Source organism: Macaca mulatta, chromosome 1 (assembly GCF_049350105.2).
Source record: "Macaca mulatta isolate MMU2019108-1 chromosome 1, T2T-MMU8v2.0, whole genome shotgun sequence".
NCBI lineage: Eukaryota > Metazoa > Chordata > Mammalia > Primates > Cercopithecidae > Macaca > Macaca mulatta.
In genome coordinates, this window is record NC_133406.1 from 54,542,280 (window position 1) to 54,614,368 (window position 72,089).

Below are 72,089 nucleotides of genomic sequence, written 5' to 3' on the forward strand. Positions count from 1 at the left end.
TTTGGGAACCTCTGCTTAGATTTCAGAGGATGTATGGAAATACCTGGATGTCCAGCAAATGTTTGCTGAAAGGGTGGGGACCTCATCGAGAACCTCTGCTATGGCAGTGCAGGAGGAAAATGTGGGGTGGGAACCCCCACACAGAGTCCCCACTGGGGCACTGCTTAGTGGAGCTGTGAGAAGAGACCCACTGTACTCCAGACCCCAGAATGGTAGATCCTCCAACAGTTAGCATTGTGCACCTGGAAAAGATGCAGACGCTCAATGCCAGCCCATGGAAGCAGCCAGGAGGGAAGCTGTACCCTGCAAAGCCACAGGGGTGGAGTTGCCTAAGACCATGGGAACCCACCTCTTGCATCAGTGTGACCTGGATGTGAGACATGGAGTCAAATGAGGTCATTTTTGAGCTTTAAGATTTGACTGCCCTGCTGGATTTTGTACTTGCGTGGAACGTGTAGCCCCTTTGTTTTGGCCAATTTCTCCCATTTGAATAGGTTTACTTACCCACTGCCTGTACCCCCATTGTATCTAGGAAATAACAAATTTGCTTTTGATTTTACAAAGGGACTTGCCTTGTCTCAGATGAGACTTGGGACTGTGGACTTTTGAGTTAATGCTGAAATGAGTTAATACTTTGAGTATTGTGAGTCAATTAAACCTCTTGTTTTAATAAATTATCCAGTCTTGGTTATGTCTTTATTAGCAGCATGAGAACAGACTAATACGATTGCATCAGTTTCCTAAAATGTTACAAAAATAAATGGCAGGAAACCACAAGGAAATATGTTGAAATACAGGTTATTGTAGGATCAACAAGCAATATCATCAGGAAGATGAAAATAAAATGTGATATAAAAGCATCAGTGGGGTTATCAAATAGTAGAGTATGCACCTAGCAAAGTGAATTGGTGTGATAGATAAGAAATTTGGTGTGATGGGTTTTCAAAGGGAAAACATAGAGAAATGAATGATTACAGAGATTATCAATCTGGAGAATAAATCATAAAAATCTAAGTCTAGGGAAGAAACCAGAACAATTATAGTAAGTACAATCATCAAAGTGTTCTCACATTTCTTTCTAAACACTTATTCCTAGTGTACAGCTTAATGTGGCTCTAGGCAAAGTGAGAGAGAAAATCTCATAGAAACATAATCTAGCCAATTGTTTTTTAATTATAAGACTAATAAACAAATCTTACAAATCTTTAGGCAGGAAAATAAAAATGACAGAAAAGGAAATCTTAGGGAAATAGAATGGTTGTTATATTAAAATGTAAACATAATATACTTGGCATGATATTTATCAGGCAAAATAACTATTTATGGGCCAGACATAGTGGCTCATCCTGTAATTCCAACACCTTGGGAGGCTGAGGTGAAAGGGTTTCTTAAGGTCAGGAGTTTGTGATCAGCCTGGGAATCATAGCAAGATCCTGTCTATAAAAACAAAGAAAACTAATTAACTGGGCGTGGTGGTGCATGCCTGTAGTCCCAGCTACAGGAGGAGGCTGAGGTGGAAGAATTGTGCCACTGCACTCCAACCCAACGACAGAGCCAGTCCCTGTCTCAAAAAGAAAATTTAAAAAAAGCTCCCCCGCCCCACCATTTATTAGTTCATTGATTTGTGCCTAGAAATCAATTGTTTTAACACATCCATTAAGAATCATTATGTGCCAAGTCTTTTATCTAGATAAGAAGCACAATTTGAATTTGAAAATACTATTGCTCAATATCAAGTTAATTATAACTTTTTTGAAGATATAATGCAAACACAAAATTCAGAATATAAAAATATGTAGAGAGTATGTTGTTAACAATAAGGGAAGAAAATAGAGGGGGAAGATTGGCAGGAAAAACAAGACATTTTGACTTTATCACTTTGAGGTTTCTTCTATTTTTACAGTTATTTTATTTATTTATTTATTTTTAATTTTGTGGGTACACAGTAGGTTTATATATTTATGGGATATATGAGATATTTTGATACAGGCATGCAAAGTGAAATAAGCACGTCATGGAAAATAGGGTATCCATCTCCTCAAGCATTTATCCTTTGAGTTACAAACAACCCAATTATACTTTTTAAGGTATATTTAAAGTATGCTATTAAATTATTGTTGACTATAGTCACCTTATTGTGCTATCAATTAGTAGGTCTCATTCATTCTTCTAATTATTTATTTATACCTATTGAAAATCCCCACCTCCTCCCTGACACCCCCAACCACCACCTCCCACCACTAGCCCCCTGCCTCTGGTAACCGTTCATCTACTGTCTATGTCCATGAGTTCAAATGTTCTGATTTTTAGGTCCCACAAATAAGTGAGAATATGTGATGTCTGTCTCTCTGTGCCTTTCTGTCACTTAACATAATGATCTCCAGTTCCATCCGTGTTGTTATAAATAACTGGATCGCATTCTTTTTTCTGGTGGAATACTACTCCATTGTACACATGCACCACATTTTCTTGATCCATTCATCTGTTGATGGACACTTAGGTTGCTTACAGGTGTTAGCTACTGTAAACAGTGCAGCAACAAACATAGGGGTGCAGATGTGTCTTCCATATACTGATTTCCTTTCTTTGGGATGTATGACCTGCAGTAGGATTGCTGGATCATATGGTAGCTCATGTTTAGTTTTCTGAGGAACCTCCAAACTGTTCTCCATAGTGGTTACACTAACTTACATTCCCACCAACAGTGTACAAGTGATCCCTTTTCGCCACATCCTCGCAAGCATTTATTACCAGCTTTTAGATATAAACCTGGTTTTCAGATATAAGCCATTTTAACTGGAGTTAGATGATATCACATTGCAGTTTTGATTTGCATTTTTCTGATAATCAATGATGTTGAGCACCTTTTCATACGCTTGTTTGCTATTCATATGTCTTCCTTTGAGAAATGTCTATTCAAATCTTTTGCACATTTTTAATTGGATTATTTTATTTGATCCCCTTACATATTGCGGTTATTAATCCCCTGCCAGATGAGTCCTTCACAAATATTTTCTCCCATTCTGTGAGTTGTCGCTTCTCTTCATTGATTGTTTCTTTTACTGTGCAGAAAAAGATTTTCAACTTTATGTAATCCCATTTGTTCACCTTTGTTTAGGTTTCCTGTGCTTATGGGATATTGCCCTCAAAATTTTTTGAACAAACCTCTGTCCTGGAGATTCTCTGCAATGTTTTCGTGTAGTAGTTTCATAGTTTGAGGTCTTAGATTTAAGTCTGTAATCCATTTTGATTTTTTTTTATATGGTGAGACATAGGGGTCTAGTTACATTCTTCTGCATATGTTCATCTGGTTTTCCCAGCACCATTTATGGAAAGACTGTCTTTTCCCCAGTGTATGTTCTTGGCACTTTTGTCAGAAATGAGTTCACTGTAGGTGTGTGGATTTATTTCTGTGTTCTCTATTCTGTTCCATTGGTCTATGTGTCTGTTTTTATGCCACTACTATGCTGTTTTGATTACTATAGTTGTGTAGTATAATTTGAAGTCAGGTAATAATATTCCTCCAGTTTTGTTCTGATTGCTTAGGACGGCTTTGGCTATTCTGGGTCTTTTGTGATTCCACATAAATTTTAGAATTGTTTTTTCCTATGTCTGTGAAGAATGTTGTTGGTATTTTGACAGTGATTGCATTGAATCTGTAGATTGCTTTAGGTAGTATGGAGATTTTAACAATGTTGACCCTTCCAATCCATAAACATAAAATATCTTTCCATTTTTTTGTATCCTTTTGAATTTCTTTCATCAGTGTTTTATAGTTTTCATTATAGAGCTCTTTAACTTCTTTAGTTAATTCCTAGGTATTTAACTTTATGTGTGGCTACTGTAAATGGAACTACTTTCTTGATTTCTTTTTCACATTGTTCACTGTTGACATATAGAAATGCTATTGATTTTTGTATGTTGGTTTCATATCCAGCAAATGTACCAAATTTATCAGTCGTAATAGTTTTCTGGTTGAGTCTTTAGGTTTTTCCAAATATAAGATCATATCATCTGCAAACAAAGATAACTTGGTTTCTTCCTTCCCATTGTGAATGCCCTTTGTATCCTTCTCTTGTCTGATTGCTGTAGCTAGGACTTCCTCTATTATATTGAATGACTATGGTAACAGTGGGCATCCTTGTTGTGCTCCAGTCCTTTGAGGAAAAGATTTCAGTTTGTCTCCATTCAGTGTGATACTAACTGTGTATCTGTTGAATACACCTTTTGTTACTTTGAGGTGTGTTCCTTCTATCCCCAGTATTTGAAGGTTTTCAGCATGAAAGATATTGAATGTTATCAAATGCTTTTTCAGCATCAGTTGAAATGATTGTATGATTTTTATCCTTCATTCTGTTAACATGATGTATCACATTGATTGACTTATGTATATTACACCATCCTTGCATCCCAGGGATAAAGTCCACTTGGTCATGATGAATGATCTTTCTAATGTATCGCTGAATTCAGTTTGCTAGTATTTTGTTGAGGATTTTTGCATCTTTATTTATTAGAGATTTTAACCTGTAATTTTCTTTCTCTTTTTTTTTTTGGATGTGTCTTTGTCTGATTTTGGCATCAGGGTAATACTGGCCCCCTATATTCCCCCAGCATCTGACATACCTCAGTACCATATCAGAAAGAAGGAGCCTAGAGTATTGTTCTGTTTCTCTGGGATGTTCTCTCACATACATGCATTCCCTCATCATTGGTCACACTTTTGCCATTTTTCTGTTTACTATCTATCTTCACCAAGCTTAGTATCTCTGGATGGAAGTCCATAGGTGAGCTCTAGTACCCACCCATAGAGTGCAGCAATAGCCCCTTGCATCAATAGTCATTCCAGAACTTCCCTCTCTGAACATTCCCAATAAGAAAAAGTACAGTTACAAATATAAATATGGCAGGAGTATCTCTACCACTAGTCAGGGGGCAGCATCTAGGCAGTCTTAGTTTAGTGAGAGAAATAATCATTCCTCAGCCCATTGTCCCTTTAGTAATGTACACTTAAATTCAGAGGACTTGAAGTAATGTTTTCAGCTGCAATGACTTCTTGTGGTAAAATTTACAGCTGTAATTCTAAATTGGTAAAAATGGATCTGGCAAAACAGAAACAGTTACTAGGTTGGAAAGATGTATGATCTGACATTGCCATAATCCATGAGTCTGTACTAAGCATTGCCTTTGGGATAACCACTCAATTCTTTCAGAACTTCCAGACATATTGCCTTCAATGTTATTTACCACGAATCTTGCTTTGTAATCTAGATTTTATTATCTACAAGGTGAGTGTGTGACTCAAGTTAGGACGTGTTGTCAGAAAAATGGGCAGATTGCTTTGCACAAGGAGAAAAAGAATCACAGAGTTTGGACCATTTCAAAAAAGGAGCTAGAAGTTCTTTTGTAGATTATATCATTGGTCAAAAATGCTGGCTGCAAACAGCTTATGAATGTAATGTACACCAAGAGCAACCACCAGTGGAGGGCTGCTGCATGTGTCATTTCCATATTATTAGTTTTTCTAAACTGTTCCATGCTAATTGGAAGTTTGTCTGATATTACCTATGAAATAATAGGCATTTTGAGTTTTAAATTATTTAACCACAATGATAAGGGCTATCTTCATCAAAGCACAGTAACAAACAAGGAATTGTCTTTTAATCCCCCTTTAAAAAATTCACAAACAATAACCATATATATTTATTGGGTGCATAGTAATGTGTGTGTGTGTATATATATAATGTATAGTAGTCAGTTAGGGTGATTAGCATCTCCATTATCTCAAACATTGATCATTTCTTTCTGTTGGGAACATTGAATATTCTTCTTCCAGCTATTTGGTAGTATATAGTATATTCTTGGCAAGTGAAAAAAAAATTACATCTAAGTGTTAACTCCAGGTATCTTGAAATGCCAACTCCTAACAGTCATAGCCTAGGAGTTCATGTTAGCCTTCTTGCAACTATGTATATCTACATAATTAATCAAAATCATTTGTGTTTTGGTGAGAATTAGCATCTGCAATGGTGAGTTTTATGTGTCAGCTTAGCTAGGCTATCAATCCAAATTATTTAATCAAATATTAATCTAAGTGTTGCTGTGAAGAAGGTATTTTATAGATGGAGTTAGTAACATCTACAATAAGTTGCCTTTAAGTAAAGATTACCCTTGATAATGTGGGTGGGTCACATTCAATCAATTGAAGCAGTAAGAGTCAAAGCTTAGGCTTCCCAAAGAAGAAAGTCTACTGCCAGACTATAACATCAACCCTTGTCTGAGTTTCTACTCTATTAGCCTGCTCCATGAATTTTGGACTTGCTTATACCCACAAATCAAGTAAACCAGTTGCATAAAACAAATCTCTCTCTATCTAATCTACCTATATACACCTCACACTATACATTCTGTTTCTCTGAAAAACACTAATACATCATCTTACCACTTAATATTTTTAAGCAATTAAAATCTCTCACTATCTTCCCAAGATTTGGTATTATTTAATATTCACTAGAGAGGCTAGTTTGACCAATTATAAAATTCCCATTTAACAAGAACAACTAAGACCAGGTGAAGAGAGTCCTTTTCCAAAGTCTGACTATAAGCCGGTAATTGAATTCACTACCAAATTACAAACCATTTATTTCAAGGAATCTGTGGAAAGATTAACCTGGCAGGTACCAATACTTTTCTGTTTTGCAAAGCAGACCACACATTTAATGTTATTTCTCTACTATTCATGGTCATCTGGTCTTTAAAACCTGGTGCTTGGAAGGCGGGATCTGTTGATGAAGGGTCAGAGCGAAGGAGTGCCATGACTTAACTGTATCTTCCTAAGTCTCCATCAGAACCTTTGTCGCACATGAAGTCAATTATGTTTGGTTCAGATATTTATCTCAATATTGCTGGGTTTGATTGTTCTTTTGCTTTACTTTCCACCATGAGATGTTTTAATACCACCAAACTTGTTAGCAGCAACCAAGAAGATGTATTTCTACTAATTTCTCCATTATTTTGTATCTTATTCTAAATATATATATATATATATATATATATATATATATGTATTTTACAAATTCTAGAGTCAAAGTCATATAATCCAAACTACACTCCTATGATTCATTCCAGATAATCTTCCTCTGAGGATTTTCCCTTCAGACAAAGAGTGCATCAGTAACACCCTGGCAATAAAAGTTTGTCAGACCCTTCATCCTATCCTTAAATTTCATGGTGCCTTTACCATATCATGAAGAAGGAGAGAAGCTCAGCATCCATTTCTGATACTACTCTGCCACTCCTACACTGCTAACAGCAGTGATCTTGCTTTCAGAACTAACAATTCACATTTTTACCTATCATTATGTTAACTGTTGAAAATTATTTAACACGGCAATAATGTCAATAGCACAGTGAGAATTGTGACTCTTATGTGTAGTATCTGATTATCCTAATCGTCACCTTAAATTCGTGTGTTTAAGGAAGATGACTCAATGTAGTGTCTGTGATTTCTGAAGTTCTTCCATCTCCTTTATTAGTTGATGAGCTTCCTCAGCTGCATCTTATGAAATCCAGTTATTTATTATACTTATTTTATATGAACAACCTAAAAAATGTGGTTTGAGCACCTTAACTCAGATTCTTATTTACCTTCAGTCTGGTGTACACCTAAAGATTCTCTTGCAAGAATTTTAACAATGGTCAAATCATCAGTCTTCTGTGAAATTAGAGAAAACATCACAGACTTATTTTTAAAACTTTTCTTATAGAAACACGCAGAAAACTGTCAAAAACATGGATGACAGCTACCTATGTAGAGAAATAAAACATTACTATTTCATTAGAAATACAATTTAACTTTGAAAACTTAAATTTAAATATGATTTCTAAAATAGTTAAGACTTGGTTACATTTGATGCCATCAACAAAGATGAACTAGGTAGTAATCATAATGAAGTACATTCTTAAATACAATCATTTTTATGATATATACATACCTCAGAGTGGAGATAAATTAAAATATTAGTATGTAATATATCGTAGTAACTATGTTTTGTAGATTAAAGATATCCACAAATAAATAATTTGAAAATCCTCTGATTAAGTGACCTATTTCCCCATCATCTTGAACTTGTGCTAGCCCATGACTCTTTTGACCAATAGGATATGGTATAAGTATCTCTATGCCAGATATGGAAATAAGCTTTAAAACAATAGCAGCTTCTACCTTGGTCTCTTGTAGCTTCTAACCAGCATGAGAGAATTCTGGCTACTCTGTAGAGAGGCCCTGAGAGTGACAGGAGTCACCTGAACCCCAAATTTCACTTGTTGCTGGCAAAGCACCAAACATGTGACTGAGGACATATTGAACCCTCCACCTCAGAATATTAACCAGATTAATAACAATGGATGTCTCCATTAATAAACAGAAAACAAAAGAATTATCCATCTGAACCCCACTAAAATTCTATGCCCCATGGAATTGTGTCATGTCATTAAATGGCATATTAGAAAAGAAGAAACACCTCAAAACACTAACCTAAGTTGCAACTTAAGAAGGTGGGAAATCATGAATATTAATGCAGAAATCAATGAAGCAAGTACAATATAGAAAAAAACTGCTTCCTTAATCTTCTCAAAGAATTAATAAAACAAACCAATGTTAGTTCTTTGAGAAGAATAAATGATACATTTCTAGCAAGAACAATGAAGGAAAAAAGAGAAAAGAAACAAATTACCTGTCATTTGGCATGGTATATGGCATTGATTGAAATGGTTCCAATAACTAAAGAGTATACAATTATTTTAATTTTTGAAATGTCCAAAGTGTCAGGGTTTTGTCTGAAAAACACACCAAAAAAAAGAGAATACCCAAAAGAGTTCCATTATTTAATGGAAATTTTATATGAAGGAAAATTCTACAAGAAGGTACAGCAATGGCCTTGGTCATATTCATGAGTAAATACCTCCTCTTCCTCTGTTACACTCTAGAGACTGCTGAGGCTCTGTCTTAGACTATTGAAGGAAGAGTTTAAAGAGATTCTCCATTAGAACACCTGCTGCCAGAGGCTAGATGGTCATCTTGTCTTTCTGATGGCAGTTCATAAATGAGTGGTTACTACGCTACCTGGAAAGTTGTGGCAGATCCTCATGGGAAAATATAAGATTAAAGGAGTTCAATGGCTAAACTTTAATGTGTTTTCTCAGCTATTATGGAAGACACTGAGGACATTAAAATGCCAGATCACAAGGGTTGATACCAATTCATGGTCAGTGATTAATTAATGGGAAAATAGTTGATTCGAGTACTTCTTGCCTGAGATACTACCTTTATGGGAATTAAAAGGACTGATCAAACTGGGACAAGTTGATGCCCACCAAAATAAAAACTCTACCAGGATTGGAAAGTGACTGGAGTCAACAAATAGGTATTTTGGTTCATTACCTAGAAGTAACTACTTATATACATGAAAGGAATGGTCACAGAAGGACCCAAACCAACAGAAGCACCAGAAAAGGTAAAAATTGTTTACCATAAAGGTCCAGTTTCTTAGCAAGATAGGTAAGATTTAAAAATTCATTAGGACATATCCACTGGGGTGATGGCCCAGCATATAGCTAGTAAATAGATCATATTTGATGTTTGTTCTTAACACCAGGAAGATTTAAGCAAGCTTTGAAGGCCACTAAAACGTATTTGAGACTTGATTTTTCTCATGGAAGTTAAATCTAACGTATGAAAATTAAATAATCTGAATTGTTTTTGCCCACCAAGTTACATTCTTCTGATCAAGGAAACTATTTTGCAGTAATGTTATACAACAATGGGCAAATATACACCACATCAAATATACATATCATACCCTTTATCTTCTGCAGAGTAGTGGAAATATTTGAAATCATTAATTGAAATACCTGCTAAAAAAAACTGGGGCAGGTAGGTCAGTAATAAAGGCTGGTTTACTTGTTTTCAAGTTGTACATTAAAATTAAACATGAGATAATCGTGGTTTTTGCTTTTAGTTCTGTTTATGTGATGAATAACATTATTGATTCATGTTTGTTGCGCCAACCTTGCACCACAGGAATAAAGCCTACTTGATTGTGGTGCATTAGCATTTTGATATGCTGCTGGATTCTGTTTGATAGTATTTTGTTGACTATTTTTGCATCTATGTTCATCAAGGGTATTGACCAGAAATTTTCTTTTTCAGCTGTGTCTCTGCCAGGTTTTGGCATTTGGATGATGCTGGCCTCATAGAATGATTTGGGAAGGTGTCCCTCCTCCTCAATTTTTTGGAATAGTTTCAGTAAGAATGATACCAGCTCTTCCTTTCATATCTGGTATAATTTGGCTGTGAATCTGTCTGGTCCTGGGCTTTTGTTGGTTGGTAGGCTTTTAATTACTGATTCAATTTTGGAACTCACTTTTGCTTGGCTTGGAGATTGAATCTAAATGTCCATCAATGGTAGATTGGATTTTTAAAATGTGGTACACATTTACCATGGAATACTGTGCAGCCATAAAATGTAGTGAGATAATGTCCTTTGCAGGAACATAGATGAAGCTGGAGGCCATTATCTAAGCAAACTAACACAGGAACAGAAAACCAAATATCATACGTTCTCACTTATAAGTGAAAGCTAAACATTGAGTACATATAGATACAAAGAAGAGAACAACAGATACTTGAGGGTGGAGGATGGTAGTTTCTTCCACTTGATTGCATCAGCTATTGAAGCTTGTGCATGCATCATGAATTTCTCATGCCATGGTTTTTATCTCCATCAAGTCATTTAAGGTCTTCTCTACACTGTTTATTCTAGTTAGCCATTCATATAATCTTTTTTCAAGGTTTTTAGCTTTCTTGCGATGGGTTTGAACATCCTCCTTTAGCTTGGAGAAGTTTGTTATTATTGACCTTCTGAAGCCGACTTCTGTCAATTGGTCAAAGTCGTTTTCTGTCCAGCTTTGACCCACTGCTGGTGAGGAGCTGCGATCCTTTGGAGGAGAAGAGTTGCTCTGATTTTTCAAATTTCCAACTTTTCTGCTCTGGTTTCTCTCCATCTCTGTGGTTTTATCTACCTTTGGTCTTTGATGATGGTAACCTACAGATGGGGTTCCGGTATAGATGTCCTTTTTGTTGATGTTGGTGCTATTTATTTCTGTTTGTTAGTTTTCCTTCTAACAGTCAGGTCCCTCAGCTGCAGGTCTGTTGGAGTTTGCTGGAGATCTACTCCAGACCCTGTTTGCCTCGGTGTCACCAGCAGAGGCTGCAGAACAGCAAATATTGCTGCCTGATCCTTCCTCTGGAAGCTTCGTCCCAGAGGGACACTCGCCTGTATGAGGTGTAAGTCATCCCGTACTGGGAGGGTGTCTCCCAGTTAGGTTACATAGGGGTCAGGAACCCACTTGAGGAGACAGTCTGTCTGCTCTCAGACCTCAAGCACCATGCTGGAGAACCACTGCTCTCTTCAGAGCTATCAGACAGGGACATTAAAGTCTGCAGAAGTTTCTTCTGCATTTTGTTCAGCTATGCTCTGCTCCCAGAGGTGGAGTCTACAGAGGCAGCAGGCCTAGATGTGCTGCAGTGGGCTCCACCCAGTTCAAGCTTCCAGGCCACTTTGTTTACCTACTCAAGCCTCAGTAATAGTGGATGCCCCTCCCCGCACCAGGCTGTTGCCTCGCAGGTCAATCTCAGACTGCTGCACTAGCAGTGAGCAAGGCTCCCTTGGTGTGGGACCTGCCCAGCCAGGTGCAGGAGAGTATCTCCTGGTCTGCCATTTGCTAAGACCATTGGAAAAGCACAGTATTTGGGCAGGAGCATCCCGTTTTTCCCAGGTCCAGTCTTCCATGGCTTCCCTTCACTAGGAAAGGGAAGTCCCCTGACCCCGGTGCTTCTGGGGTAAGGCAATGCTCTGCCCTGCTTCAGTTCCCCCTCCCACTGTCCAACCAGTCCCAATGAGATGAACCAGGTACCTCAGTTGAAAATGCAGAAATCACCCATCTTCTGCACTGATCATGCTGGGAGCTGCAGACCAGAGCTGTTCCTATTCAGCCATCTTGGAGCAGTGACCACATTTGTTTTTCTTGTAGAAACACTCTGCTGCTCCAATTCAGGGATGGTGATGGCAGATAATTTATTTGCAAATGATTGAGGTTTTCTAACACTTAGATTACTGATAGAAAGAAAGGAATGGGCAGGAGAATGTGTGCAAGGGATTGACTTACATTGATGAACCATTGAATCTAATTTGGGTATGGTGGGAAGAGAGAAAGTGAAGGGAAAAGAATAGTGAAAAAGTGTCAGGGTCATTGAATGGTTGGAACGAATTTAGTACAGTAAGTGAGCTAAAAAGATTGTTGAAATGATCTAGAGTGTGACACTTAATATTTAAATAATTTAGGTAGTTTAATTGGAAACGACAAAGTTTAGATAGACTAGAATCAATAGTGGAGACCACTAGTAGCTCACAGGGACTTCTCTGGTTTCTTGATTGAACGTAGCTATGTGCATTCCCATTGACTTCTGAACCACCGTCAGTAAGTTTCATCTTAGTGGGAGTCCTTAGGCTGTCCCTTTCTCCAAATTATGCCATTAAATTTCTGGCTGACTGGCCACTTTGTTGCTTGCCCCAGCTAATATCCTCTACACATACTAGTCTTCTCTACTTGCTTCCCACTGTAACCTCTTTGTATTCAATAGGATCCTTGGGCAGGGATTTTTCCATGCTGTAAAGTAACTCCCCTTCAGTGGGGCAGCAGAGCTTCCAGTCCACATAGACTGCTTGCCTATCCAAGGTTCAACTTCTGAGCCACAGAACTGGACTGCTAGACAAAGGTGGATAAAAGCAGCCACTCTTCTTACTGAGATTTATATAGACTTTCTAGAATAAATATTTCCCAACAGTATGCTCTTTGGCCAATTTCTAGAGATTATTTTTATAATTTTATCCAGTTTTATTGCTGCCTTTTGGTGGTGAGTGAATATACCAAGACCCACAAATACCCATTCTCACAGTACCATCTGAACAAAATGATTTTGAAGTAAAATTTGTTTGTTCAAAAATTTCAGGAACATTTACATACCAAAAATTATTCTTGATTTGACCTTTTATAGTCTACAAAATATGAAAACTATTAAGAAGTTATCTTTTTTTTTTTTTGACAGTCTCACTGTGTCGCCCAGGCTGGAGAGCAGTGGTGTGATCTCGGTTCATTGCAAACTCCACCTCCCAGGTTCATGCCATTCTCCTGCCTCAGCCTCCCGAGTAGCTGGGGCTACAGGTACCCGCCACCATGCCTGGCTCATTTTTTTTTTATTTTTAGTACAGACAGGGTTTTACTATGTTAGCCAGGATGGTCTGAAGTTACCTCATTCTTAATACCAGTTTTAAGTGGAATTTACAACTAGAACAGTGATGCTGGCCTGATCACCTGCACTTGCTTGACTATTGATGTAGCTGAAATCTTGGCTAGAAAAAAGAAGGGGCATCCTCTTTCCTCTTCAATGGCCCATTCTGAATATTCCAAACTCAGAGACTCAGGGACCACAGCAAGGATATTGAACAGCTTTTATTTTACTCAAGTAAATATTACATGATAAATTCAGAGTATTATTATGAAAACACTGATTAGACACTATTTGCTTATTTTGCACAACCCTCCATGAACTTTGATGTTTACCACAAAGGACATTACTAAACTAGCTTCCAGTTAGTACGCTGAAATTCAAAGTCATGCTCATAACTGTTAGTGAAAGAGGATTCAAAGCAACACCACCACCACTGAAGTATTTTTAGTGATATAAGTTTGGAACTACCAGGCATGTGGCTCATGATCAGTGTAATTCTAATCTCACAGATATCCTCTGTTGGGGGAGAAGGTAAGTTGAAAGCAGACCTGAATGTTTAGTTCCTTTTTCAGATACATTTATCCGTTTTGGTATGTAAGCTTACATATTTTTTAATGAATAAATAGCTGAAAATATTTTAAATGATTTATAATGTTAATCTATTTTATGGAAATACTTTCTAACATGCAATTAGCAGGAAAATAGAATAAAATTAGTTCTCTCCATCCTCTAAGTTGCAAAGGTAAATGGCCGCCAAACAGAGAATGTAAAGAGGAATTAAATGAGGGAAAATCTGCTATAATCACAGTGGCAAGGTGAAGTATTAGTGTAATTCTGCATAAACTCTGCAATGCCACTAACTAGAAAAATCAATCTCAAAAAGATTTGGCCACCTTCAAAATGCTTTTAGGATTTTATTTTCCTGGATTTGATCATTTAAATTTTATAGGTCTTTAAATTTTAAATGGAATTCCCATTCAATCTAATTATCATTCAACAGAGGGAAATATATTTTACTGAAACAATAGAAAATATCACTTATATATAAACCAGTGAACTGTCAAGAAATTGCTCCTTCTGAGCTCTTAAATATCAAGAATGAAGTAATGTATCACCTCTTTAATAATATTACAAACTGCTTCTTACGATATTTTATAAATGGTCCTATTTTATTTCATGTTGAAATTAAGGCCACCATACCACACGAATTGCAAATAAAATCTCTACCAAGGTCTAGGATACTAATTAAACTATGTGTGTACATGGAGTTTCGATCATTATGCTTTACTCTTTGATTTCCAGAAAGTTTTTACTTTACTGTTTTGCTGTTTCCTAATGTTTACAGACCTTTGAAGTTTTATTTGAACAGTTTCTCGTCTGTCCTGACATAAGAGAATGATATGAACAATAAGATTCTTTCCTTTAAATATTTGCCCTTAGAAGTGTTGCAAAGCATTATTTCTATTGGTTTGAAATTCATTTTATTTTGTTTTCACTTTTAGTGCTGAGTTGTAATCACAGGAGTAAGACTGTATGAGTGTATTTGATTTTTCTTAAATCTATGTTTATGGTATTCATTAAGTGGCTTATACACCTATTACAAATGGCATTACAAGAGGATTTCTAAATAGGGGGGAAACAGAGGAAGATAAGTGAAAAATATGAGAGAAATATACAGAATTTTGACAATTCCTAACCCTCCCCCCACCAAAAAAAAGTTCAAGCTTCAATCCAGTCTCTGGGAGAAACTTCAGTGACATTCTATCTAAAGGTTGCCTAGATGTTAAATGATCTGTAAATGTGTGTTACACCGTCCTTTAGGTGTCTATTGAGAGCCCTGCCAAACAGCAAAAACAACACACTGAAGCAACACATTTGTATACATAGAAAACTGCATGCTTCCACTAGCAAAATATTTATCAAGCAATATGTTGTGCTTCATGTAGCAAAGAAGCTGGAAGAAAATGACAAGCCTAACCACACCTCACTGCAACTTACCATAGTGTCCCAAAGAAAAGCAAAATGTAAATAGGCAAATAAATTGCAAGACTATATGTGACTGTGAGTGTGTGTGTGCGCGCGTGTGTGTGTGTGTATAAACAGTCATACATAATGAGAGGGGCACGTTCTGAGAAGTTCATCCTTAGGCGATTTCTTTCTTATTCAAACATTGTAGGGTGTACTTACACAAACCTAGGTTGTATAGCCTACTACCTAACTAGGTCATATGGTATAGCCTGTCGCTCCTAGGCTGCAAATCTGTACAGTACGTTACGGTACTGAATACTGTGGGCAACTGTAGCACCATTGTAAGTATATGTTTATCTAAATATAGAAAAAATACAATAAAAATACAGTGTAAAACATTAGAAATGGCACACTTGTATGCGGCTCTTACCATGAATAGGGTGTGCAGGACTGAAAGTTGCTCTCAGTAAGTCATTACATGAGTGGTGAGTGAATATGACAGCTTAGAACATTACCATACACTAGTGGAGGTAGAATAAACACTGTATACTTAGGCTAGACTAATTTATTTTATTAATTAATTTATTTATTTAAATAGTTTTGGCGGGAGCAGGTGGTTTTTGGTTACATAGATAAGTTCTTTAGTGCTAATTACTGAGTTTTTGATACACCCAGGATAGACTAAATTTATTTTAAAACTTTTCTTCGATAATAAATTAACCTTAGTTTATATTAACCGTTTTACTTCATCAACTTTAATTTTTTTTGTCTTTTGAGATAATATTTAGCTTAAAAACATTGTAGAGATGTACAAAAGCTTTTTTATTTCTATTCTTGTTCTATAAGCTTTTCTCTTTCAAATATTTTACTTATTTATTTACTTTTTAAACCTTTTGTTAAAAACAGACACAAACACACACATTAACCTTGGCCTACAAAGGATCAGGATCATCACTATCACTATCTTCTTCCTCCACTCTTGTCCCACTAGAAGGTCTTCAGGGTAGTAACACACATGGAGCTGTCCTCTCCTGTGATAACAAAGGTTTCTTCTCAAATAGTTACTGAAGGACCTGAGGAAAAATTAACTGTAAAACAGTGAATAGAAGAAGTGAACCATAAAATACTGATAACAATTATAGTATATGAAATACATTAACCAGTAACACTTCTATATTATCATCATCAAGTATTACGTACTGTACAAAATTGTGTGTGGTGTATTTTTATGTGACTGACAATGCTGTAGGTTTGTTTACACCGGAAGTGCCACAAACATGTGAGTAATATATTGCACTGCAATGCTATGATGGCTATTAGGTGATAGGAATTTTTCAGCTACACTCTAATCTTATGGGTCCCCTGTCATATAAGCAATCAGTCATCGACCAAAATGTCATTATGTGTTGAATAACTGTATGACTGTGTGTGTGTGTGCATATATATATATATATATATAAAATGTGTGTGTGTGTGTGTATATATCCCAGAAGAAATATATTCATAGTATTCTATCAGAATGTTGAGACAAGAAAAATTATTTTCTACTTTTGAAGTGGGTGGTTGTGTAAAGGAGGTTTGCAAAAAGACATTAACACTCCTAGCTAGCACCACTGCAGATATGCACAATGAATATTTGATGAATGTCATAGAGTTAGTTCTGGAAAACCAAGTTATTTGGATAGCAAAGAATATGTAGGTGCAAATGTATGAAAATAAACTACTATAATTTTGGAGGAGTGAAGGATAATCGAAAGAGTTATGATAGGTTAATACTATCAAGACGGGAGTCTTTCCTTCAATACCTTTACCAAAACTATCTAATGTCAAATTTTAAACAGACAATCAATTTCAGGTTTCACAAGGTGAAACCATTTCAAATATTGTGTAACATTAAACATTACTTGTAGATAGATGAAAAAGGGAAATTTCTCTGATTTGTCAGCTTAATTTCTGCACACATCTTCCAAATAAGGTGAAAAATAAAATTATTCCTTATGCAGCAGTACTATATTGCAAAAATATCTTGAGATAAAAACAAAGAGCAGTATTATATTGAGGAAATATATTGAGCTAAATACTTACTCAAAGATAAAGTATATCAAACCCATAGAATGTACAATATCAAGAGTGAACCCTAACATAAACTATGGACTTTGGGTGATAATTATATTGATGGTGTGGGAGGTTATCCGTGTGGTAGGGAAGAGGAAGTGGTATGTAGGAAATCTCTGTACCTTCCACTCAATTTTGCTGTGAAAAACCTGTAAATAAAAAATAAAGTCTACTAAAAAATATGTGTGTGTATATATGTATGTGTACACAAAAAAGAGTCAAAAAGTATGAAGATTTCACTCACTTTCTACATTGCTTTAATGTAGTGCGTATGGATGCATATGTACATATATACAGTAGTCCTTTAGTATCCTCAAGGAATTGGTTCCAGGACTCTACCCACACCCAGTAGATACCAAAATCCAAGGATACTCAAGTCTCTCAGAGAGAATGGTGTAGTATTTTTATATAACCTGTGCATATCCTCCCATACAGTTTATTTTATTTTATTTTATTTTATTTTGTTTATTTATTTATTTACTTATTTATTTATTTTTTTTGAGGTGCAGTCTTGCTCTGTCGCCTCCAGGCTGGAGTTTAGTGGCATGATCTCGGCTCACTGCAACCTCCCCCTCCCAGGTTCAAGTGATTCTTCTGCCTCAGCCTCCCGAGTAGCTGGGATTACAGGAGCACACCACCACACCAGGCTAATTTTTGTGTTTTTAGTAGAGATGGGGTTTCGCCATGTTGGTCAGGCTGGTCTCAAACTCCTGACCTCAAGTGATCCACCTGCCTCAACCTCCCAAAGTGCTGGGATTACAGGCATGAGCTACCACATCCAGCCCTCTCATACAATTTAAGTAATTTAAGTAATTTCTAGATTATTTATAATACCTAATACAATGTAAATGCTATACAACAAAGGAAATAGCAATGATCTTTCTCCTGAGAAACATTTATGAGAGTTAAGAGAGAAATAGATATATGAAGATGTTCTTTGTCCCTAAAATAGTGTATAAACATAAAATATTTTATTATAAAAACCAAAATACAAGTATACACATATAAATACAAATATACAAATACATATTTGTATATACAACATTTAGCAGAGTTTAGCTCTAAATTTATCTTGATTGAGTTGTTCTTAGTGATTTTCTTATATTCTCTAAATTATTTCCACTGAAACTATATTAACTTTGTAACCAGAAAATATTCAAAATGATATTAGTAAACAAAAAACAAAACTACCTACCCAACATCTTTACTGCACCAGAAAATAAATAGGGCAGAGTTTCTGGTGGAGATACCTATGACGGTCAACGAGAATAGAGAAAAGAAGTAAGTTGAGAGCTAAGAGCAACCTTATCACTCCTCCACTGTATACTATGCAGATAAGGAAGATTTGCTACTCTTATACTCTGCTTCATTCTTAAATTGTGGTGTGAGGGTTTTCTTCTTGAAGAAATTGCAGGAGAGTTCATACTTCATATCACTCCAAAATATAAATTTTATATGCATTAACAATGACCTGACCTCCTCAAATACTTTTGTACCCTTAATTAGTGATGGTTTTTCATTCCTAATTTGTACACTGGAAAGCATTTAAGCTAAAGGCATTTAAGCTAAATGAAAGAAAAAAACTGTAAATGAGATGATTAAAATATAATCTACTGATTTATTTAAGTAGCTTATTATGTAATTCTACAGTTTTGTGTTATTTTCCCAGCAACATTTTGTGATTTTCCAAAAATAAAACATGGAATTCTATATGATGAAGAAAAACATAAGCCATTCTCCCAAGTTCCTACAGGGGAAGTTTTCTATTACTCCTGTGAATATAATTTTGTGTCTCCGTCAAAATCCTTTTGGACTCGCATAACATGCACGGAAGAAGGATGGTCACCAATACCAAAGTGTCTCAGTGAGTAAATGCCCTCTTCATTAAATGGATGTCATTCAGTGAATAAAGAAGGATGTGCCAGACAAGACCATAAGGTCTTGATAATCACAGGGGCAGTGACCAGAGGAGCTGCAAAGATGGGAGATATAGTCCTCCAAGTTTGAGATGCCTCCTATGAGAATCAATGAAGAATAAATATGTCAACTGTCTTGCATTACATGGAAATGCTCTACGTGTTGAAATATATTAATGTTTTAGACTGATGATTAATATATTTGACTGCTAATATTTCTTTACTAATATTCATTTGGCAGCAGCCTGATCATAGTTTTCCTTTAAAATGCCATTTTTATACATATTCTGTTTTGAATTTACCATTCTTCTGCACATTGCAAGGAGGTTTAGCATTTTCACTTTTATATTTCAATAAATCATTTATTTGGTCCTTCAAAGTGCAGCTATTAATACTCCAATAAATGTAGAGAGCAGACTCCAATGATAACAGGTGTATTAAAAGAGAAAACAATTGGGAGACAGATAGATGAGGCAACAAAGGAAGTAGCAATGATCTTTCTCCTAAGAAACATTTATGAGAGTTAAGAGAGAAATAGATATATGAAGATGTTCTTTGTCCCTAAAATAGTTTATAAACATAAAATATTTTATTATAAAAACCATAGAGCAACAACATGAAATATTTTCTTCTATATGTACATATAAAAGAAACAAAAATATATTTCAGCATATATATATAGTAGCATGACTTAAAGCCTTTTGAAAATGTTTATATTTGATTTCAGCTTTGAAAGTTTTCCTTTTTTTTTTTTTTTGAGACAGAGTAAGACTCTGTCACCCAGGCTGTAGTACAGTGGTGCCTTCTCAACTCACTGCTACCTCTGCTTTCTGGGTTCAAGTGATTCTCCTGTCTCAGCCTCCAGACTAGCTGGAATTACAAGTGCGCACCACTATGCCCTCTAATTTTTGTATTTGTAGTAGAAACAGGGTTTCACCATGTTGGCCAGGCTAGTCTCAAACTCCTGGCCTCAAGTGATCCACTCGCCTCAGCCTCTCAAAGTGCAGGGATTGCCAGCATGAGCCACTTCACCCGATTTATTAAAATATTTTAAAATGCAGTTGTACTTTTTCTTTGCTACTTCCATCTTGTATATTAATCTGTTTTGGGGTCCTTAGGACTGTGTTTCTTTCCTTTTGTGGAAAATGGTCATTCTGAATCTTCAGGACAAACACATCTAGAAGGAGATACTGTACAAATTATTTGCAACACAGGATACAGCCTTCAAAACAAGGAGAACAATATTTCATGTGTGGAACGGGGCTGGTCTGCTCCTCCCAAATGCAGGTCCACTAGTAAGTACAACGCTGTTCTCTCAGATGCTGTTATATATTATAAAGTTTAAAAGAAATAAATCTTTTTTTTTTACAAATTAAATATAGGTTAAATATAGGTTTTACCACATACTTCTATCATTATTCATTTGATTTTCAGTTCCAATTGTGTCTAAATGGATGTGCAATAACATAGTTTGCCTAACTATATAAATCAAATGTATGTGGTAAGTAAAAACATTAAACAAGAATACACCTTGAATATAATCCCTTGAAGTTTAAGTAATGCCTGTGTGTGGTTTCTAGTGTCAGGTTAGAAAGAAATGGTTACAAAACTGAAGTATTAAAGTGAAAATAAATCAAATTCTAATGAAAATGTCTTGTAAGTAAGACAGCATTTAATATGTATCTTTATTTAAATTCTTATGCTTTATTGAATAAATCATCAATTCCTACGTTTTAGAAAGTCCATACTTCTGAGAGGTATGTTTATTTGTGAGCGGCTTAGCATTTGGAAAACGATTCTTTTGGAAACCTATGGCATAAATGATGGCGCCTCCCAGTCCTGTGTGAACTCTTGTAATTCTTCGTCTTTATAGTGCCTCAGTAATTGTTCTTCGCCCAGCCCAATACGATTCCGTCCTATGCTTGCACAGCTCAGTATTCAACTAAAAACACAGGAGCCCCGTGGAAACTTCTACAGCACTTTCTCTTCATACCACTTTCTCTCTACTACTATGCCCAGTAACTTCTGGCCACCGTAGTCTCCAAGACTGACCTCATTAGTCTCAACTCAAGAAGACCACTGAGTTCTTCCTGGGTTCTCCCTCACAGCACAGAGTCTGAGAAAGGCCTCCCAGCAAACAGATGGGGCTGTGTGCTATGGTAGTTTGGGGTTTTGAGGTTTTTTCATTTTCTTAGTCATCACGGTTGTGTGCTGGGAGATTTCCAGTGTTCTTGATATATATTTTGTACAGTTTTCTAATTTTTTTCCAGTGGGATGCTATGTTGATACCAGCTATTCCATCCAATCAGGAAATAGAATCCGTGGTATGCTTTTCAAAAGATGTTATGTTATCAAATATTATTCCACATCTTCAATATTTAATTTAAAACCTCTAGAGCAGGGCACAGTGGTGTGTGCCTGTAGTCCCAGCCACTGGGAAGGCTGAAGCAGGAGGATCACTTGAGCCCAGGTGTTCAAGACTGCAGTGAGCTATGACTGCACCAGTGCACTCCAACCTGGGCAACAGAGTGAGACCCTGTCTTCACTAAATTTAAACTTCTAGAAAACTGAGTCTTCTTAAAACAACTGAAACTGTGATAGTTTTTCGGTAAATAGTTAAATCATAGTATCTTTCTATTACTACAGGATTAAACATGATTAACATTTGCAAAAAAAAAAAAAAGAACAAATGTTATGAATACCAGAAAATTCCAGTGATTGAATAGGTTTCAGGATTTATAGGCTTCAATGATGGCATAAATATTTCCATGCTCTCTCTATGTCATGAACAAGCTCTCTTCAATTTGTGGGATGATGGCTATTGTCAGCCCAACGATTATATTTTAGAAGCCTGACAAATTAAGTTTGACCAGCTGTATCCCATACAAGCTGGCTCTCTCTTGTGTACAGTCTGTAAGACTTTGTTAGCCTTTGATTAAGTCTGTTGCTTTGTGACACAAAAAATATCCCAGGTTTAATTCATGTTTTCCCTGTCCAAGAACTAGAATCAGCCATACCTTCAATAAGTTCTGGTTCCATTCAGTGAGTAATGACATTTAGAAACTAAGTTGCCAAGATAAAGTTGCTTCAAAACTTAGCCCACTTTATTTAGTCTGACAAAGAACACATCTTTTTGTTCAAGTTCTCAGAATATTGCTACCTTTCCCTCTCTGCCTGTTGCTTATTCCAAAAGCATAAGGCAACATATTGAGGTTATAAGAGTGATGGAGGAAGTCAGAATCTCCAAAGTGGAAGAATTCAGCAGAACAGTCTATGTCCAAGGTTGAATGGTAGCTCAAGAACATCATGGAGAGTTAATAAAGTTTCAGGGCAACTAGACTCATAATGATAGGTGCATAGTCTGTGTTTTCATCTAAGGTAACATTTTGCAAGTTATGGTAATCTATGTTCCAGGGATTAGTACAGAGCCATCTTTGGGAGCCATTATTCCTTCTACAACACCATGCAATAACCACATATGAATGAAGCAGCTGGGAAACCCTACATCAGCCAAGATCAATTATATTTATTTATTTATTTACTTAATTACTTACTTATTTCCTTATTATTATTATTATTATTATTATTTGAGACAGAGTCTCACTATGTTGCCCAGGTTGGAGTGCAATGGTGTGATCTTGGCTCCCTGCAAATTCTGCCTCCAAAGTTCAAGCGATTCTTGTGCCTCAGCCTCCTGAGTAGTTGGGATTACAGGCATGTGTCACCACACCCAGCTAATTTCTGTATTCTTAGTAGAGACAGGGTTTCACCAAGTTGGCCAGGTTGGTCTTGAACTCCCAACCTCAGGTGATCTGCCAACCTTGGCCTCCCAAGTGCTGATATTACAGACATGAGCCACTGCACCCAGCCAGATCAATTATTTTCAATGGCATTTTGTTTTTACAATTAGATTTTTTAAAAGATGACAATCAATAAAGAATTGCCATCCAAAATCTTGGAATAAAATACAGAGATTTAGGGATACAAGTTTTATGTAAGTGAAATGAGTCACATTCTAGTGGGATTTGCTCGAGTAAACTGCAATCAAACCATTAAAGTGCCAATGACAGTACATAAAACTAGTCACTTTAAATAATATTTATGAGATTATTAATTAGAAAATATTTCAATTCCTTTTTTGTGTGTATACTTGATTTATTCAGATTATTTACTCTGTCTTGAATGTCAATTATGTATTTTATGTAAGAATTAATATATACTTTTATAAACTAACCATTAATGAGAGATGATTAAATAGGAAAAATAAACACATATTCATATACATAATTATTTCTAATTGAATCAGAAGATATTCATAATGAGTTTTTATAAACATACTAGTGATAGAGATGAGAATAATGGAAAGGTTCAAAAAACTTAGAAGATGGGTTTTCTAAAAAGTCTTTGATATTTAGTTACCCATTTATAAAATTGGGAATAATTTGATTTATAATTTCCCTCCAACTTTCTCCCCATATGGGTGAAATTGGCCAAAAGAAAGGGGCTACAGACCCCATGCAAGTTCAAAACCCAGCAGGGCGCTCATTAAATCTTCAGTCTCCAAAAATGGTCTCCTTTGACTCCCTGTCTCACATCCAGGACACACTGATGCAAGGGGTAGACTACCAAGGCCTTGGGTAGCTCCACTTCTGTGGCTTTGCAGCGTTCAGCCACCAGGGCTGCTCTCATGGGCTGGCATTGAGTGCCTGTGGCCTTTCCAGGTGCATAGTACAAGCTGTTGGCTTATCTACCATTCTGTGGTCTGGAGGAGAGTACCCCCCTGTGCAAAGCTCCACTCGGCAGTGCCTCAGTGGTGACTCTGTGGGGGGGTTCCAACCCTACATTTCCCTTCCACACTGCCCTAGCAGAGTTTCTCCATGAGGACTCCGCCCCTGCAGACTTTTGCCTGGACATGCAGGAATTTCCATACAACCTCAGAAATCCAGGCAGAGGTTCCCACTTGGAACCAAAAAAAAGCTGAAAATCTTAATCTTCTGTGCCTTATGCACAGGCACAAAACCACGTGGAAGCTGCCGAGGTTCGAGGTTTGCACCTTCTGAAAAAATGACGTGAGCTATATCTTGGCCCCATTTAGCCACAGCTGGAGCTGGAGCAGCTAGGACTCAGCAGGGCACCAGGTCCTGAGGCTGCACACAGCAGCAGGGCCCAGGCCCATGAAACTATTTTTCCTCCTAGGCCTGTGATGGGAAAGCCTCAAAGATCTCTGACATGCCCTAGAGTCATTTTCGCCATTGTCTTAGGCTATTAACATTTGGCTCCTTGTTACTTATGCAAATTTCTGCAGCAGGCTTGAATTATTCCCCAGAATATTCGTTTTTCTCTTCTACTACATGGTCAGGCTGCAAATTTTGCAAACTTTTATAGTCTGTCACTCTTGAATATTTTGCTGCTTAGAAATTTCCTACTCTAGTTACCCTAAATCATCTCTCTCAACTTCAAAGTTCCACAGATCTCTAAGGAAGGGGCAAATTGCCACTAATCTCTTTGCTACAGCATAGCAAGAGTGACCTTTGCTCCAGTTCCCAATGAGTTTCTCATTTCCATCTAAGACTACCTCGGCCTGGACTTCATTGTCCATATCACTATAAGCATTTTGGTCAAAACCGCTGAACAAGTCTCAAGGGGGTTCCAAACTGTCCCTCATCTTCCTGTCTTCTTCTGAGCCCCCTAAGCTGTTCCAACCTCTGCCTATTACCCAGTTCCAAAGTCACTTACACATTTTCAGGTACCTTATAGCAGTGCCCACTGTACCAATTGACTGTATTAGTCCATTCTCACACTGCCTAAAGAACTTCTCCAACCTGGCTAATGTATCAATAAAGTAGGTTTGGCCAGACATGGTGGCTCACACCTGTAATCCTAGCACTTTGGGAGACTGGGGCAGGCGAATCACTTGAGTTCAGGAGTTTGAGACTAGCCTGGCCCACATGGTGAAACTCTGTCTTTACTAAAATATAAAAATCAGCTGGGCATGGTGGTGCACACCTGTAATCCCAGCTATTCAGGAGGATGAGGGAGGAGAATCGCTTGAGCTGGGGAGGCGGAGGCTGTAGTGAGCCGAGATAGTGCCACTGCACTGCAGTCTGGGCAACAAAGTGAGACTCCGTCTCAAAATAATAATAATAAATAAATAAAATAGGTTTAATTGACTCACAGTTCCACATGGCTGTGGCTTCAGAAAACTTACAATCATGGCAGAAGGGGAGGCAGGCACTTCTTCACAAGGCAGCAGGAGAGAGACAAGTGGGTGAAGGAGGAACTTCCAAACACTTATAAAACCATCAGATCTTTTGAGAACTCACTCACTATCATGAGAACAGCATGGGGGAAGCCATCCCCATGATCCAACCACCCCCCACTGTGTCTCTGCCTCAGTACCTGGGGATTACAATTCAAGATAAGATGTGAGTGGGGACACAAAGCCTAACTATATCAGGTGGCAAGTATGTGTGATAAATGATGTGAATGCAAAAAAGAGTAATTTCAAGTGCTCCAGCTACCAGTATCTCCTCAGGCTTCTCATATCATTCCCTTCTTATATTTTTGATAGATTTGGAACAATTTAATGTAATTAAGTCAAAATAGCTGATATAATTTTTCAAGTTATGAGAAAAATATTGTACAGTATTAGTTGGTTCTACATGTCACTATTAGTTTCTGCCTTATGGTCAATCTTGAAAGTGTTCAGTCATTTTTTTTTATTGTTTTCAGTCCGGTACTTTTTCTTTTCTCTTTCTGGATCGCCTCTCCTTATTTGTTATTGTTTGTTGTATCCTAAAGGTCTCTGAAGCTCAGTTCAGCTTTCTATTTTCAGTCTATTTTCAGACTGAGTAATTAATATTGCTCTGTATTGAAGTTCATGACTTTATTCATCTGTCAACTCCCAATGTATTATTAAGCCTATCCAGTGGTTTTTTTTTTTTTAATTCTTGTTTTACTATTTGGGTTTATAATTCCTACCGGACTTTTCAAAGCACCATCAGTTTCAACATCTGTGTCTTCTTAGTGTTGTCTTCTGTTATTAATAATTGTCTTTTCTCTATTGAGAGTTTCCTGGTCCTTAATATGATGAGTAATTTTTAAATTTATTCTAGATATTTTAGGTGTTATATATTGAGTATTGGATTGCAAAAAGTCTTATTTGGCAGCTTCCATTGCTGCCATGCTGGGTATAAGCCCAGGTTTCCCACTTAGCTTCTGCTGACATCATGGGGAAAGGGAGAGGTGTCTTGTTACTTGACCATGTGGGTGAAAGTTTAAGTTCCACAGTTGACCTCTGTTTATCTGGGAGTGTGGAGGGTGGTCATTGGCTTCTTAGGATCTTTCCTACAGTATGTAAGTTATTGGTAAACATGATTCTGGTCTTGTAAGGCTGCTCTTTTCCTGGGCTTTTGGGTACAGAAAGTAGGCGCTTCTGGGGATTTTCTTTTTTTGTCTGAACCTCATATTAATACTGGGTTGCAGTCTCCTCCAGTGTCCTAACCAGGATATACAGGAGTCCAAAAGAAAACCCACACGACCCTGCTGTGTCATTCCTGAGTCCTGAAGTCTCTAGCTAGATCAAAGTCTCTGCCTCTTTTCTGAAAGATGTTCTGAAAGTCTTCTTATGTTCTTTTCTTTTCTTTTTTTTTTTACATTGTGTCCAAAATTCGAGTTGTCCTTAGCATAAGGAAAAGGTAGAAAAGTTCGTTCCTCATTTTGCCGATACCAAGAATCCAGCAATTTCCTTTTACTTTCTATTAATTTGTATTGTTTAAATTTTTCAAGGAATTAATGTTTCTTTTGTAAGGCAAATGAAAATAAAGAATGAAATGACTATGGACCCAATAAACTCCAAAGAATGTTGAATTTAAAATAAGAAACTTTCTGTGTTTGTCATAGCTTTCTATCTGTTTAGCACATACTCATTTAGAAAAACATTTCTTAATCCTGGAATACTACGAGGTGTCATCTTTGTTAATGCTGTATGTGTTCATTCAGTCAGGAGAAAATAACTTAAAATATAACTTTCAGTTTGTAGGATAAATTTTACTCCAGGAATCATTTCATTCAGCACAAATCACAAAAGCCCTGATAGAATATAAAGTGCCTAGTTTGTATTTGCCTTATTTGAACTTGCAGTTTTATTTGCTCTCCCAGTAAATCAAATGATGTTTTTTTAGTTTTTGCAGAAAAATGTGGGCCCCCTCCACCTATTGACAATGGAGACATTACTTCATTCCCGTTGTCAGTATATGCTCCAGGTTCGTCAGTTGAGTATCAATGCCAGAGCTTGTATAAACTTGAGGGTGATAATCAAATAACATGTAGAAATGGACAATGGTCAGAACGACCAAAATGCTTAGGTAAGTACTTTAGTATTCTCATGGGTCTGGAAAAATCAGTGTGATGAGTCTGATATTTCACTGTTTGTAATAGAATTTTCACAGATTAACAAACAAGCATTCTGCTGAATGCTTGCCTACCAAACGTTTATATAATGGAATGTAAAGTTTAGAAATTTTTCTCTTTATATTTATGTTTTATTTTAAAACATTTAGTTGATAAATAAAAAAATCTATTCTTGTTCTATAACATGTTGTTTGATATATTTATAAAGCAATGATTACTACAAATTAATTAACACATTCATCACCACCTATGGTTACCATTGTGTGTAAATATGTGTGTGTGTGTGTGAGAGAGAGAGAGAGAGATAAGGACTCTTAAAATCTGCTTTCTCTTCAAATTTCAAGTGAATAATACCATATTATTAGCTATTAATGTCATTAAATTTCTCTATTTGATTCCCAGTTCTTGTTCATCTTATTACTGAAAGTTTGGATTCTTTCACCAAAATCATAATCAAACAGAAACAGCAATGACAGGTTCTAAAATACAACTATCTTAATATAACAATTGATGTTATGAATCTGGTAATAACTTTAAATTATCATCCATTAAACATAGTACCTCATTTTTACATCATTTACCATTTTAACTTTACTTAAATCTATATTATGTTTTTACAGCATTGGTTTGGAAAGGATTTAGAGAAATAATTCCTCAACCATCATATAACATTCTACTTGAAAACCTGTCTATGAGTCTATAAAGATTTGCATACTACTTAATGTTTCATGTTCATTTTTTTCTACTTTCAGATCCATGTGTAATATCACAAGAAATGATGGAAAAATATAATATAAAATTAAAGTGGACAAACCAACGAAAGCTTTATTCAAGAACAGGTGACATAGTTGAATTTGATTGTAAATATGGATATCGTCCAACAAAATCTCATTCATTTCGAGCAGTGTGTCAGGATGGAAAACTGATATATCCCAGTTGTGAAGAAAAATAGAATAAATGGCATTACTATTAGTAAAATGCACTTATTTTTCTGAATTTACTATTAAATCTGTTTTCAATTTCATTTTTCAAGTACTATTTTACTCATTTTTATTCATAAATAAAATTTTGTGTTGATGTGTGAAAATACAATTATAATCTGAGACATGTCACAGTAGTGAATACTATCTTCACCAAATCTAAGTAACAACCTAGGAATTGTCTTTTTTTTTTTCCTTTTTAAAAAAAAATTGACAATAACTGTATATATTCGTGAGGTACATAGTAATGTTTCCATATATATAATGTATAATGGTCAGTTAGGGTAATTAGTATATCCATTATCTCAAACACTTATCATTTCTTTGGGTTGGGAGCATTAAATATTCTCCTTCCAGCTATTTGGTACTCCATAGTATATTATTGGTAACTGAAGGAATTATATCTAAATGTTACCCCCACATATCTTGAAAGTCAGTTCCTAACAGTCACAGCCTGGGAGTTCATGTTAGCCTTCTTTCAGAGCTTGCAACTATGTATATCCACATAACTAATCAAAATAATACGTGTTTTGGTGAGAATTAGCATCTGCAATGGTTAGTTTTATGTGTCAACTTGGCTAGGCTATCAAGCCCAATTAAATAATCAAATGTTAATCTAAGTGTTGCTGTGAAGAAAGTATTTTATAGATGGAGTTAATAACATCTACAATAAGTTGCCTTTAAGTAAAGATTATCCTTGATAATGTGGGTGGGTCACATTCAATCAATCGAAGCAGTAAGAGTCAAAACTTAGGCTTCCAAAGAAGAAGAAATTCTACCTCAAGACTGTAACATTGACCCTTGTCTGAGTTTCTACTCTAATTTTGGACTTACTTATGCCCACAAGTCAAGTAACCCAATTGCATAAAAAAAACTCTCTCTATGTCATCTACCTACATACATCTCACACTATACATTCTGTTTCTCTGGGAAATACTAATACATTATCTTACCACTTAATTTTTTTTAACCAATTAAAATCTCTCACTATCTTCCTAGGATTCGTATCACTTAATATTCACTAGAGAGGCTAGTTTGACCAATTATAAAATTCTCATTTAACAAGAACAACTAAGACCAGGTGAAGAAAGAACTTTTCCAAAGTCTGACTATAAGCTGGTAATTGAATTTACCACTAAATTACAAACCATTTATTTTAAAGAACCTGTGGTTAAAATTAACCTGGCAGGCACCAATATTTTTCTGTTTTGCAAAATGGACCACATATTTAATGTTCTTTCTCTAGTATTCATGGTCATCTGATCTCTCAAACCTGGCGCTTGGAAGGTAGTATCTGTTAATGAAGGGTCAGAGCGAAGGAGCACCATAACTTAACCTGTATCTTAACAAGTCTCCATCAGAACCTTTGTTACACATGAAGCCAAATATTTTGGTTCAAAGATTTCTCTCAGTATTGCTGGGTTAAATTGTTCATTTTCTTTACTTTCCAACATGAGATGTTTTAATTTCACCAAACTTGTTAGCAGCAACCAAGAAATTATATTTCTACTAACTTCTCCATCATATTGTATCATATTCTAAATATACTTTTTTCACAAATTCTGGAGTCAAAGTCATATAATCCAAACTCCACTCTTACGATTCATCCCAGATAATCTTCCTCAGAGGATTTTCCCTTCAAAGAAAAAGTGGATTGGTAACACCCTGGCAATAGAAGTTTGTCAGACCCTCCATCCTACCCTTTTTTTAATTTCATGGTGCCTTTACCATATCATGAAGAGAATGAGAAGCTGAGTGTCCATTTCTGATACCACTCTGCAACTCCTATACTGCTCAGTTAACAGCAGTGATCTTGCTTTCAGAATTAACAATTCACACTTTTATCTATCATTACGTTAACTTTTAAAAATGATTTTAGGCTGGGCACGGTAGCTCATGCCTGTAATCCCAGCACTTTGGGAGGCCAAGGCGGGCGGATTACGAGGTCAGGAGATCAAGACCATCCTGGCTAACATGGTGAGACCCCGACTCTACTAAAAATACAAAAAATTAACCGGGCCTGTTGGCGGGCGCCTGTAGTCCCAGCTACTGGGGAGGCTGAGGCAGGAGAATGGTGTGAACCCGAGAGGCGGAGCTTGCAGAGAGCCGAGATCGCGCCACTGCACTCCAGCCTGGGCAACAGAACGAGACTCGTTTCAAAATAAATAAATAAATAAATAAATAATAAAAATAAAAATGAAAAATTATGTTAAACAGCAATAATGTCAAGAGCATAGTGAGAATTGTAACTCCCATGTGTGGCTTCTGACTGTCCAAATCTGTCTTCAGAATGCATGTGGCTAAGAGAGACAGTCTTGATGAGTGTCTGTCATCTCTTAAGTTCCTCCATCTCTTGTACTTTATGAGTTGATGAACTCCCTCAACTGCAACTTATGAAATCCAGTTATTTGTTACACTTATTTTAGATGAACAACCTAAAAAGCGTGATTTGGGCACCTTAACCCAGATTCTTATTTCTCTTGGATCTGATGTACAAGTTTCTCTTGCAAGAATTTTAACGAGGGTCACATTATCAGTCTTCTATGAAATTAGAGAAAACATCACAGACTTGTTTTTAAACCTTTTCTTAAAAAGAAACATGCAGAAAATTGTCAAAAACATGGGTGAGCACTACCTAGGTAAAGAAATAAAACATTACTATTTCATCAGAAATACAATCTAACTTTGAAAACTTAAATATGATTTCTAAAATAGTTAAGACTTCGTTATATTTAATGTCATCAACAAAGATGAACTAGGTAAGTAATCATAATGGAGTACATTCTTAATTACAATCATTTTTATGACACATATATACCTCAGAGTGGAGATAATTAAAATATTAGCATGTAATGCAGCAAAGTTACTACATTATGCAGATTAAAGATGTCCACAAATAATTTGAAAATCCTCTGATTAAGTGACCTGTTTCCCTTCACCTTGAACTTGTGGTAACCCATGACTGCTTTGACCAATAGGATATAGTGTAAGTACCTCTATGCCAATTAAGGATAAAAGCTTCAAAAAAAATAGCAGCTTGGTCTCTAGTAGCTTCTAACCAGCATGCGAGAATTCTGACTACCCTGTAAAGAGGCCCTGAGAATGACAGGAGTCACCTTAACCCCAAATTTCACCCATCACTGGCAAAGCGATGTGACTGAAGACATATTCAACCCTCAACCCCAGAATATGTACCAGATAAATAACATTGAATGTCTTTATTAATGCCCCCAAAAAAACAAAAGAATTATCCATCTGAATCCCATCAAAATTACTGCTCCATAGAACTGTAAGATGTAATTAAATGGTGTATTAGAAGAAAGAACCATCTCAAAACACTAAACTAAGCTTAAAATATAAGAAAGTAGGAAATAATGAATATTAGTGCAGAAATCAATGAAGCAAATTCAACTTAGAAAAATGTATTTTATTAATCTTCTCAAAGAACAAATGAAACGAACCAATGCTAGTTCTTTGAGAAGAATAATAAATTTATTTCTAGCAAGAAAAACGAAGGAAAAAAACACACAAATTACCTGCCATTTGAGATGGTATAGGGCATTAATTAAAATTCCTCTAACAACTGAAGGGTATAAAATTATTTTAATTTTTAAAATGTCCTAATGGTTTTATCTGAAAAACATACCAAAAGAGAAGAGAATACACAAAGTAGTTCCATCATTACATGGGCATTGTATATGAAAGAAAATTCTACAAGAGGGTACAACAGTAACCCTGGTCACATTTGTAAGTAAATAGCTTGTCTTCTTCTGGGACTCACTGCAGAGACTATTGAGGCTCTGTCTTAGGCTATAGAAGGAAGAATTTAAACCAGGGATCTTTCACTAGACCATCTGCTGCAGGAGCCTAGATGATCAGCCTATCTCTCTGATGGCCATTTATAAAAGAATGGCCATTTCTCTACCCAGAAAGTTGTGACAGATTCTCATGGGAAAACATAATTTTTTTTTTTTTTTTTTTTTAGGATTTTTGTGTCTATATTCATCAGGATACTGGCCTGCAGTTTTCTTTTTTGTTGTATCTCTGCTAGGTTTTGGTATCAGGATGATGCTGGCCTCATAAAATGAATTAGCAAGGAATCCCTCCTCCTCAATTTTTTGAATAGTTTCAGTAGAAATGGTAACAGCTCTTCCTTACATATATAGTAGAATTCAGCTGTGAACCTATCTTGTGCTGGGATTTTTCTGGTTGGTAGGTTTTTATGACTGACTCATTTTTGGGATTCACCATTGGTCTGTACAGAGATTCAATCTAAATGCCCATCAATGGTAGATTGCATTTCTAAAATGTGGTACACATACTCCATGGAATACTATGTAGCCACAAAAAAGAGTGAGATTTTGTCCTTTGAAGGAACGTAGATGGAGCTGGAGGCAAACTAACACAGAAATAGAAAACCAAAAACCCCATGTTCTCACTTATAAGTGGAAGCTAAACATCGAATACATATGGACACAAAGAAGCAAACAACAAATACTGGGACCTTCTTGATGGTGGATGATGGGAGGCTGAAGACAGAAAAACCACCTTTCAGGTACTATGCTTATTACCTGGGTGACAAAATAATTTGTACATCAAAGTCCCCCATGACACACAATTTACCTATGTAGCAAACCTGCACATATACTCCTGAATCTAAAACAAAAGTAAAATATACAAATAAAATTAAAAAGCTAAACAAGAGACAAACCAAATATGGTTTACTATTAGATAAATTTCCTAGATACAGTGGTAGAAGAAACGACGATTTGGGGATGATACTAGCGCTTATCTACAAGTCTTTCCAAACACATCACAATTTCCTTCTCTGCCTTACACTATAATTTCTGAGTCTAGTTTAAAATGAACAGCTCTTGAAGTATCACTCATATTTAAACAGAATTTACTGATTATAATTTTTAATTTAACAGAATTCCGAAGGGATTGGTGGGCCAGATGAAGGACTGACAAATCACAGTCATGGGGAACTGTGGCCTGCTGCTTATTTTTGTAGGGCTCTGACTACAATGGTTTTTACATTTTGACATCTTTTTAAATTTAAAATAAGAATAATATTTTTATAATTAAAATTATATTCATAAAATGTATATGAAATTCACGTATTTGTGTCCATAAAGTGTTATTGGAACACAACTATGTTCGCTAGTTTACATATTCCCCATGGCTGTTCTCACACTATCAGGGTACAACAGAGTAGTTGCAACAGAGACCACAGAAGCTAGAATGTCCCGTCCTCTCACCTGGCCTATCTGGGCCGTCAGCAACAAACGCTTTGTTAGCAATTAGAAGTAATAGGCCTGTAAGTGTGTACATTTCTAATCCTATCCCATATGAATGAAAATAAATCATGAGAGAGGCACTGGCAAGATTCTTATTTCCAGTGAATGGGTTAGCTCGATGGCCAAGCCTGATGTTTTTTTTTGAAGAGGAAAGTGTGGGTTAAAATAAATGATAGAAAAAAGAAAGTGGCACAATTACCTAAATAACATATCTAACAAATATACCATTAAAAGGGAATATACTGTTAAAAGGGAATAGTTATGTAACTATTAAAAGGGAAACTCAAACATAGTTTTGTTTACCTCTAGACAACCTTAGAGCAGGAAAATAATTTTCTCTCTTACCTTTTATTCAGACACCTATAAGAGGGAAATACTTGGTCTCTTTAAGACCCTACCACTACTAGAACAAAATGCCATGGATCTGGGAGGCAGCAGGCTTGAGCAACAACATTACTGGAGTGATATACAGCATATGCTACAGCGAAACAAAGGAAATTCAGGTCACACACACATATGCTGATGTGGTTTGTATCTTGAGATAAAATACATCCTGTGTGACCCAGTGGTGGTAGGACAAAGAAGTCTGTGCATGAGTTCTACCGATGGATCTCTCAATGAATAACCCTCCCCTACTGTTGCTGCGCCCTTTGCCTGTGATACAGCCCTTTTGTGAGTATATGCTGTTTGAGTCCTGTGAATTCCTTCAGCAATCCAACGCCAACATTCTTACCACCTGGTAAGACTAAACAACTTAATATATATAAAAGCAAATAAAACACTTCTACCTGAAAACTATCTCAATAAATGTCTGTGTCTTTCATTAAATACTACTTCACTGATTAAATAATGTATAGGTGTAGGAAGCATGTCCCTGTCTCTGAGTTTCATCTACAAAATGGAGATAACATTTTTGAAATCAGATTTTAATTCATAAATGTATGTAAATAGTTTTCAGTGTAATGGATATTCAACCATATCTATAATCACATAGTAAGTATGCAATAAATCATTGAAGCTATTATTATCATTAATATTACTCAAAGGAAAACTAAAACGTGATCAGTAGAAACCTGGCTCTTTGTTTTGTATCAATCTGTGTAACAAAAATCTTTTCTCCAGCACATTGATCACACAGGTAAGCAGCAGCAAGATGAAGGAGCTTATAGATATAGCAGATACAAAACATGTCCACAGGATAGACATGTAAAAACTTATAGCAATATAATAAGCACATTAATAGTAAAAGATGGAAGACATGATAAGAATGTAGAGAAGAAATAAACACTTTCTTGGAGGCCAGGAAATAGATCTGAAAGGAAATGACATTTGATGTGAGATTCAAACTTGAATATAATTTTGGCAGATGGATACAGAGAAAATCAACACTTAGGAGAAACAGAATGTGAAAGACCAACAGCAAGAAAAAGAAAAAGCATAACTGCGAAGCTTCAACAAATTAGCATGACTACAGCTCAGAAAATTCATTGTGATGGGTGATGTGAGGTAGGGAGGAATCAGAAAAGATTTTATAGGCCTGACAAGGAGACTGAACTTTACTCAGAGAGTGATCAGGGAGCCATTGATGGATTTTAAGCAAGGGAGGTGCATAGACAGATGGACCACGGTTTCATGAGCGTGGAGCCTGGATTACAGTCGGGCGTTAACAATATATAATGTTCAGGTAGAAGAGCTATTTCAGACATCATTTCTACTGTGTTTAATTTGTAATATCTAGTACAATATCCATACAAAATGAATTTCACATTTATCAATACATAAGAAATACTTAAAGTATCAGGTTTGTTACCTCACAAAAGTGAAATACTAAAATATTTGAGAATACAAAAATGGACATTTGTAGCCCAAATCAAATTCAAGAAAAAAAGTTATCTGAAAATTTCATACAAATTATGTGCAATGGAAAAATTACAATGTTAAAAACTGATTAAATTTACTGAGAAAATCAATGATGTTCCAGTAGAAAAGTAGAGGCATAAATAATTCAGTTAAAGCAAAATAGTCAACAAGCAAATGGAAAGTGTTCAAATTAAATAATTTTGAAAAGAACAGTAGAGTTTTTAATTATAAAATTAGTAAGATTGAATATTTAAGCCTATACAGTTATGGTAAAATCAGTTTACATATGCATAGTTTGAGTCAGCATAAACAGATATGTATAGATTTATAAACAAAATGCTAGGGTTTAGCCAGAACCCTAAACATGCATTAATATTTTGTCATTTCCTTTTTACTACTTAAAATTTATGTAATAAGTTTTTAAAATATCATGTACAAATAATTTTCCTGCAACTTCATTGCAACAAGAAAAACTGAGAGAAGTTTTACTATCCAAAAAGATAATAAATTATATTATAACAGTTATAAGTAAGCATACATTAAAATAATCAAAATAATATTAATGATTTCAAATATAATATGAAAAGTAAAATCTTCTATATAGTTCTTAAATGATTTTTAAAACTATCCACAAATATTCAAGAAAATAGAAAATTCTTGAAAGTGATTGTGAGACAGATAAGGAGATACTCAAGTGTAAAGCCTGACTGTCTTGGGAACAAAAAATTATCCTAATTGAGTTGAAAAAAGGCTGAAGAAGGAAATGAAGACTTTTTCCATTATTCATTATTAATGAATAGCAACCATTCATAAGTTAGTTTCAGGACACAAAATATGATTTAAAAAATCTGAGAGTATCTTTAGTAAACTTGCATAATTCTGCTATGAGACATATATTTCTAAAATAGGTTGATCCTGAGCATCAGTAGGAAGAATATGTTCTGTAAGTAAGGGATGGGGTGCATAGCAAGGACTTAATAGAGTACAGCTGGAGAATGCTGGAGGTATCAGCAAGGCAGGAGGCTATGGATTAGGTAAACTCTTGCAAGATCATCTTACATGATCCCTGGAGGAAAATAGCGTGAGTAGGACATCATAACCTGTTCTCATTTCTTTGCTCAGTTAGGAGGTAAAAGTCGAGTGATTATCCATTAAAACTTATCAGCTGTGGTGGCTCACATCTGTAATCCCAGTACTTTAGGAGGCTGAGGTGGGCAGATCACGAGGTCAGGAGATCAAGACCATCCTGGCCAACATGGTGAAGCCATGTCTCTACTAAAAATACAAAAATTAGCTGGGTGTGGTGGTGCGTGCCTGTAGTCCCAGTTACTCAGGAGGCTGAGGCAGGAGAATCACTTGAACCCAGGAGACAGAGGCTGTAGTGAGCCAAAATCGTGCCACTACTGCACTCTAGCTTAGGCAGCAGAGCGAGACTCTGCCTCAAAAAAAAAAATAAATAAATAAATAACCTATTAATTGATGAAACACAATGGGCACCAGAAACAACACAAAACAAACAAAAAAGATGAAAATAAAATGTGTTGAAGTTAGTAACACTAAAGAATTTTAGAAATAATTTAATGTTTGTACTTTATATGTGCATAAATAAATTAAAAGATTCTGAAGGTTTCTTTTTAGACAGGGCCTCGTTCCGTTGCCCAGGCTGGAGTGCAGTGGCATGATCTTGGTTCACTGCAGCCTGCACCTCCTGGGTCCAAGAGATTCTCTTGCCTCAACCTCCTAAGTAGATGGGATTACAGGAGTGTGCTACCACTCCTGGCTAACATTTTTATATTTTTAGTAGAGACAGGGACTCACCATGTTGGCCAAGCTGGTCTCAAACTCCTGACCTCAAGTATTCCACCCACCTCAGCCTCCCAAAGTATTGAGATTACAGGTGTGAGCCACTGCACCCAGCCTAATTAGAAGTTTAATAGGATTTAGCTTCAGGTCTTTGAAGATTGGTTTTTGTCTTTACCTAAGTAAATATTTCAGATTTGGTCTCTTTATTAGAAAACTTGTTGAAAACAATTTTCATGCTATCAAAAGGTATCTTAAAACTGTGATAAACATTAATCGCGGAGTAGTGTACATAAACTTTGTGTTTACATACAAATTATTTATATTTCTTTACCACATATTACATTTTTATTTCTATATTAATATTTATTTATATGTTGTTTATATGATGTGTTATGTCCACAAAGTTGATTCTATTTCTCTAGAGACAATGCCAATTCTAAATTATTTTCATATTTTGCCACCACAATTTTTACAAATGTATACGTATGTACACACCTATTTTCTATTCATCATAATACGATTGTAATTACATCTCGGATTTTTTTGGGGGGGTAAATTTTTGTTTCTTTGTGATTCTTTATTCATTCTAAACTTTCTTCACTGAAAATATATTACGTTTGCAGTCAGAAAAATAAATAATAGTATAAAAAACTTACCCAGGTAGTATGCTGGCTGAACTATCAGGGGACAGACGTGGCTCAGCTTTCTGCTAAAAGATTTCATGATAGGCAAAGAAAAGAAAGGAGAATGGAATTGAATAGAGATTTAAAATCTGTACTGTTATGCTGACCAACATAAATCTTAGACATGGGATGTCGACAGTGTAAAGCTACTCATATCCTCTACCTTGATTTTTGTTTTGTTCTGTATTGTTATCTTCTTGGAGATACTTCAAAACAGTTTACACTTGATTTGACTCCAAAAATATTAGAGTGTCTTCTTTAACGATGATGTTATTAAGTCATCATGGGTTACATATAGTTCTCTGTTTCTTTTTTTGTTGTTGTTGCTGTTGTTGTTGTTGTTGTTGAGATGGAGTCTCACTCTGTGGCCCAGGCTGGAGTGCTGTGGCTGGATCTCAGAGTTCTCTGTTTCTTAATCACTAATGACAAGTGGTAATGAGTTAAATGAATAAAATGCATCAATGATATAATTGATATATAAGTTGTGTATTTTCAAATGCAGGATATTTATTTGTTTTTTCTCCCCAGAGAAATTTGTGGATATGCAGAAATAAAATAAGGACAGTTATATGACCAAGATAAATATAAACCAATTTTACCAGTTCACAAGAAAAAAAAAATTGTTCTACTACTCCTGTGAATATAGCTTCATGTCTCCTTCAAATCCCCTATGGACTCACGTAACATGCACAGAGAAAGAATGGGTATCAACAGTGAAGTGTCTTAGTAAGTAAATGTCCTGATCATCATCTGCATAAATCATTCAGCAAATAGAGAGGGACACCTCAAAAGGGATCAGGGTCTTGACATCTCAGCAGAGATGAGAGATGTAACCCTTATATTATTTGGAAGCATTTTATGAAAATCAAGTGACAAGATAAGATATAAAGCTTTGGGGACTATCTATTCCCCAAATACAGTATTTCTATTCATAGAAATATTTGAATTATTTCTGAAATGGACAAAAGCCTTGGTAGTTGATACCTATTTTTTAATATGTATTTGTGTCAATATGAAAAGAAGTATTCCCTAGGAAAATCAAGGAAGAATTAAATAGAGTGCAATACCATGTTCTTGGAATAGAATACTCAACAGAGTAAATAAATAAATTTTTCTCAAATTGTACTATAGGCTTAACATAATTCCTTATTAAAATTTCAACAGAATTCTTTGTAAATATAGATCTTTTCATACTAAATTTATATTGAAATGCACAGGAGTTAGAATGGCTGAAACATTTTTCTTTAATAATAAAGTTGAAAGGATCACACAAATCAAATTTGAGGCCTTGAAATATAGTTACCATATTCAAAACAGTATAGTATTGATGGAGGGATAGACGTAAATCAATAGAACAGATAGAGAATTCAGAAATAAACCCACACAAATATGCTCAACTAACTTTTGACAAAGATGCACAAATAATTCAACAAAGATCCTTTTTTTTTTTTTTTAGTTCAGGGCTACACGTGCAGGTTTGTTACATAGGTAAACTTGTTTCATGGGAGTTAGTTATACAGAGTATTCTGTCATCCAGGTATTCAGCCTAGTACCCATTTGTTATTTTTCCTGATCCTCTCCCTCCTCCCACCCTTCACCCTCCAGTAGTCCCCAGTGTGTGTTGTTCCCTTCTATGTGTTCATGTGTTCTCATGATTGAGCTCACACTTAGAAGTGAGAAAACATGTGGTATGTTGTTGAGAAAAGTTTCTTTTCAACAAATTGTGTTGGGCATTAGCACTTTCTTAGCCAAAAAATTAATTTTGATTTAATCTCACATATTTTACAAAACATAACTCCAAATGGCTTCTATATCTAAATGTATAATGTAAAACAATCAAACTTGTAGAGGAAAAGAAGAGAAAATCTTTGTGACCTGGAGTTTGATGGAATTGTTCTTAAACAGGACACCTAAAGGATGACCCACAAAAGAATGAAATAATAATAATACTTTATCAACATTAAACACTTTTTCTCCGTGAAAGACATTCTATGAGAGTGAAAAGATAAGCTACGTATTAGGAAAATATAGTTGCAAATAACATATCTGACAGAGGAGTTATACATCGAATACATAAAGAATGCTCTAAACACAGATAAAACAATCCAATTAATAAAGGTGCCAAAACCTTGAACAGATCTAACAAAAAAGATATTCAGATGGAAAACAAACATGGGAAAAGTTATTCAATGTCATTAACCAATATGGAAATACAAATTAAAACCACAATGAGATTTACTATGTATCTAATAAAATGCTTTTAAAAGAATTAAATGAAACACACTGGTAATAGCAAGTGCAGGTGAAAATGCAATACAATGGATCTCTCATGCATTGCTTGTGGAGATGTAAAATGGCATAGCCACTATGGAAAACAGACAATTTCTTATAGAGCTCAACAGTGCTTTTCATAAAACCCAGTAATCTCATCCCTGACTGTTTATCATAGGGCAGGAGATGGCAAACTGTATCCTAGGAACTAGCGCTCTATTTTCTTAATAATGTTTTATTGGATGTGAGTCACACCTTTTTATTTATGTATTGTCTATCATTATTTTGGCTCTATAACTGCAAAGTTAGGTAGTTCTGGCAGAGGCCATATGGTTCACAACCCTAAAATACTAAACATATGACCCTTTAAGAACAAGTTTGCCGTTCAAGTAAAACATTGCACAAAATTGTCCATCATAGCTTTATGTGTAATAGCCAAAAAAGTAGAAGCAACTCAAATGTCCTCAGATGAGTGAAAGAATAAAAAACATGTTACATCCATACAATGGAGTGCTTCACAGCAGTTAAAGGAAATTATTTATAATGCAACAGCTTGGCTACATGTCAAGGACATTATCCTGTGTGAAAAATATCCAAATCAAAAAGTTGACTTACTGTATAATCCAATTTATACAATACTCAAAAAGACTAAATTACAGCTATGCAGAACATACTAGTGATGGCTAGCAATGAGGGGTAGGGGAATGTGGGGACCATAAAAGGACAGCATACGGGAGTTTTCTGGAGGTGATAGAATAGTTCTGTGTATGATTGAGTAGTTCGGCATATGACTGATTGTGGTGATGGTTACATGAGTGCATACATGTTGTAAAATTAATATACCATACACACACATACACAAACACAAAGGCAAGCTCATGGGAAAAACCATGAAATTCAGTAAGGTTCATAGTTGAGTTAGTAGTAGAGTACTAATGTCAATTTCCTAGTCTCAATTATTGTACTATAGATATAAGAGATGGAGGAAGTTATAGTTATTGGAGGAAGCTGGGTAAAGGGTACATGGGCATTCTCTGTACTATTTTTGTGACTTATTATATAAATCTAAGATTATTTCAAAACAAAAATTGTTTGGATTATATAGACTGGGATGTTTATTTTATAGCACTTTTGAGGATGAGAATTTTGAATATTCAAGAGTTATAACCAATTTCAGTAATTTTTCTTTGAGATACTTAAACGTATCTCAAATTTTATCAGTAATAACTTCTACAAGCCAGTTTCATATGTATTTGAATGCTATAATTTGCCTTTTAACCCTTTCATATTTTTTGTAACAACAAATAGTTTGAGACTTAATTTACTTTCCATGCACTAAACCTGGAATCCACAAAAAAAAAAAAAAAAAAAAAAAAAAGAGGTCCCAGGTTTCTAGATTTAAAATGCTGTGTAAGAAACTTATTGGCATAAAACAGCAATCATTTTATTATACTTAAGGATACTGTTAGGAATTGACACAGGGCCCTTAGGTGATGACTTATAACTGTTCCACAATATTTGAGCCTCACGTGAAAAGAGTTAAATGGGTTAGGACTCAAATAACTTAGATTTGGAATCTGAAAATTTCACTCACATGTATGACACCTGGGCTGATTGCCTGGACCTACTGGGACTGTCAACCAGAAGACCTATATATGGCTTCTGCTTACAGATTGAACTTCTCGCCAAAGAGCAAAAGGCTTCCAAGGTAGTGTCAGAGAGATAGTCTTCCAAAATATAAACCCATAACTCTCTAATATCTAGCAGAGTCATTACGCCTATATTGTATTGACAAAAGCATGCCACTAAAAAGTACAGATTTTCAAAATGAGGGAAATTTGATTCTAAATCTTGATAGGATCGTGGCAAAATCACATGGCAGAAGAACAAGTAAGATGAGACACAGTGGAGTGAGCATCTTTCAAAATAAAATTGGCCACAAAATTTAAGACAAAGTTATTTTCTAACCTGCCCTTCTATCTCTTATCAAGTATAGTTTCCTTCTTTTATTTATTGTCAATGTTTCTGTGGGGGGAGGCATAATCTCCTGAAATTACTCGAAATAGGAAACAAACAAAAAAGGGCAATCTAGGTTTCTAAATTAGAAGAAATATTCAGCAAATAAAAAGAGAATAATTGTTGAGTACTGGGCTTCAAAAAAAAAAATAGACAAGAGAAGATAGTGTTAATTCAACTAAAAATCAGCACTAGCTCTGTGAAAATTAACTCTGTGCTTACAAATAAATGATAACATCCCCTAGATTCAGACAAACCAATTATTTAAAGGTCAGAGAGATTAGAAGAAGCCAGCAAAAGACTGAGATGGTGAAGCCTTTGAGACAGAAGAGAAACCAGGAGAATGTGGTGTTCCATAAACCCTGTGAAACAGGGATTTCCAAATGGAAGGGGAAAGTCATGAAATTGTTCTGAGTATTCAGTTTTGACCAATGGATTTGATTAGATTGAAGAAGACATTGGTGACTGTTACAAGAGGGGTTTAAGTGCGGTGGTGGGAATGAAAAAATGAATTAAAGTAGAGATTGTAGATAACATATTAGAGTCATTGTATTATAAAATGAGAAGTGAATTAGATTACTAGAGAGAGATTTGGATTCTACAAACAATTTTTTGAGCTTTTGTTTTTGCTCTTTACAATGAAAGATGTTTGGTATGTTTGCATATTGGTGGAAATAATTTGGAAAATGGAGAAATTAATGATACAGGTGAGAAGGAATAATTGAAAGAGCAAAATCCTTTCATAGAAAAGATGGGATCAAATCTGGTAGAGACCATAACAAGATAGGAGTAAAGATCAACATCCAGTGAAACAGGAGACAATGCAGAAAAAGATGCATATGAATAGCAGGTAGTTTTCTTCTGATTGCTTCTATATCTAGATGAAAAAATAAATGAAGTCATTAGCAAAGTGCAAGGTGAGGACTGGTGGTTAAGGAGGGAGATAATGAAAATAGGGGAGGGGAAAAGCAGTGTCAAAATTATTTAGGACCATGATCATTAATTTAAGCAAGGCAAGTCAACACAGTTGCCTTTGTTTTTCTTGTAGACACACTCTGGTGCTTCAATTCAGGGACGGGGCAAGCAGAGAATTTATTTGCAAAGGACTGAGGTTTTCTAAGACTTGGATTACAGATAGAAAGGAAGGAATGGGCAGGAGAGTGTGTGCAAGGGATTGACTTACAGTGATGAGCCATGGAATCTAATTTAGATGTGGTGGGAAGAGAGAAAGTGAAGGGAAAAGAATAGTGAAAAAGTGTCAAGGTCATTGAATGTTTGGAACAAATTTAGTAAAGTGAGCTAAAAAGATTGTTGAAATGGTCTAGAGTGTGATGCTTAATATTTAGATATTTTAAGTAGTGTAGTAATTGGAAACGACAAGGTTTAGATAGACTAGAATCAATAGTGGAGACTACTAATATCTCACAGGGACTTCTCTAGTTTCTTGATTGGACATAGCTATGTGCATTCCCATTGACTTCTGAACCACTGTCAGTAAGTTTCGTCTTAGTGAGATCATTAGGCTGTCTATTTCTCGAAATTTCCCCATTAAATGTTAAATTTCTAACAGGCTGGGCACTTTTTGCTTGCTTCAGCTACTATCCTCTAGACATACTCGTCTTCTCTGATTGTTTCCCACTGTAATCTCTTTGTATTCAATAGGATCCTCAGGTGTGGACCTTTCCAAGCTATAAAGTCACTCTTCTCCAGCAAGGGAGCAGAGCTTCCAGTCCACATGGACTGCCTGCCCATCCAGGGTCCAACTTCTGAGCCACAGAATTGGGCTGCGAGACAGAGGTGGATGAAATGATCGCTCTCTTTTACTGAATTTTATGGAGACTTTCTGGAATAAATATGTCCTAACATTATACTGTTTGGCCAGTTTCCAGAGACAACCAATGGTTACTTTTAAAATTGTAAAAGTAGTTTTATTCCAGTTTTATTGCTGCCTTTTGGTGGGGAGTGAATATACCAAGACCCTCACAAAGCCATTCTCAAAGTCCCACCTGAACAAAATGATTTTGAATTATAATTTTGTTCCTTCAAACATTTCAGGAAACATTACTTGGCAAAAAGTATTCTTGATTAGACCTTTTATAGTTTATGAAATATTAAAACTGTTAAGAAGGTACCTAATTATTAGTGCCAGTTTTAAAAGAAATTTACGACTACAAAAGTGATGTTGTATTAAGATGAGGAGTGATGACTTGCACTTGCTTGCCTTTTGAAACAGCTGAACCCTTGGCTAGAAAAAAAGAAAAAAAAAAAAAAAGGCAGGGGGGAGCTTCCTGTCTCCTCTAAACAGTTATTTCTGATTATTCCAAACTCAGAGACTCGGTGACTACAACAAGGAAATTGAACAGCAGTTATTTTGCTCAAATAAACATTACATAATGAGTTGAGAACATTTTTGTGAAAACACTGATTAGACACTATTTGCTTATTTCACACAACCCTCCATGAACTTTGATATTTTCCACAAAGGGATTTACTAAAGTAGCTTCCCGTTAGTATACTGAAATACAAAGTGATGTTCATAACTGTTAATTTAAAGTAACACCACCATCACTGGAGTACTTTTAGTTATATGTGATTGGGACTATCAAGCATGTTGCTCTTATTCAGTGTAATCCTAATCTCATGGGTATCCACTGTTGGGGGAGAAGGTAAGTTGAAAACAGATCCGAATATTTTAGTTCCTTTTCAAATGTATTTATTGATTGTGTGTGTATATGCATAAGATTATTTTTAAATGAATAAATAGCTGAGGATAATTTGAAAGGGTATCATAATATTCATCTATTTTCTGGAAATATTTTCCAACATGCAATTAGTAGGAAAATAAAATGAAGTTAATTCTCTCCATTCTCTAGTTTGCAAAGGGTAAATGGTCACCAAATAGATAATGTAAAGAGAAATCAAATGAGAGAAAATCTGCTATAATAAAGGTGACAAGGTGAAATATTAATGTAATTCTGCATAAACTCCGCAATGCCACTGACTGGAAAAATCAACCCCAAAAAGATTTGGCCACCTTCAATATGTTTTTAGAATTTTATTTTCATAGATTTGATAGTTTAAATTTTAAATGTTATTAAAATGAAGGAATTATCATTTCAGTCTAATTACAATTCAACAGGGAAATATATTTTAATGAAACAATAGAAAATATTATTTTATATGTAAACCAGTGAACTGCCAAAAAACTGTTCCTTCTGAGCTCTTCCACAAATTTCAAAAGTGAAATAATATATCACCTCTTTATTAATACTATATACTGGTTCTTATAACATTATAAACTATCCTATTTTATTTCATGTGAAAATTAAAGCCACCATATCAAAAGAATTGCAAACAAAATCTCTAACAGGATCTAGGATACTGATTAAACTATGTGTGTACATGGAGTTTCAGTCATTGTGCTATACTCTTTGATTTCCAGAAAGTTTTTCTTTTACTGCTTTACTGCTTTCTAATGTTTACAGATCTTTAAATTTTTTTGAACACTTTCTTCTCAGTCCTGACATAAGAGAAAAATATGAACAATAAAATACTTTCTTTTTAAGATACGCCCTTACAAATGTGGCAAAACATTATTTCTATGGGCCTGAAATTCATTTAATTTTGTTTTCACTTTTAGTACTGAGTTGTAATCACAGGAGTGCGATTGTATGAGTGTATTTGATTTTTCTTAAGTCTGTGTTTATGATATTTATTAAGTGGCTTAAACATCTGTTACAAATGGCATTACACAAGGATTTCTAAATGGGGGTGGAAGCAGAGGAAGGTAAGTGAAAATTATGAGGATAATATGTAGAATTTTGACAATTCCTAATCCAACAAAAAAATTTCAAACTTTAGTCCAGTCCCAGGATAAACTTTAGTGAAATTCTGTCTAAAAATTGTCTAGGTGTTAAATGACCTGTAAGTGTGCGTTACACTTTTATTTTGGTGTCTATTTAGAAACTGGCCAAACAGCAGAAATAACACACGAAAGCAACACTTTTGTACAAACAGAAAACTGCATGCTTCCAGCAGGAAAACATTAATCAAGCAATATATTGTACTTCATGCTGTAGCAAAGAGGCTAGAAAGAATATGACAACCCCACCCATGCCTCCCTACTACTTAGAAGGTCCTAAAAGAAAAGCAAAATGTAAATAGGCAAATAAATTGCAAGGTTTTATATACAGGTGATTGTGTGTGTGTGTGTGTGTGTGTGTGTGTGTGTGTACACTCATGCATCACTTAATGATAGGAAAACGTTCTGAGAAGTGTGTCTTTAGGCAATTTTGTCCTCCTGCAGACATAAACAGAGTGTACTTATACAAACCTAGATTGTATAGCCTACTACCTAACTAGGCTATATGGCCTGTCACTCCTAGACTGCAAACCTGTACACCATGTTACTGTACTGAATACTGTGGGCAATTGTAGCACAAATGTAAGAACGTGTTTATCTAAACATAGAAAATGTACAATAAAAGTACAATAGAAAATATTAAGAATGGCAGGCTTGTATAGGGCTCTTACCATCAGCAGGGTTTGCAAGACTGAAAGTTGTTCTGGGTAAGTCACTGAGTGAGTGGTGTGTGAATATGAAGGCTTAGCACATTACCATACACTACTGTAAACTTCATAAACACTGAATACTTGAGCTAGAGTAAATTTATTTCATTTATATATTTATTCAATATTTTGGGGGGGAGCAGGTGGTTCTTGGTTACATGGATAAGTTCTTTAGTACTAATTACTGAGCTTTTGGTGCACCCAGGATAGACTAAATTTATTTTAAAAACTTTTCTTCAATAATACATTAATTTATGGTAAGCTTTTTACTTTATCAACTGAAAATTTTTAAACTTGTAACTCTTTTGTGATACATTTAGCTTAAAACACATCTTGTATAGATGTACAAAATATTTTTTTCTTTCTATTCTTATTCTGTAAGATTTTATCTTTTATATTTTATTTATTTATTTACCTTCTACACCTTTTTGTTATAAACAGACACAAACACACACATTAACCTCGGCCTACAAAGGGTCAGGATCATCAGTACCACAGTCTTCCTCCTCCACTCTTGTTCCACTAGAAGGTCTTCAGGGCAGTAACACACATGGAGCTGTCCTCTCCTGTGATAACAAAGGTTTCTTCTGGAATAGTTCCTGAAGGACCTGCCTGAGGATGTTTTACAGTTATTTTTTTTTAAATGAGTAGAAGAAGTAAACTATAAAATAATGATAACAACTATAGTACATTAAATACATTAGTACCATGGTCATTTATTATCTTTATCAAGTATTATGCACCATACATAATTGTGTGTGCTATTGTTTATATGACTGGCAATGCAGTAGGTTTGTTTATACCAGCATCACTACAAACATGTGAGTAATACATTGGACTGTGATGTTGTGGTGGTCATCAGTTGATAGGAATTTTTCAGCTACATTATAATCTTATGGGACCACTGTGATATAAGTGATCCGTCACTGACCAAAACGTCATTATGTGATAAATGACTGTACGTCTGTATATATGTGTGTGTGTGTATACATGTATACGTGTGTGTGTGTGTGTATATATATATATATCTCAGAAGAAATGTATTCATAGTATTCTATCAGAATGTTGAGACAAAGAAAATTATTTTCTGCTTTTGAAGTGGGTGATTGTGTAATGGTAAGCTTGCAAAAGGACAATAACACTCTTAGCTAGCACCATTGCGGATGTGCACAATGGTTATACGATGCGTGTTGTAGAGCAAGTTCTGAAGGATAGGTAGAATACAACTGGATGATGAGAACAAAGTTATTCTGGATAGTGAAGAATATGTAAGTACAAATGTATGAAAATCAAGTACTATAACTGCAATTTTCGAGGAGCAAAGGATATTTAAAAGGAGTTATGATAGGTTAATACTATGAAGACACGAGGGAGTCTTTCCCTCAATATCTTCTCCAAAACTATCTAATGTCGATTTTTAAACAGTTAGGTAATAAATTTAAGGTTTCACAAGGTTAAATACCACAAGAAGTATTTCAAATATTGTGCAACATTAAACATTACTTCTAGGTAGATTAAAAAGAGAAATTTCCCTCGATTTTCAGCTGAATTTCTGAATGCTTTTTCTAAATAAGGTGAGAAACAAAACAATTTCTTACGCAGCAATGCTATATTGAGAAAATATCTTGAGCTAAAAAATGAGCACACTATATTGAGGAAATATCTTGAGCTAAAAAAGCATTGAAAGATAAAGTACATCAAATCCATGGAATGTACTATATCAAGAGTAAACCCCAATGTAAACTATGGACTTTGAATGACAATAATGTTGATGGGGAAGGGGGCTATTCATGTGGCAGGGAAGAGGAAGTGTTATATAGGAAATCTCTGTAACTTCCACTCAATTTTACTGTGAAAAAACTGTAAATAAAAATTAAGTCTAATAAAAATTATGTGTATACATATAAAATATATATACACAAAAAAATAGAGTCAAAACATGAAGATTTCACCCATTTTCTACATTGTTTTAATATATCTTGCACCACAGTGGGTATGGATGTATGTGTAAGTGTCTGTATACATATATCCAGTAGTATCCTCAGTATCCTTAGTATCCTCAAGGAATTGTTCCAGGACTCTTTTCACCCCCAGCAGATAACCAAATCCACAGATGCTCAAGTCTCTAAGAGAGAATGGTGTAGTATTTGCATATAACATATGCACATCCTCCCATATAATTTAAATAATCTCTAGATTATTTATAATATCTAATATAATGTAAATACCATATAAATTATTGTTATATTGTATTTTTAATTGCATTATTTTATCATTTTATTATCTTTTTATTGTTTTTTCTTTTTCAGATGTTTTGGACCTGCAGTATAACAAACATTTATATATACAGCAATTACCAGAATTTAGCTTTAATTTTATCTTAGTTGAGTTGTTCTTAGTGATTTTCTTATACTCTCTAAATTATTTCCACAAAAACTATATAAACTTTGTAACCAGAAAGTAATCAGAATATTAATAAGCAAAAAATCAAATTACCTACCCAACATTTTTACTGCACCAGAAAAAAAAAATAGGACAGATTTTTCTGGTGGAGATACCTATGACAGTCGATGAGTATAGAAAAAGAAAGAAATTTGAGAGCTGAGAGTAATCCTATCACTCCTCTACTGTACACTACACTGATCAGGGAGATTTGCCACTCTTACAGTCTACTTTCATTCTTAAATTGTTGTGTGAGGATATTGTTCTTGAAGACATTGCAGAAGAGTTCAGATTTCATAACACCCCAAAATATAAATTTTATATTCATTAACAATGACTTCCTCGGTCCGGCATGGTGGCTCACGCCTGTAATCCCGGCACTTTGGAAGGCCAAGGCGCATGGATCACCTGAGGTCAGGAGTTCAAGACCAGCCTGGCCAATATGGTGAAACCTTGTCTCTACTAAAAATACAAAAAAATTAGTCGGGTGTAGTGGCAGGCACCTGTAATCTCAGGTACTCAGGAGGCTGAGGCAGGAGAATCGCTTGAACCTGGGAAGTGGAGGCTGCAGTGAGCCAAGATTTGCACAATTGCACTTCAGCCTGGGCAGCAAGAGTGAAACCTGAAACTCCCCCTCAAAAAAAAATAAAAATAAAATGACTTCCTTAAATACTCTTGTATTCTTATTTAGTGATCTTTCTTCATTCCAAATTAGTACACTGGAAAGCATTTAAGCTAAAGGCATTTAAGTTGAATGAAAAACAAAACTATAAATGAGATGATTAAAATATAATCTAGTGATTCATTAATGTAGCTTTTTATTTAATTCTTCAGTTTTGTGTTATTTTTCCCAGCAACACTTTGTGATTTTCCAAAAATACGCCATGGATTTCTGTATGATGAAGAAAATTATAAGCCATTTTCCCAAGTTCCTATAGGGGAAGTTTTCTATTACTCCTGTGAATATAATTTTGTGTCTCCGTCAAAATCCTTTTGGACTCGCATAACATGCACGGAAGAAGGATGGTCACCAACACCAAAGTGTCTCAGTGAGTAAATGCCCTGTTCATTAAATGGATGTCATTCAGTGAATAAAGAAGGATGTGCCAGACAAGATCATAAGGTCTTGATAATCACAGGGGCAGTGACCAGAGGAGCTGGAAAGATGGGAGATGTAGTCCTCCTAGTTTGAGATGCCTCCTATGAGAATCAATGAAGAATAAACATATCAACTGTCTTGCATTACCTGGAAATGCTCTACATGTTGAAATATATTAATTGTTTTAGACTGATGATTAATATATTTGACTGCTAATATTTCTTTACTAATATTCATTTGGCAGCAGCCTGATCATAGTTTTCCTTTAAAATAAGTCATTTTGTATAGATATTCTGTTTTGAATTTACCATTCTCTTGCATATTGCAAGGTAAGGTTTGGTATTTTAACTTTTATATTTTCAATAAATCATTTATTTGGTCCTTCCAAGTGTAGCTATATTAATACTCCAATAAATATAGAGACCAGACTCCAATGACAACAGGTGTATTAAAGAAGAAAAACAATGGGAGAGAGATTAGATGAGGCAACAAAGGACATAGTAATGATCTTTCTCCTTTTGTAAGAAACGTTTATGGGAATTGTGAGAAATATTTATATGAAGATATGGTTTTATCCCTAGAAGAGTTTATAAACACAAGATATTTTGTTATAAAAACCATACAGCAACAATATGAAACATTAACTTTCTTTTATATGTACATATATAGGAACAAAAATATATTTCGTCATTTATACAATAGCATGACCTAAATTATTTTGAAAATTTACACATTATGTCAGTTTTCAAAGTTTTCCTTTCTTAATAAAATATTTTAAAATGCACTTTTTTTACTACTTCCATCTTGTACATTAATCAATTTTTGGTCCTTAGGAATGTGTTCCTTTCCTTTTGTGAAAAATGGTCATTCTGAATCTTCAGGACAAATACATCTGGAAGGTGATACTGTACAAATTGTTTGCAACGCAGGATACAGCCTTCAAAACAAGGAGAAAAGCATTTCATGTGTAGAACGGGGCTGGTCCGCTCCTCCCAAATGCAGCTTCACTAGTAAGCAAAATACTGCCTTCTAGTTTTGCTAATTATTTAAAGAAATAAGTCTATTGTTTATAGATTAAATATAGGTTAAATATAGGTTTCACCACTACTTCTATCATTATTTATTTGATTTTCAGTTCCAATTTTGTCTAAGTAGATGTGCAATAACATAGTTTGCCTACCTATATAAATCAAATGTACATAAGAAGAAGAAATATTAGAGAAGAATACACTTTGAAGATAATCCATTAATGTAACACCTGTTTGTTGTTTATATTATCAAGTTAGTTCACAATAAATGGTTACAAAACTGAGATATTAAAGTGCAAATAAGTCCAATTACAGTTAAAATGTCTTATAAGGAAGTTTTTAGTATTTATCTTTATTTAAATTAATATGTTTGAGTCAATAAATCATTTTCTAAGTTGTAAAAAGTCCGTACTTCTGAGAGGTATGTTTATTTGTGAGCAGCTTAGAACTTGGGAAACGATTCTTTTGGAAGTCTGTGGTATAAATGATGGCAACTCCCAGTCCTGTGTGAACTCTTGTAATTCTTCGTCTTTACTGTCTTCAGTAATTGTTCTTTGCCCAGCCCAATGCGATTCCATCCTGTGCTTGCACAGCTCAGTATTCAACCAAAAACTTAAGGAAACTTCCATAGCTCTTTCTCTTCATAATACTTTCTCTCTGCTACTATGTCCAGTAACTTCTGGCCACCACAGTCTCCAAGACTGACCTTACTAGTCTCAACTAAAGAAGACCACTACGTTCTTCCCGGTTTCTCCCTCCTTGCACAGTCCAGAAAAGGCCTCCCAACACACAACTGGGGCTATCATTGACTTTGCTTTACTATTTTGAGGTATTGAGGGTTTTTTCCTTTTTTCAGTCATCACAGTCCTGAACTGGGTGATTTCCAGCGTTCTGAAAATAAATTTTGTAAAATTTTCTAAATTTTTTTTCAGTGGGATGATATGTTGATAGCAAGTACTCCATCCTACCAAGAAATAAAATCTATGGTATGTTTTTCAAAAGATGGTGTGTTATCAAATATCATTCCACATCTTCAATTCTTAAATTCAAACCTCCAGAGCTGGGCACAGTGATGTGCACCCGTAGTCCTGATGTGCACCCGTAGTCCCCACCACTGGCAAGGCTGAAACAGGAGTTCAATGCTGAAGTGAGTTATGACTGCACCAGTGCACTCCAACCTGGGCAACAGAGTGAGAACCTTCCCCACTAGAAAAACAAAACAAAGTAAAGCAAAATGAAATTTAAACCTTAGAAATGGAGTCTTTTTAAAACAGCTGGAACTGTGATACTTTTTCTGTAAACAGTTAAGTCCTGGTCTCTTTCAATTACAAGGGGTTAAAACATTATTAACATTTGCAAAAAGAAATAAAATAACAAATGTTACCAAAACTAGAAAATTCCAGTGATTGAAAAGGGTTCAAAATTTATAGGCTTCAATTATGGTATAAATATTTCCACGCTTTCTCTTGTCCATACCTGTTCATGTCGTGAACAAGCTCTCTTCATTTTGAGAGATGATGGCTATTGTCAGCCCAACAATTATATTTTAGAAGCTTGACAAATTAAGTTTGGCCAGCTGTAACCCATACAAGCTGGCTCTGTGTGCAGTCCGTAAGATTTTGTTAGTCTTTGAACAATTCGGTTGCTTTGTGACACAAAAAATATCTAAGACTTAAGTCATGTTTCCACTGCCCTGGAACTGGAATCAGCCATACCTCCAATAAGCCCTGGTTCCATTTAGTGGGCAATGACATTTAGAAACTAAGTTGTCAGAATAAACTTGTTTCAAAATTTGGTAGATTTTATTTAATCAGAAAAAGCACATCTTATTGTTCAGGTTCTCAGAATATTGCTACCTTTCCCTTTCTGCCCGTTGCTTATTCCAAAAGCACAAGACAACATGTTGAGGTTGCCAGAGTAGACGGAAGAAGTCAGAGTCTCCAAAGAGGAAGAATTCAGCAGAACACTCTATGTCCAAGGTTGAATGATAGCTCACGAACACCATGGAGAGTTAATAAAGTTTCAGGGCAACTAGACTCCTGATGACAGCTTAGCTTCACAGTCTGTTTATTCGTGTAAGGTAACATCTTACAAGTTATGGTAATCCATGTTGCAGGCATTAGTAGAGTGCCACATCTGGGGGTCGTTATTCCATTTACACCACCATGCAATAACGATATACGAATAAAGCAACTGGAAATACTACATTGGCCAAGATCAATTATTTTCTTTTTTTATATATACTTTAAGTTCTAGGGTACATGTGCACAACATGCAGGTTTGTTACAAAAGTAAACATGTGCCATATTGGTTTGCTGCACCCATTAACCCGTGATTTACATTAGGTATTTCTCCTAATGCTATCCCTCCCCCTACCTCCCACCCCACAACAGGCCCCAGTGTGTGATGTTCCCCACCCTGTGTCCAAGTGTTCTCATTGTTCAATTCCCACCTGTGCGTGAGAACTTGCAGTGTTTGGTTTTCTGTCCTTGTAATAGTTTGCTCAGAATGATGGTTTCCAGCTTCATCCATGACCCTGCAAAGGACAAGAACTCATCCTTTTTTATGGCTGCATAGTATTCCATAGTGTATATATGCCACATTTTCTTAATCCAGTCTATCATTCATGGACATTTGGGTTGGTTCCAAGTCTTTGCTATTGTGAATACTAGCACAATAAACATATATGTGCATGTGTCTTTATAGCAGCATGATTTATAATCCTATGGGGTATATACCCAGTAATGAGATCACTGGGTCCAATGGTATTTCTGGTTCTAGATCCTTGCAGAATCGCCACACTGTCTACCACAATGGTTGAACTAGTTTGCACTCCCACCAGCAGTGCAAAAGTGTTCCTGTTTCTCCACATCCTTTCTAGCATCTGTTGTTTCCTGACTTTTTAATGATTGCCATTCTAACTGGTGTGAGATGGTATCTCATTGTGGTTTTGATTTGCATTTCTCTGATGGCCAGTGATGATGAGCATTTTTTCATGTGTCTGTTGGCTGAATAAATGTCTTCTTTTAAGAAGTGTCTGTTCATATCCTTTGCCCACTTTTTGATGGGGTTGTTTTTCTCTTGTAGATTTGTTTAAGTTCTTTGTAGATTCTGGCTATTAGTCCTTTGTCAGGTGGGTAAATTGCAAAAATTTTCTCCCATTCTGTAGGTTGCCTGTTCACCCTGATGGTAGCTTCTTTTGCTGTGCAGAAAGCTCTTTACTTTAATTAGATCTCATTTGTCTATTTTGGCTTTTGTTGCCATTGCTTTTGGTGTTTTAGTCATGAAGACCTTGCACATGCCTATGTCCTGAATGGTAAAGCCTAGGTTTTCTTCTAGGGTTTTTATGGTTTTTAGGTCTAACATTTAAGTCTTTATTCCATCTTGAATTAATTTTTGTATAAGGTATAAGGAAGGGACCCAGTTTCAGCTTTCTACATATGGCTAACCAGTTTTCCCAGCACCATTTATGGAATAGGGAATCCTTTCCCCATTTCTTGTTTTTGTCAAGTTTGTCAAAGATCAGATGGTTGTAGATGTCTGGTCTTATTTCTGAGGCCTCTGTTCTGTTCCATTGGTCTATATCTCTGTTTTGATACTGTACAATGCTGTTTTGGTTACTGTAGCCTTGTAGTATAGTTTGAAGTCATGTAGCATGATGCCTCCAGCTTTGTTCTTTTGGCTTAGGATTGTCTTGGCAATGCGGGGTCTTTTTTGGTTCCATATGAACTTTAAAGTAGTTTTACCAATTCTGTGAAGAAAGTTAGTGGTAGCTTGATGGGGATGGCATTGAATCTATAAATTACCTTGGGTAGTATGGTCATTTTCATGATATTGATTCTTCCTATCCATGAGCATGGAATGTTCTTCCATTTGTTTTTGTCCTCTTTTATTTTGTTGAACAGTGGTTTCTAGTTCTTCTTGAAGAGGTCCTTCACATCCCTTGTAAGTTAGATTACTAGGTATTTTATTCTCTTTGAAGTAATTGAGAAAGGGAGTTCACTCATGATTTGGCTCTCTGTCTGTTATGAGTGTATAGGAATGCTTGCGATTTTTGCACACTGATTTTGTATCCTGAGACTTTGCTGAAGTTGCTTATCAGCTTAAGGAGATTTTGGACTGAGACGATGGGGTTTTCTAAATATACAATCATGTCATCTGCAAACAGAGACAATTTGACTTCCTTTTTTCCTAATTGAATCCCTTTATTTCTTTCTCTTGCCTGATTGCCCTGGCCAGAACTTCCAACACTATGCTGAATAGGAGTGATGAGAGAGGGCATCCTTGTCTTGTGCCAGTTTTCAAAGGGAATGCTTCCAGTTTTTTCCCATTCAGTATGATATTGGCTGTGGGTTTGTCATAAATAGCTCTTACTATTTTGAGATATGTTCCATCAGTACCTAGTTTACTGAGAGTTTTTAGCATGAAGGGCTGTTGAATTTTGTCAAAGGCCTTTTCTGCATCTATTGATATAATCATGTGTTTTTTGTCATTGGTTCTGTTTATGTGATGGATTACATTTATTGGTTTGCCTGTGTTGAACCAGCCTTGCATCCCAGGGATGAAGCCCACTTGATCATGGTTGATAAGCTTTTTGATGTGCTGCTGGATTTGGTTTGCTAGTATTTTACTGAGGATTTTTGCACTGATGTTCATCAGGGATATTGGTCTAAAATTATCTTTTTTGTTGTGTCTCTGCCAGGCTTTGGTATCAGGATGATGTTGGCCTCATAGACTGAGTTAGGAAGGATTCCCTCTTTTTCTATTGATTGGAATAGTTTCAGAAGGAATGGTACCAGCTCCTCCTTGGGGGTTGGGGAAGTTCTCCTGGATAATATCCTGAAGAGTGTTTTCCAAGTTGATTCCATTCTCCCCCTCACTTTCAGGTACACCAATCAAATGTAGATTTGGTCTTTTCACGTAGTCCCATATTTCTTGGAGGCTTTGTTCATTTCTTTTTACTCTTTTCTCTCTAAACTTCTCTTCTTTCTTTATTTCATTAATTTGATCTTCAATCACTGATACCCTTTATTCTACCTTATCAAATCAGCTACTGAAGCTTGTGCATGCATCACGTATTTCTCATGCCATGGTTTTCAGCTCCATCAGGTCATTCAAGGTCTACTCTACACTTTTTATTCTAGTTTGCCATTCATCTAATATTTTTTCAAGGTTTTTAGCTTCCTTGCGATGGGTTTGAACATCCTCCTTTAGCTTGGAGAAGTTTGTTGTTACGAGCCTTCTGAAGCCTACTTCCGTCAGTGCATCAAAGTCACTCTCTGTCCAGCTTTGTTCTATTGCTGGTGAGGAGCTGTTATTCTTTGTAGGAGAAGAGGCACTCTGGTTTTTAGAATTTTCAGCTTTTCTGCTCTGGTTTCTCCCCATCTCTGCGGTTTTATCTACCTTTGGTCTTTGATGTTGGTGACCTACAGATGGAGTTTTGTTGTGGATGTCCTTTTTGTGGATGTTGCTGCTATTTCTTTCTGTTTGTTAGTTTTCCTTTTAACAGCGAGGTCCCTCAGCTGCAGTTCTGTAGGATTTTGCTGGAGGTCCACTCCAGACCCTGTTTGCCTGGGTATCACCAGCAGAGGCTACAGAACAGCAAATATTGCAGAACAGCAAAGATTGCTGCCTGCTTCTTCTTCTGGAAGCTTCATTCCAGCGGGGCACCCACCTGTATGAGGTGTCAGTTGGCCCCTACTGGGAGGTGTCTCCCAGTTAGGCCACATGTGGGACAGGGACCCACTTGATGAGACAGTCTGTCCTTTCTCAGAGCTCAAATACTGTGCTGGGAGAACCACTGCTCTCTTCAGAGTTATCAGACGAGGACATTTAAGTCTGCAGAAGTTTCTGCTGCCTTTTGTTCAGCTATGCCCTGGCACCAGGGATACAGTTTACAGAAGCAGCAGGCCTTGTTGAGCTGCAGTGGTCTCTGCCCAGTTCAAGCTTCCCCAGCTGCTTTGTTTACCTACTCAAGCCTCAGTAATGACGGTGCCCCTCCCCCTGCCAGGCTGCTGCATCACAGGTCAATCTCAGACTGCTGCACTAGCAGTGAGCAAGCCTCTGTGGGCATGGTACCCACCAAGCCAGGCACAGGATACAGTCTCCTGGTATGCCATTTGCTAAGACCACTGGAAAAGCACAGTATTTGTGCATGAGTGTTCCGATTTTCCAGGTACAGTCTGTCACAGCTTCCCTTGGCTAGGAAAGGGAAATTCCTCAACCCCTTGCACTTCCCAGGGAAGAAATGTCCTACCCCGCTTTGGTTTCCCCTCCATCGGCTGCATCCTTTGTCCAACCAGTCCCAATGAGATGAACCAGGTACCTCAATTGGAAATGCAGAAATCACCCATCTCCTGCATCTATCACGCTGGAAGCTGCAGACCAGAGCTGTTCCTATTTGACCATCTTAGAACAGAATTAAGATCAATTATTTTCAATGGCATTTTGTCTTTAACAATTAGATTTAAAAAAAAAAAAGACTATAAACAACCAATAAAGAGCTGCCACGCAAAATACTAGAATAAAAACAGAGATTTAGGGATACATATTTTATTTTATCGAAATAAGGCACATTCTCTTGGGATTTGCTCAAGTAAACTGTGATCAATACATTAAAGTGCCAATAACAGTACATAAAACTAGCTAGTTTGAAAATATTTATGAGATTATTTGTTAGAAAATATTTCAATTTTATTTTCGTGTATGCTTGATTTCTTCAGATTATTTCATTTGTCTTGAATGTCAATTATTTTTACATAAGAATATATAATTGTATAAACTAATCTTTAATGAAAGATTATTAAATAAGAAAACTACACACATATTCATATACATATCTGTTTCTAATTGAATCAGAATATACTCATAATGAGTTAGTTTTTACAAACATATTAGTGATAGAGTTGAGTATAATGGAAAGATTCAAAAAACCTAGATGGGTTTTTTAAAAGTCTTTTATTTAGTTACCCTTTTGTAAAATTGAGAATAATTTGCTTTTTATTTATTTATTTTTTTTTAAATTTTTTTTTTTTTTGAGACGGAGTCTCACGCTGTTGCCCAGGCTGGAGTGCAGTGGCGCGATCTCGGCTCACTGCAAGCTCCGCCTCCCGGGTTCCCGCCATTCTCCTGCCTCAGCCTCCTGAGTAGCTGGGACTACAGGCGCCCGCCACCGCGCCCGGCTAATTTTTTGTATTTTTAGTAGAGACGGGGTTTCACTGTGGTCTCGATCTCCTGACCTTGTGATCCGCCCGCCTCGGCCTCCCAAAGTGCTGGGATTACAGGCTTGAGCCACCGCGCCCGGCCTAATTTGCTTTTTAATATTCCCTTCAACTTAACATTTATTAGTTGTATCCTGTTTTGTTGTTTCACATATCTACTTTTTTTTGAGACAGGGTCTCACTCTGTCACCCAGGCTGGAGTGTAGTGGTGCGATTTCAGCTCACTGCAACCTCCGCCTCCTGGGTTCAAGTGATTCTCCTGCCTCAGCCTCCCTAGTAGTTGGGACTACAGGCACCCACTACTGTGCCTGGCTAATTTTTGCATTTTCAGTAGAGACAGGGTTTCAACATGTTTGCCAGGATGGTCTCGAACTCCTGACCTCAGGTGATCCACCCTCCTTGGCCTCCCAAAGTGCTGAGATTACAGACATGACCCACCATGTCCGGCCCACATATCTGCTTTTTATACATCTTTTTTTTTATTTTACAAAAAGTAATTAAATATGTTGCAATTTGATTTTGTTACTTGAAGGATTTTTTTGTGATTTAAGTGTGAAAAAACCTTCATATTCTGTATTATAAACAAATAATGTTATTAAACTTATTTATTAAACAACAAAATTAAAACTCATATTGCTAATTAAACAAATGAAATAATTTACTGTATTAGTAACTTCACAGACTTTCTTATTACAATCCTGAAGAGATTCTCCTAGAAAATGTTACCTTGCTGCAATTTCCCAATTTGCCTGAGGGGTCTTAGATATAGTTGTTGGATATAAATAATTACTTTATATGTTTTCTCAAAGGCAAGAATATATTTTATACTCCTCTGTATATGAAGCCCCTTGCATCTTATTTTCATATAGCACACATTAAATTTGTTTCTGCAATGAAAATTCAATGTATGTTCATTTAATTTTATTTTTAGAAGAAGAATGTCATGTTCCAATTTTAGAAGCAAATGTAGATGCTAAGCCAGAAAAAGAAAGCTACGAAGTTGGAGATGTGTTGAAATTCTCCTGCAGAAAAAATCTTACAAGAGTTGGACCAGAATCAGTTCAATGTTACCAATTTGGGTGGTCACCCAACTTTCCGACATGTAAAGGTCAGTATTTATTTTAGAAGTGATGAAACAAGAATTTGATTTTTATAATAATGCCTATATATTTTTATTGGAGCTTATATTACATCTATAATCTGACAAAGTGGTAAAATGGCAAAGGTAGTATTTTATTTAGAAAGGAGAAAGGGTGCAGTTCTTTAGTAATTAAGTTGCATCCATTATTTAGGTGTCCTTAATCAAGGAGTAATTCTACTTCTGTGTTTGAAAATACATAATAGGATTTTATGGGTCAAAATACAGTAGCTGGAATTGAGATGTGTTAGGATTTTTCCATCTAGCTCAATAAAAAATTTATACATTTTAAAAATATTGTATGAACAACATTATATTTTATTAAGTAATTAAGAAAATAATCAAGTCATTGCATATATGAATTATTCATTAGAAAACAATGATGATTTGTACCTGCTTCAGATGGCACTATTTTTATCAAAAATGGCTTATCACATTATTTCAGGTATGTATTAGTCCATTTTCACAATGCTGATAAAGACATACCCAAGACTGGGCAATTTACAAAAGAAAGAGTTTTAATGATCTCACAGTTTCATGTGGCTGGAGACACCTCACAATCATGGCAGAAGGTGAAAGGCAAATCTCGAATAATGGCAGACAAGAGAAGAGAACCTGTGCAGGGAAACCTCCCTTTATAAAACCATCAGATCTCGTGAGACTTATTCACTATCATGAGAATAGCACGGGAAAGACCTGCCCCCATAATTCAATTACCTCCCACTAGGTTCTTCCCACAACATGTAGGAATTGTGGGAGTTACAATTCAAGATGAGATTTGGGTAAGGACACAGCTAAACCATGTCAAAGTATTTCTAGATATTAATAAAACTTATAATTATACATTGCATATGTATATCACATATTAGATAACTATTTACTTTTATGTAGCATTCAGAATATTGACCTACTTAAAAATCTTCAAGAGTACAGCTTAATATCCTGATTATAATAAACAGCCAACAAAATATTGGTAAAGATGGACAATCAGGATGTTTAAATACAGAGAGGATATAAGATTGTACTAAGAAAATATTATTAATTTGGTGAAATGTAATAAGATACTTTGTATATGTAGGCAAATGTCTTTATGAGATAGCATTCTGAAGAATTTAGGACTAAAATCTCACTGTCATTTACTTTCAATTACTTCACAAAAAATAAGTAAATAGGGCAAAGTGTAACATTTTTATATCTAGATAAGCAGTTTATAAGTGTTCATTATGCATTCTTTCTCCTTCCATTTGCTCAAAATTGTTCATCATGAAAAGTGTCAATATTCGAGGAAGTGAAAGAACTCAATACACTATGTACACTGTAAAAAACACATGTCCCCAAAAATAGAAGTGCAATATAAAGATAATTAATTTCTAAGTCAAAAACATAGTAGCTCCACATTTTGCTATACTTATAAGACCATTTAAGCATTATTTATGGTTTCTTTATAATAGGACGAGTACAGTCGTGTGGTCCACCTCCTCAGCTCTCCAATGGTGAAGTTAAGGAGATAAGAAAAGAGGAATATGGACACAATGAAGTAGTAGAATATTATTGCAATCGTAATTTTATAATAAAAGGACCTAAGAAAATACAATGTGTGGATGGAAAATGGACAACTTTACCCACTTGTGTTGGTAAATAAATATTAACATTTAAACAGAACAGTTACTATCACTTTGCACTTACATATAAATAGATATGTAAATAGATTTAAAATATTTTCAGAGTAAGCACTCATTTTATTACATTTTCTTAGAGCAAGTGAAAACATGTGGATATATACCTGAACTTCAGTATGGTTATGTCCAGCAGTCTGTCCCTCCCTATCAACATGGAGTTTCAGTGGAGGTGAATTGCAGAAATGAATATACAATGATTGGAAATAACAAGATTACCTGTATTGATGGACTATGGACAGAGCTTCCTATGTGTGTTGGTGAGAAAACATTCCTAAACTTCATATTTGATTATTTATAATTTCGATTGGGATTGTATAAAGTGTTTAAATCTGGCTAGAATTACAACTTTATTGATACTGACTCTTCCTTTCACAAGTAAAATATGTCAATCCATTTATTCAGGTCTTACATTCAACTTTGCCATATGGTTTTATGAATTTCTTGTTATTACTGCACAGATTTCTTCACCAGTTTATATGGGATTTTTCTGGTATGATGAATGGAAACTTTTATTTACTTATATGCTTGAATAATTATACTTCCTATATGTAAGAATGTGATTTAATTGCATACATTAATTTTGTTTCCAGTAACCTTGTTGAATTTCTGTATTAATTCTAATATTTAATTTGGATATTGTATTTCTACAAATGATGGCAATTTAATACATTTTATTTCATTGCTCTAACTCAGTCTTTACCTCAGCATGTTCCAGATAGAACAACCTAAAAAATAACAGTGTAGCTTGAGTTCTATTAAATTCCAGAGTGTTTGGAGTCCCTCCATAGAAGAAGAGTAGGGGACTAGGACCCAGGAATTAGGCATGATCCTTGCTCTTTCTGTCCCCATAATTCTCTTATTTCTATTCTTAATTTTCTGGTCAGTTTGTCAGTTTCCTCCACAGAAGTAGTAAGTAGTACGTAGTAGTAGTTTGTCAGCCTGTGTGCTCTACTCTTACCTTGCAGCCTCAGGACTTACAGCCTTGACACTTAAGTATTTGCAGGTTTTCTTCCTGACACCCTCAGATCCTGGCCTCTTTTGTTCTATCTCTAGCAAACTCAATACATTAAAGCCTCTAATTTTGAACTTTAAAGACATGCAGATTTTCTGCTGCTGTTCTCCTTACAGAAACTGAAACAGAACCGCCTCTCTCTCCATCTCGTGGACTTTTGGATTATCGATTGGCCCACCCATTGCTGGGAAAAATTACAGTAGGTGTTGCCACCCATTGTCCCAGGCAAATACCTGGTCAATGGCCATCCATGATGACCTATTGTGAGGGAATGTTTTCCACTACCAGGAGCCAGAACTCTGTTATGGGAAGATGTAGATCATATATCTTCATGGTCATCAACTTTTATGCAAACATCAACCTCTAGCCCCATATGGGATAAATTAAAAATAGAAACTATTGCAGAGAAACACCTATAAGCATAGAAGTAGCAGAGCACACTCCATGTCTCATTATCCCAAACTTTTACACACTAAGGAAAAGGCTCCATAACTATCTACATGTTTATGGGAAATGGGAAAGAAACTTAACAATGAGAACTACTTAGACAAGTAGGATTATTAGGAATGTATGTTCTGAAGCTCAGTCATGTTATTATCGGTGAGTTCTTCCCCTGAGAATACTCTGACTTACTGAGTCAGAGGTTTTGCTGAGCTTTTGAAATGTGAGAGTCATTGAACCTCAAGGAGGATCTAGATTTATCTCTTACTGATGCTTTGCTTCCTACAGACTTACCCATGTATTGCCTCTTTTTATTATTTAAATGTTTTGAAGATATTTAAGACAGTTTAGTGCAAAACAATCATACATGCGTACATTTTCAGAGCCTTTAACAATTCATTTGTAGCTTCCTAAGAACTATCCTTCAGTCAAAACTCCCACCAGGAAAACCCATCTTGCACTTTCATTTCTCGAAAACTTTCTGACCTCCTTTCCTGTCATTCAAAGATGGGATACAGTTTTTTGTTTCATTTTTTCTTTTTTCAACAGCATTGCCCATTTTATGCAATGAGATCAAGAATAATTTTTGTGATGTTGCTTAAAAGCATCAAACATAATTATGCTATTAATATTTCAGATATTTTATTGACATAATTGTTTAGTTTCTATTTAATGTTATTTTTTACAGCAACACACCAACTTAAGAGGTGCAAAATATCAGGAGTTAATATAAAAACGTTATTCAGGTCATCTGGGAATGAATTTAATCACAATGCTAGAATACGTTACAGATGTTTAGACATCCGTGGATACAGGCACTCAGTCTGCATAAACGGGAAATGGAATCCTGAACTAGACTGCACAGGTAAGATTTGTTTAAAACATTTTGTTGATGCTGTTCCTTCTTTACAAGAAAAATTATTTTGAAATTAGAATGTTTTTAAATTAAATATTTTTTGTGGCATACAATTTCTAAGCTAATAGTAAAGTTAGAAACTAGTTATAATACTCTTTCCGGACAAATGTTATTCTTTAAAAGCCTTGTCTTTCTGGTAAAGATGAGCGAGTAAAGCTGTTTTTACTCTATTACAGTCTCACAAAACCTTGAAAGAAAAAAAGAAATAAAGAACTGTAAAAAAAGAACAAAACTTAATCTTCAATGACTTTAAGAAACAATTAAAACCCCAATTATGAACTGTGAAACAAAACTAACAGATATTGCCAATTCTGGACCAGACAGTAGGCTGAGTAAAAAGTAGGCTGAGAAAGAAAATATATTTGAGTAATAAATTATTTCCCTAAGAATAAGTCCCACATTCCTCGAAGGCTTATATTCAAATCATTTAATTTGAGCAATAGGATTATAAATTACAAGTAATTATAAAATGGGGCACCCATATTAAATTAAAATAAACCAGAATTAGAGAAAACAAAGTGCTTAAAAAGGAGTGACAATAAAAGACAAAAGATAGACTGCAGACTTCTCATCAGCAATATAAAAAGCCAAAGAAAATAGGGTAATCTCTTCAAAGTGCTTAGTGAAAGTAACTGGCAACCAATTATTCTGTATACCAATATAATTGACTAATGATTCCAAAATAAAGAAATTTTCAACCACAGGAAGGATAGGAGTTTACACACAAGATCATAATTTGAAAGAAATCATATAAAATATACATTAATGAGATAAAATACTAATTTATAACAAAAGGTGTGAGGTCATTAGAAATTGTGAGGAAAAATACTGGAATATATTGTTAAACACATAAGGATTTCAAAATGATAACTACAATCTGTTTAAAGCAACTGGAAAATTTTTATGTTTATAAAATATTTGATTTTATTATATATTTTTTTCTATTTGAGGAAGAGAAATATTCTCACAGTGGAAAGAAGTTTGAAGCCTTTTATGTGTCCGTGAAATGTTTACTTAAATTGGCCATTCAGCCCACAAATAATTCTGACAACTTCAAATATTAAAGCCCTATAGATCACTTTTTATAACCACAAACAAATAATATTAAAAGTGGATAAAAAGTTATCCACTTCCTTACCCTTCATTTTGGGTAGGGAAATAATTTACTTCCAAATAACCTAGCAATGTAATGTTTAAAATACTAAGAACTATGTTGTAATTATAAGGACACATAATAAAACCTATGAGGTGCAACATAACCAAAATTTAGAATGATGTGGCATTCTAAAAGTATACATATATACTTTTTCCAAAGTAGATAAGTTTAAGTCTATGAATGCCACTATGAAAGTATATATATATATATATATATATACTTTTATATATGTATACTTTTATATATATATACACTTTATATATGTATACTTTTATATATGTATATATGTATATCCTAAAAAGCTAGGGGGAAAAATGAATTCAGATATTAGGAGGAAAAGGAGATAATAAAAGTAAAAGCAGAAGAAAATGAAATAGAATCTTGTATTTCCAACTAATCCAAGCCATGAAACTAATGTTTTGAAAAGATTAACAAGCAGAGCTGTCTAAATGAGATGACTCTAATCAAGAATGGTGTGCATACACAAACATTTCTACAACCAAAGAGTAGATGAAAACTAAAATACAGGGAATAATAATATGAGTTCAATTTTTTTACATAAATAAATCACAAGCATAAAGAGAAGGAAAATACTGTGAGGCATAAGTATCATAATAAGGAAGAAGCCTTTTTTAAAGTTTTGAGAAGAGCCGGTAGATAGTAGTCTGGAGATTAGGTAAGAACGTTATTAGGTGGCAAATATTTGTTACACACGTTGCTTGTTCTTGAGAAAGATAATAAAATTTCTCATTTTATGCATCAGAAATACATGGCTTCAATAAGTTATTTGGTCAAAATCAAGACTGGAGCTTGTTTCCAGATTTTTATATCAGTGCTGTTTCAAATAGACTGTGTCTACACTAGGCAGAAATTTCTAAAGAGAATGTCCAACTCTATAAAGAAAGTAAGTTAGACAACTGAGATCATTATGTGTAATGTTCTTTTACCTAAAATATAAAAACAATAGTATTTGTGTGATATGTGAACATCTAAGTCACTTAGTTCGGACTTTGTTGATGAAATTTTCATTATTATTTGTACATTCGAGATTACAGACACCTTCAGCTTCCCTGTTTTCCGGCACTGGGACATCTAGGAGACTGATAGCAGGTAACTGCTGAGTCCCTAGATTGGCAGTACAGGCCTTGATGCTCACTCGAAAGAGTCTTGATGATACTTAATAAGTATTCATCTTTGTGACTATGTATTTAAACAAAAATACTTAAACCACCAAACAGAAATTCATAAACAATGAAAATGTTTAGTTTCCAAAATGTTTACAAAATACCTAAACAAAGAGGTAATAAGACATCTAAGTAGAAGAGCTTCTAAAGAATAAATAATATTGAAAAACTGACCCATCTATCAATCAAATGTGTCTGATATCCTCTTTTCATGTGCTCCTCATAGACTTTCTTCAAGCTCATGACCAAACTTTGCTAATCAAAAATGTGTTCTAACAATAATAATATCAGGCTAATTTTATCTTCTTTTGCAGTTAATTACTGAAATAAGACCGATCACAAAAGACTGGTCTTGTTAATGGTTGATTAGAATAAGATGCATCTGGAATTAAGTACTTTAAGTTCACGCTTTTCTTAAACCAGTAAATCAGTAGGACAAGTCATATAAAATATAAAATACGCATCAGTGGACCCCAGTCCCAGACATCTATCTAGATTTCCACAGGAACAGTGTCTGTTTAGATTTGCACTATTTTGCCTTTCTGAGCTTGAAAAAATAAGGAAAAATCCAATAAAAATTTCTAGTTTAGACAATATGTATGTTTTGGCTTATTTTATACTGACCTCAGGTTCTGTTCAAAGAATTTATTAAAGATCTGTTGTATATAATTATCATATTTTTTAATCCAGCTAAACCAAGAAAGAGTAGATATGCATTCTTCCATCTTGATTTTTAAATGAAAATAGTATAGCAAGGAAAAAATGATATCTATCACTTTCAATATAATAATTTTGAAGGGAAGTGCCAGTAGACAGTAGCCACTACTCTGGAAAAACATGAGATGAAGAGATGAAGGAGACCACTGTAAGGGCATGAGCCCAGGTCAGGAGGTTTAGACAATGCTTTGGCATCCAAGTTGACCATTTTAAACTTTTCCCTAAGATAAGCCAAACAACCAAAAAAGAATTTAATTCCTAGTCCAACGGAGGCATTCCAGTTATGTTCATTACCAGTCATTCTCATGTTTACAAGAAAATGCAAGTCATGGAAATCCTATATTGAGATGTAGGGTTCAGTTATTAGGGGAAGTCATAGTTATTTCTGATTATCGTCATTTTTATTTTTAGTTCTAAATTGTTTAAATTAGATGTACATAACTTTTTGAATCACATGGGTTAGTTAGAAAAAAATTACAGAAATTTATTTGTAAATCATACAAGAGAATTGACAGGAATAATGAACAGGAGATGCAAGAGAGCATCTGAAAAATTTTAAACTAATGGTTATAACAAAAACAATCACTTTTTAAACTGTAAACTATAGTGACACAAAAAATATTTGTTATTATAACATTTATATATAGGGAGAGAGAAAGAGAAAGTGATAGGGAGACATAGTGTGTGTGTGTGTGTGTGTGTGTGTGATTGAATGTTCCATTATCCTGAAACACTACCCTGTTGAGCTTTTTTCTTAACTTTTATTAATCATATAATTTAATTCCAATATTTTGTAGAAAAAAAGGAACAATTCTGCCCACCGCCACCTCAGATACCTAATGCTCAGAATATGACAACCACAGTGAATTATCAGGATGGAGAAAAAGTAGCTGTTCTCTGTAAAGAAAACTATCTACTTCCAGAAGCAAAAGAAATTGTATGTAAAAATGGACGATGGCAATCATTACCACACTGTGTTGGTTAGTAGTTTATTTCTAAGTAATTTCACTTAAAAAGAGGTTATTATTCCCCTTTGCTTTATCTAAAGAAAGAAAAAAGAACTTATGACTAATCTATTGCACTGTACCCTAAAGCCTTAAATTGCTAAGTAACCAATTCTGTCATTTAAAAAGTTTCTCGGCCGGGCGCGGTGGCTCACGCCTGTAATCCCAGCACTTTGGGAGGCCGAGGCGGGCGGATCACAAGGTCAGGAGATCGAGACCACGGTGAAACCCCGTCTCTACTAAAAATACAAAAAAATTAGCCGGGCGCGGTTGTGGGCGCCTGTAGTCCCAGCTACTCGGGAGGCTGAGGCAGGAGAATGGCGTGAACCCGGGAGGCGGAGCTTGCAGTGAGCCGAGATCGCGCCACTGCACTCCAGCCTGGGCGACAGAGCGAGACTTAGGCCGGGCGCGGTGGCTCAAGCCTGTAATCCCAGCACTTTGGGAGGCCGAGACGGGCGGATCACAAGGTCAGGAGATCGAGACCATCCTGGCTAACATGGTGAAACCCCGTCTCTACTAAAAATACAAAAAAAAAACTAGCCGGGCGAGGTGGCGGGCGCCTGTAGTCCCAGCTACTTGGGAGGCTGAGGCAGAAGAATGGCGTAAACCCGGGAGGCGGAGCTTGCAGTGAGCTGAGATCCGGCCACTGCAGTCCAGCCTGGGCGACAGAGCGAGACTCTGTCTCAAAAAAAAAAAAAAAAGAGTTTCTCTATGCGTTATCTTCAACAGTGTTCATAGAAGAAACAAGTTTGAAATTTCTACATCTTCTTAAAAATCTTTTCTAACATATTTTTACTGTACCTTTTCTATGTTTAAATATGTTTAGATATGCAAATATTTACCATCATGTCACAATGGCTCTTTAGTATTCAGTACAGTAGCATGCTGTACAGGTTTGTGGCCTAGGACAGTGATACCCAACCCTTTTGGTATCAGGGACCTGTTCTGTGGAAGACAATTTTTCCATGGACTGAGGAGGTTAGGGGATGTTTTCAGGATGAAACTGCTCCACCTCAGATCATCAGGCATTAGATTCTCATAAAGAGCATGCAACCTATATTCCTTGCGTGTGCAGTTCACAATAGGGTTCAAGATCCCATGAGAATCTAGTGCCCCGGCTGATCTGACAGGAGGTAGAGTTCTGGCAGTAGTGCTCGTTCGCCCACCACTCACTTCCTGTTGTGCAGCCCACTTCCTAAGAGGCCACAGAGGGTACTGGTCTGCAGCCAGGGGTTTGGGGACAACAGGAGCAATAGGTTACACCACATAGCCTAGGTGTGTAGTAGACTACATTATCTAGGTTTGTGTAGGCTCACTCCATGATGCTCACACAAGGAAAAAAGAGCCTAATGACACATTTCTCAGAATATCTTCTTGTCATTAAGTGCTACATGGCTGCATTTCAAAAACACGTATTTCAAAATATTACCTGACAGTACATCAGCTACATCAAGGAGTGCTTAGTGCTGGACAAGATGTCTGATAATTGAACAATCTATTTAACTAAATAAAAACCATTGGTAATTTTGCCTAGAGGTATTTCCATAGGGAGTGAGTAAATAATTGCACTGTGTTCAAGAAAGAATGTGGGGTGATAAAGTAAGATCGTGGAGGATGAGAAACAAGTAAATGTATTCGAAAGGGGATAGAGAAATGAGGCAGTTGCCTGATAGAAGATATGGATAAAGTGAAATTTTACCTTATTGAATTGTGACATTTTCAGCATGTTTGTAGGTTGGTGAATGGTTAAGTGGAGAGGGAGAAATTGATGTTACAGAAGAAAGGAGATAATTCATGAAGAAGGGTCTTTTACTAGTTTAAAGGCTAAAGAATCTAGTGTCCTCATGAAGAAGTCAATCTGAGAAAGCAGGGACAGTAACTCAACGAAACAAGAGGAGGTACAAGTTATTTGGAACAGGATTACTTAGTGATTTCATATTTATGTTCTTGGTGACATATAAAGGGAGACCAGTCAGTACAATGGAATGTATTCCAACCAATCTTAGCATGAAGTTGTTTTTTTTTTAGTTTTCCCCAAAATCTCTTCATTAGCATGAAATTGAAACATTTATTGATAAGGAAAGATGCCTACAATATTATGTGGTATCAAAAAAGTAAATGCAGAAGAGTATGTCTGCAATTCATTTTCAGTAAAACTACAAGTTTATGATCATATACTAGTTGGTATATGCTATTTGCATAAAGTAATAATTACCCTGAGACTAGAAATGGTAAGAAAGTTGTTTACTTTTACCTTTCCTCATTAAATAACAATTGACTATTAAGGGGTGGAAGAGGAACCTAGACCAGAAGTTTACTCACCTGTCTCTCCTGCCTTAAATAAAAACTATTCCTAGTATTTTATATGAGTTTCACTTTAACATGAAAGGAGCTACGATACGTTTTGAATCAGACTTTATAACAGAAATACTGTAGTTAATTATTTGAATTTCCAGAAGCCTTATATTAAAGATATGATACATGGTGCTTTATGATATTACTTTGTTTAAACTAACATACTGACTGTCTCTCAACAAATAAATGCTATTTTCCAGAGTCTACAGCATATTGTGGGCCCCCTCCATCTATTAACAATGGAGATATCACCTCATTCCCATTATCAGTGTATCCTCCATGGTCAACAGTGACGTACCGTTGCCAGTCCTTCTATGAACTCCAGGGCTCTGTAACTGTAACATGCAGAAACAAACAGTGGTCAGAACCACCAAGATGCCTAGGTGAGTTCTTCATATTCTCTCGGAATCTGAGATTTAATATTCATAATGTAGTTTTTATGGACTAATTTCATAGAATAACCCTTAAGTTTCATTCAGTCAAAATCTTTCTTGTCAAATGTAAATACATACAAAGAAACATTTGAAAAATTTGCTTTAGGCAAAGTGAGAAAAATTTTTTTAAAAACTATAAATAAAATTTTAAAGACCTATGTGTGATAAGGTGCTTTATGAAATTCTATAAATAGAGACCAAAGCTATTTATGGGGCCTATTCTCATACCATTAAATATCTTCATGTTATAAGCATCTACCTGAGAACTTCGCACAGAGACCATTTGAAAAATGTTGGTCTAGGAAAGCTGTCATTTAATACTGTATAAGGTCCTACTTGTAAACCTGAAAGCTTTCCCTAGTAGAACATCCAGTTGACTAATACTGACATGGCTTTTTACTTGCATGTTGCCAGAATTTCTGGCAGGAGAGATAGAAAATCTGGAAGAGTTATTGAGCCACTTTCCAAATCTTCACTATCCCTTCTTTTCACCCGATTTTTTTCTACTACAAAATAATGTCAATATACATGTTAAGTTTCCACAAATTCATGTGCACTTTGTGGCATTAAAAAAATTAACATAGTAGACTCCTTATGAAAACTTGGAGATTCACTTTTGGGGTTTAAAAGGAGATTCTTTTATTGGTCATGACGAACTAAAAGCGACAAGATACAAAGAATATGGGCGAATTAATAACACCAATTATGGGAAAAGGATGAACGTCAGTTTACTCTAGAATAAGCGGAAGAAAACTGTAATTTCCATAAACCCCTCTGTTTTCTGGTGTCCAAAAGAGACATCATGATAATAAGGATCTGTTCCTGCAACAGTTCTCACTATTGCCCAATGCCTCGATTCACAGGGCTAGACCAGAAGTTTCTTAAGTCTTGAAAATTCATCCTTCTGATGATGCCTCTTTCTTCCACCTTCTGTCGTAACAAATTACCCCAATGCCACTATGGCCTATACAGCGCTTCAAACCACTACTCTACGTGAGTCCCCTCTCCCAGGATATCATTAAA

At 35.5% G+C, this 72,089-nt stretch overlaps 2 protein-coding genes across 5 annotated transcripts in view; both read left to right on the plus strand.

The window, feature by feature from the left end:
- Positions 1 to 13,678: 13,678 nt before the first annotated feature.
- Positions 13,679 to 28,783, plus strand: CFHR2 (complement factor H related 2). Of its 3 annotated transcripts, XM_015120880.3 has the most exons (5): positions 13,679 to 13,879; positions 19,101 to 19,295; positions 20,466 to 20,642; positions 27,531 to 27,713; positions 28,512 to 28,783. In XM_015120880.3, exons 1-5 carry the CDS (start codon positions 13,822 to 13,824, stop codon positions 28,709 to 28,711), a joined length of 813 nt encoding a protein of 270 aa, XP_014976366.3. In that variant the 5' UTR covers positions 13,679 to 13,821; the 3' UTR covers positions 28,712 to 28,783. The 3 variants fall into 3 exon arrangements, with proteins under 3 accessions (XP_014976366.3, XP_077858278.1, XP_014976376.3); XM_015120890.3 differs by lacking the exon at positions 20,466 to 20,642 and having other exon boundaries at positions 13,709 to 13,879; XM_078002152.1 differs by lacking the exons at positions 19,101 to 19,295; positions 20,466 to 20,642 and having other exon boundaries at positions 13,708 to 13,879.
- Positions 28,784 to 45,140: 16,357 nt separating this feature from the next.
- Positions 45,141 to 72,089, plus strand: part of CFHR5 (complement factor H related 5) — a 29,623-nt gene continuing 2,674 nt past the window's right edge. Inside the window, exons 1-9 of one of the 2 annotated variants that reach the window (XM_015120876.3) lie at positions 45,141 to 45,338; positions 50,538 to 50,732; positions 51,616 to 51,792; positions 59,962 to 60,138; positions 61,620 to 61,802; positions 61,925 to 62,104; positions 63,989 to 64,165; positions 68,071 to 68,253; positions 70,833 to 71,015. In XM_015120876.3, the coding sequence (XP_014976362.3) occupies positions 45,281 to 45,338; positions 50,538 to 50,732; positions 51,616 to 51,792; positions 59,962 to 60,138; positions 61,620 to 61,802; positions 61,925 to 62,104; positions 63,989 to 64,165; positions 68,071 to 68,253; positions 70,833 to 71,015 (1,513 nt within the window). In that variant the 5' untranslated portion in view covers positions 45,141 to 45,280. Of the gene's footprint in view, positions 45,339 to 50,517; positions 50,733 to 51,615; positions 51,793 to 59,961; positions 60,139 to 61,619; positions 61,803 to 61,924; positions 62,105 to 63,988; positions 64,166 to 68,070; positions 68,254 to 70,832; positions 71,016 to 72,089 lie in introns of both variants that reach the window. The other variant, XM_028851704.2, reaches the window with a different exon arrangement.

Coding starts and splice junctions, on each gene's coding strand:
- CFHR2 (XM_015120880.3), top strand. CDS start 13,822: ATGTGGCTCATGATCAGTGTAATTCTAATCTCACAGATATCCTCTGTT. Junction 20,643..27,530: donor TCCCAAATGCAGGTCCACTA/GTAAGTACAACG, acceptor ATGTTTTTTTAG/TTTTTGCAGAAAAATGTGGG. Junction 27,714..28,511: donor AGAACGACCAAAATGCTTAG/GTAAGTACTTTA, acceptor TTCTACTTTCAG/ATCCATGTGTAATATCACAA.